The sequence below is a fragment of the Cryptomeria japonica genome, chromosome 6 (genome assembly GCF_030272615.1).
Source record: "Cryptomeria japonica chromosome 6, Sugi_1.0, whole genome shotgun sequence".
Taxonomy (NCBI): Eukaryota; Viridiplantae; Streptophyta; class Pinopsida; order Cupressales; family Cupressaceae; genus Cryptomeria; species Cryptomeria japonica.
The window spans coordinates 682,584,224-682,656,312 of NC_081410.1; the positions used below are offsets into that span (position 1 = coordinate 682,584,224).

General features: G+C 36.9%; 1 pseudogene; it reads right to left on the reverse strand.

Annotated features, from left to right (window-relative positions):
- Positions 1-41,228: 41,228 nt before the first annotated feature.
- Positions 41,229-42,530, reverse strand: LOC131031431 (clathrin heavy chain 2-like; annotated as a pseudogene).
- Between the last annotated feature and the right edge of the window lie 29,559 nt (positions 42,531-72,089).

A 72,089-nucleotide genomic window follows, 5' to 3' on the forward strand; every position in this document is an offset into this window, starting at 1 on the left:
TTTAGTTAATGTAGGAGTAATCTAGGCAAGTGATATATATGACTTTAACATTTGGTAATTCGCCTTGACTACTAGAGTTGAATCTTTGAAGAAAATAGAGGCCAAGTGCGCGGAGGTAGAGAAGACCATCCAGGGGATTCAGGATAAGGTCTTCCTTGTGGCTAAGAAGGGTTTGCGTGCAGAGAATCTGAAGGCCAAAATTCAGGGGAATTTCTTCAATTCCATAGGTTCGATTCTCCGAGATGATTTGACTAGAGTTTCAAGCTTCTTGCTCATCGATGAAAATTTCTTAGCACAAGCCGCTGACAGGGAAAACACTTTTGCCACGTGTACCGATGAGTTGGATATGGTCGATTACTAGATTAGTAGCTTGCCACGCCACCATGGAAGAGGTCCATCCTCTTGCGTCCAAATTCATTGAATTTGCAGCATCAAAAAAGGAAAGTGGACGCCCCCTTCCTTGAAAATAGTATCTTATGACACATGTCTTGTTCTCCATTGTTCTAACTAGTTAGGTTTTGGAAACCCTAATTAGGGTTTTGATACTTCGTTTTGGGCCCTTAATCACTGTTTGATCTCGGCCGTTCAAAACGTTTTGGTGCCTATATAAGGTTTCCTCCTCTCATTTGGAGAGTGTGAGGTTTTTGTTAAATTGTTGCAAGAGATTACTTTGATAATAAAATTGCTTATGTGCTTCTAGGCTTTGGAATTTTTATTGCCTAAGTGATTGGCATGGTTTATTTCTTCAACAAGTAGAGTAAAATTTGTTTAAAGTTCTTAGATGGGATACAAGATTTGATAAGTGTTGGTAAAGGTAAAGCTGTTTGCTAATACTTTTGATGAGTGGATGATTTTCATTCATCGTGCAAAGTTAGCTTGAGCTTGTTTATATGGATGCTTAACTTCAATCTAGGTATACATTGTTCAAACTAATGATATTTACCTTGGATATGAAAATTACAAACACAAACTTTTGAAGATTGCACCCTACTTTGTCTAGTTGTTTGATTTGGCGAACCAAAGTAAGGTTTACTTTGCCTTAGTCAACACCGTCTCTTGGATTTCCTAGGAATAGAATAGAACCTCTAAACCCTTATCTTTTTATCCTTTTTGAAAGTCTAAATCTGAAAATCCCAAAAAGAAGAAAGAGAGCATTTACTGTTAAATTTGTCTAAGTCCTAAGCTTGTGAACAATTTCTAAGCATAAGTCCCCCTTGTATTTCAGCATACATAACCAAGGAAGCTACCCAACATGAAGTCGCCCGTTCGCACATATAAACCTTGGAGTCGTTATGTGGTGTTTCTTTGCAATCTTGACATACGTAGTGATTGTGATCAAGAGAGGGTAGAGTGTACATTTTATTCTAATGTTCGGTGAATGATAAAACGTACACCAATAGGTTGATAACAACTTCTTATACACTTCTGTCATGTATCATAATCCTAATAATACCCTTAATCGTGCATTTTGAAAAAGCTTTCACGTTGAATGACCACTATTAATTGACAAATACAGAAGAGCTCTGACTATCTATAAATAGATTATTTTATTTGAAGCAAAGATACATGTGATATGTAAATTTTTTTTGGATATAATGATATTTTTATTGGGCAAGATCTGCTTGTCTCTTTTTGCATCATAGTGTGGTGTTGATGTTGCTGCTAATTTATTTTCAGGAAGGAATAAGTGCTGGTCTCAAGAATGCAACTGAATTGGTGAGACTGGAATTTGGGCTGCAAAACATAAGATTTTAGTAGTTGCATTTAAACCAAACTTATTTTTTGGATAGAGTAATGATCCTTATAATAGTATGAGAGGACATGTAGAATGTCATGTGGTGTAGGAGAGGGCATGTAGAATGCAGTTCATTCCTTGGAAAAAAGGTTAAATGAAGAAACCCTCTAGAGGTTGATAGGTATAAAATGCCAAACATGTTTCATTTGTTATGCCATATGGTGCAGCATGTTAGATATGCATGGTTGGTGAGCAAAGGCATCTTGGAATCAGTTAGGGAATCAACAAGTGAGTAGAAGTTGAAGTATTAGAGGAACTTGAAGTTTCAATTATAGATGTGAGGCACAATAATGGCCTTCTTGTTCCTACAATAGAAGGAAACGAAAACACAACTATATCAACTTATAAGTTTAATACCTTAAAGAACATATTGAGGAGGGTAGTGTTGAAGCCTTACACCTAGATTTTCTGAAGTCATTATAGAAGATATGGTTATAGGAATTGTTGTCATTTTATGACACCCTTGGTCCATCAGTGAGAACCGATCAGAGATACGTTCTATGGACCACCGCTGCCTCAGTTGATCAAGGAGAAAACAATGGAATCATGAAGTATGAAGTGTTGTCTTGCCGGATCCCCTAGGTTCCCAAGTCTTCCCAACTTCGGTGACCCAGGTCTTCGAAGTTTCCCCAACTTCGGTGACCCAGGTCTTTGAAGTTCCTAAGTCTTCTCTTCCTCAACCTCGGAACTCCGGAACCCCGAGGTTCCCAAGTTCATAAGTCTTCCCAACTTCGGTGACCCAGGTCTCCGAAGTTCCTAAGTCTTCTCTTCCTCAACCCTGGAATTCTGGAACCCCGAGGTTCCCAGGTTCCCAAGTCTTCCCAACTTCGGTGACCTAGGTCTCCGAAGTTTTCCAAACTCCTCCTAGCTTGCAACACTTTTAGACAACGTGATCAACACTCAAGGCCCTAAATGTTCCACCAACTTTTGTGACTTGTGCACCTTCTTTTGTGGAGCTACATGGGTGCATTTAATGTTTTTGGCAGGATTTCTATCAAGAGAGGTACGGGGCCATGCTTGTTGTAGTGACTTATGTCATGTCTGCATACTTTGACTTTGGAAGGTCAGTCAATCTACCCTTCTCAGGGTTGCCTTTTGTGGGTATGGCTAGGTTGCTTGCATGCACATAAGTCAAGTGCATGCACTTCCCTGCACTCCCAGATTGACATACAAGGGTCATGATCACTCTTGTAACCATTTTTCTATATAAAGGGTGTTAAGCCTCATTGTAAAGGGTTCTCTCCCTGCTAGCTTGAGCTATTCTATGCCCTCTCACTTCTCCTGTATTATTTTGTATATTGCAACTGTAAGTTGGCCATTGGCCTTATAATTAATTGAAATCACCATTCTTGCCTTCTTTCAACTTATGTATGTTTTCTTACCTTCATCATAGGTGTATGTTTTGTGGCTCTTCTCTCATTTATGCTGTGTTAACTTATTTTTGAATGTGACTTGTGGGAAACCTTCCCCCCTCTTGACATTTGACGAATTCTAACCTCCATACATGCATTGGGGTCACTCATACAACTGAAGTTTGTGCATCTCCTAGGTATTTCAATTGATTCTTTGTCATTTCAGGTAGGGAGAGGAACAATCTCTTCTTGGTGCATCACCTCCTTTTGTTTTAAGCATTTCTCTCTTCCCTTTACCTCTGCAATTTGTTAGGATAGGCCTGGGAGTTAGTTTGAAGTGTTGAGTTGGTTCAACACCTGCACCTGGATTGAGAAGGAAGCCGGCCTTCTTCGGATATTCAACCCCCTTGTGCAAGGTCCCACACTTCGGGGTTGTTTCCATGTTTCACAAGGTTGCTGAGTTGGTAGCTCAGCAAGGGTGTGAGCTTTTGTGATATCAATTTTTGGAACGCCCGGTGGGACAAGGTTTTCAATTTACATACGAAGGATCCAGTGCTGTTCTTAGTGCCTCAGCCTTTAGAGGCAGTCAACTTTCAAGCACTTGGCAACTCTGCTTACAAGCCCAGTCTTTGGTTCATGACTTGTTGCTACCCCGGAACTCCCAGGTTTGGAAGTTTGTAAGTCCTCCTAACCCTGGATTTTCGGAACCCCGAGGTTCCGAAGTTCCGCAATTCTGGAACCCCAGGTTCCGAAGTTCCTAAGTCATCAACTCTGCAACTCCGGACCTCCGAGGTTCCCAAACGTGTTGTTGATTTCATGCCCACATTTCAGACACCTAGCGACTCTAAGAGGATATCTACTGGTCATGCAGTCCTAAACTCAAGCCAACTGAAGATTCGATGTGTTCTTCAGTTCATCAAGCCTTTGGAGGCAACATCTTTCAAGCACCTCGCGACTCTGCAATCATTTGGTGAACCTGTGGTATGTTATCAGTCTCTAGTTGAGAGGGTTTGTCTGCTCTTTTAAGCATTTTGTTAAACAAGCTCCATTTCTTTCAAATGCTTTAAAATGAGTTCATATCATGGGTGTAATTTCTATTCACTCCCATTCTATGAGAATGCCAATCATTTTCCCCCTCCTTACCAACAGGGCTGAACTAGGACTGCTCCTAGTTTCATGCCAAATAACTTCACTTCAGCAGCAGGTGGGTACTTTCCTAATACCTGCCACCCACCCACCCCTGCTCAACCTTCTTGGCAACCCAACCAGCCCCAAGATGATGAAAAAAGGCAAATTGAAGAACTCAAAAGTGTGTTGCTTGATCTCACCAAGCAGCTGGAGGAGTTGAAGAGGCAACATGAGTGGGATTTGCAGTAGGATCAGCTTGCTTATCAGGCTCAGCTTCAACAACAACAAATGGGAGCCCAAAGACAACATGAAGAGTTCCTTGCAAGGCAACTTGCCTTTGCTAGGAAGAAAGAAATTGAACAACTAGCAGCCATAGAGATGCGACTCATATAGGAGGAGGTTTATGCTCCTAGGGTTCCTAAGTTTGAAATACCAAGCTTCAGGCAGGGGAGGCCTCCCAAACCTTCAACTAACCCCCCTCGTTTTAAAATTCCAAGTTTCAAGGGATCTCCAGTTGTCGTTATATAGGAGCCTTCTCCTCAGTGTCTTTTGCAAAACACCCCACCACGTAGGCCCTTTCTTGATGCTATCTCCCTTTTTAAGGGTGGACCTATTGTATGGAGGACGAATGGTTCCCATCCTCATCATGATCAGCCATTGGTGAGTCTTCATATGCTCTAAATGAGGGAGAATCGACGATGGTGGAGGAGGATATTGAGAATAATCAGTTGCAGCAGTAGGTCATTGAACAAGAGGAGTGTGAAGGTAAAGAGGAGGCTACTGTCCTCTCATTTGACAATCTTCCTTCTTTTATTGATCATGAGGAGAAGGATATGTCTACACCTCCTCCGGTGGTAGCTCTGGAGCAATAGGCTAGTGTTGAGGAAGGCACAGGGGGTAATGGTTTTGCTGCAGATTGCATGGCGGATGGATCATGCCATGAACCTGAGGTTGTTGCATTATGTTGCCAGGAGGAGGAAACAAAAACAAAGAGAATCTGAAGATTTTAGATCTTCTTATGAGGTGTCTCATAAACCTGAGATTTGTGCTGATGAGTTGGTTATCAACACATGTGATTATGATGTATGTTGGTTCTCCCCTGTCCCTGAAAGTGATGATGTTGAATATGAAGTCTTCATTCAAGGTGAATATGTTTCTTTTGGCATTAGGGATGATGTGCCTAAGCTTGAATGTTTCACTTGGGACCAACATACCAAGTTTGATGACGTTGAGCAACAACATGTTGGTCATGTCGACAGTCTTTTGGTTGCTCAACTTGACAGTATACCCGAGCTTCAAAGTTTCCAATTTGATGTGTCTGAAGAGCCCCCTTGTGCAGGCCAAGACAAAGATATGGTATACTTTTCATCACCATGTGAGTTCAAGGCCTTTTCCTTTGGTTTCAACTCACGACAAGAAGAGGTCGGCTATTGTGAAAAAAATGATGCCCCCTTGTATAATAGAGAGGCCCTCTCTTTTGCAAGGAGTAGTTCTTTTGATGCTAGCCGACTCCTAAAAAACTTCCCCCTTGCTACTATGTGTATGCTTCATGCATCCTCGGATGTCTCAGGTGGCTATTTTCTACGGCTTCCGTATGGTGGCAAGGTGAATGGCAAAGTGTTCTTTCACCACATGAGTAGTATGTGTGATCTAATGCGTGCATACAAGAGATTTCAACCATTACAGCTAGATGGTGAATGTAACAATGGTACGAGGGGGATCCGCACCTTCAAAAGGTTCCTCTTTGACAGAGGCAAAAGCATCAGTTGCCTCTTATTGTAACAATGTAAATATTAGTTAGGTTTCTTGTTTTCCAAGAAGTGCACGAGCACAAGCTGTTCCCCTTCAGATTGGTTGATCTTGATCCTTTGTAGGTTACAGAGGAGAGAGTTTTCTTTTTTCTTGTAGTTGTGACTCTGCGCCCAATGGATTACACAGGCTACTGATCTATATGCTTAGCAGGCAAGCATCCTGCAGAAGTCGCCAAAAATGTTGTCATTTTATGACACCCTTGATCCATCAATGAGAACCGATCAAAGATATGTTCTATGGACCACCGCTGCCTCAGTTGATTAAGGAGAAAACAATGGAATCATGAAGTATGAAGTGTTGTCTTGCCCGACCCCCCAGGTTCCCAAGTCCTCCCAACTTTGGTGACCCAGGTCTCCGAAGTTCCTAAGTCTTCTCTTCCTCAACCCCGGAACTCCGGAACCCCGAGGTTCCCAGGTTCCTAAGTCTTCCCAACTTCGGTGACCCAGGTCTCCGTAGTTCTTGAGTCTTCTCTTCCTCAACCTCGAAACTCCGAAACCCCGAGGTTCCCAAGTTCCCAAGTCTCCTCAACTTTGGTGACCCAAGTTTTCTAAGTTTTCCAAACTCCTTCTGGCTTGCAACACTTTCAAACAATGTGATCAACACTCAAGGCTCTAAATGCTCCACCGACTTTTGTGACTTGTGCACCTTCTTTTGTGGAGCTACAGGGGTGCATTTAATGTTTTTGGTAGGATTTAGATCAAGAGAGGTACGGGGCCATGCTTGTTGTAGTGACTTATGTCATGTCTGCATACTCTGACTTTGGAAGGTCAGTCAATTCACCCTTCTTAGGGTTGCCTTTTTGTGGGTATGGCTAGGTTGTTTGTATGTACGGAAATCAAGTGCATGCACTTCTCTGCACTCCCGGACTGATATATAGGGGTCATGATCACTCTTGTAACCATTTTTCTATATAAAGGCTGTTAAGCTTCATTGTAAAGGGTTCTCTCTTTGCTGGCTTGAGCTATTCTATGCTCTCTCACTTCTCTTGTATTATTCTGTATTTCGCAATTGTAAGTTGGCCATTGGCTTTATAATTAATTGAAATCACTATTCTTGCCTTCTTTCAACTTATGCATGCTGTGTATATTTTCTTACCTTCATCATATGTGTACGTTTTGTGGCTCTTCTCTCATTTATGCCATGTTAACTTATTTCTGAGTGTGACTTGTGGGAAACCTTCCCCCTTCTTGACATTCGGCGAATTCTAACCTCTATACATGCATTGGGGTCACTCATACAATTGAAGTTTGTGCATCTCTTGGGTATTTCAATTGATTCTTTGTGTCATTTCAGGTAGGGAGAGGAAAAATCTCTTCTTGGTGCATCACCTCCTTTTGTTTTAAGCATTTTTCTCTTCCCTTTACCTCTGCAATTTGTTAGGATAGGCCTAGGAGTTAGTTTGAAGTGTTGAGTTGGTTCAACACCTGCACCTGGATTGAGAAGGAAGCCGGCCTTCTCCGGAGATTCAACCCCCTTGCGCAAGGTCCCACACTTCGGGGTTGTTTCCATGTTTCACAAGGTTGCTGAGTTGATAGCTCAGCAAGGGTGCGAGCTTTTGTGATAACAAGAATCATTGTGGGGTTGAAAACAAACCAAGAGTTGATTTGACAACCTACTTCATAACCTTGAATCTAGAGGCACAAATAGAGTATATAGCAAAGTTAGTAAAGCATTTTGAATTTGAGACTATTGAGGACACCAAAGAGTTGAAGAGCACATAGTTATACTGAAGGAGGGTTGGGGGAGGGCAAGGGTGAATCAGTATAATAACAAATTTTACCTATTTAAACTTTATCAATCACAATAGTATTATTTACTATATTCCAACAATCATGCACATAAGAACACAATAAAATAGTGTTTGTGTGGAAAACCTAATGGGAAAAACCACGACAAATTAATTCTTTTTATATTATTCTTCTTTTACAAAGTTTTTAGGCAACGACTTACTAGTGGTACCAACCCCTTAGTTTGTGAACACAATCCCATTGGAAGCACCAACTCCCATTTCTGAATTTGTTAGCACCAACCTACTAGAAGCACCAACCCATTGGAGACACCAATCCCCACAATTTGTAGACACAAACCCCCATTGTTAAGTACCAACTTAGCGAGAGACACCAATCTCTCCTTTAGAAAGCACCAACTTCCAAAATATGTTTCCACCTTCAATATGTTGCTTCTTCAACAAATGATGGATATCATGATATCATTTTCTTTTTCACCAAACATGCATTCTAATTTTCTTCTCAAAACTTCATAAGTCCTTATTCACCAATCTGCTCTTAGGTCTTCTTTAAAACTGCACATAAACCTCCTTTAATCTCTCCTTTAAATTTACACTTATTTGAATCTCTATGTACTTTTCTTCACAAATCTGCCTTAAATCCTTTTACAAATTTGCTTCAGAATTCTTCTCAAATCTGCCTTAAAATCTTTCATTTATTCTTTCCACTGTGGTTCTTTTCTGCAAAAACTCTTCTTACAATTCTCTCTTAATATGCTGGTGTATTTGATATACTTGATTTTTCCTCTCACACTTCTCTTGAATTCTACTTCTTTTATTTCTCACATATTTCTTATTCCTTCTTTATCTGAAATCTGCTTGAAGTATGTTCTTTTTGAACTCATGTAATTTCCACAGTCCATAATGTTAGCTTTTCTCATTCCTGGTTTTGAGCTGTGTGATACTTTTCATCATCAACGTTTTGTAAATTACTGCGTGATCCATCATCAAGATGAAGCGAATAATTAGAGAGCAGGATGAATGCTGTTTTTCTTTTTATTATCTTTTCCCACACTTTCTTCTCTCATACAATGATTACTTTATATCTTCTCAAGGAGGTCTATCCATTTGTGGACATCTCCTTTTTTAAACAAATTTCTTCATCAAAAAGAACAAATCACACCTTTTCCTTGTGATAATCGCAGCCTATGTTGTTTGTAAATTGTTACTTTGTTTATTATTAATAAAACAATGGTAATTTCTGTTTATGACCACTTCTTATAAATCACAACTATTGGGAATTATTCTTACCTTACACTAATTACTTATGAAACCTTTAGTCAACAACGTTGTCTTTAATATCTTCAATATAATTGATTCTGAACTTTAAAATAATCGCTGATGTATGCATATTAGCATCTTATCATGATCGCCACTTAATATAGAGATTGCTACTGATTTAGTTACCGTTCTTTATATTTTATGCTATGCATTCAGTAATCATAATCATTATTCTCTGCTCTTTACAAAATGTAAATTGTCGCTCTTAGTTAGTCTCTAATCGCTGCCCTTCTTGATATCAATTGATCTCATTGATTGCTCATGTGTACTTTATATATTTCTTTGTCTTTAACGAGGCAATTATGGTATATCTAGTCGATCTTCATCACAAAGTTATGCTATATCTATTCGACCTTCATTTACATTAAGGAAGCATAGCATTAGAATAGTCTGTCTTATGGCCTGTATAATCACCTTAATATGAGTCGATGTATATTATTTAATCTTAACAAGCACATCCTTTTTGTTTTGACCAAACAAAGCGCTGCCTTGATAGGATTTGTTAATGCCTTTTAATGATGGACTCCACCTTTAATATGCGACTGTCGTTAAATATTTTTTCATTCTATAAAACACCAGTGCTGACTTTTCATTATTGCATATTCAAATGAATCGTTGTTAAGCACACAAGCATTACTCCTTCAATCGTTGCTGTATTAAGCGCTGCCATTGTTCTTTATTTAGGATAGACTTCACATAATGAGAAATGTTTGTTTAATAACGCTCACACAGAAATCGCGCCCTTTCATCAACGTCCACAAATCTTGTTGCTCCTAATCCGTGTATGGTCTCCCCAAAAAAGTAGCCGCTGCTCTTGATGAGCGTCACCTTAATCATTGTCATTAATAATAACTGCCATTGAGTGAATCTTCTTTGATCGCTGACTTTGTATTTCAAATATGAAGCAATCTATTAAATCTTATTCACGAGAATCCGCTAATATATTGAATCTCTGGAGATTTTAATACTATCATTGCTCTTCTTATTTTTCACTGCATCTTTGACCTTCTTTGTCGTTCAATCACTGATATATATAATTGAGTTTCCCTATTGCTGAGGATCAAACGTCCATCAATGAAAACTAGTGTTATCATAAATGTTATTCCTTTGTATTCATCAGTCTCACACCTTCGACATCAATGATTACCTTCTAACTCCTTTCACATCAATGCCAACATTTTCAACAAGAGTTGAGTACATGAGCATGAAGTTAAAGGGACATGCTACATTTAAGTGGGATTTTGTGTAGAGATTGCATCATGAGAGCCAAATAAAACATAACATTGAGAATCAATGGGTTGCTAATTTGAATTCAAGGAGATTTGATACATTTCATTGTGAAGGTCTTCGAACTTGCACGTAGGGTAAAGTCTCCTGCATAAGATAATGTTAGGGCTAAAGATAAAGATAAGTGCAGGGAATCAAATCTATGCACAAAAGGAAAAGGAAATGACATGAACTAGTTTCACACAAAGATCCAAATGAGAGTAGACTTCAGTTTGTAGGGGATAAGAGGTTGCTAAGGTGGTGGCTTTGGACTTTATTTAGATGTGGAAAAGCATGCTAGTGGACATTGAATATTTGGAAGCCAAACAAGAACATGTATTTTTTTGAGAAAATGAGGTAACAAAAGCATTTTGGTGTAAGGTTTAGAAACTACAATTAAAACTTGTTGCACATTGAACACCATACAAAGTCTGGTTGCAAATGGACTACTCACTATAACAAAACAATAGAAAGTTGCATTTCACACATGCAAATGAGGTATGATGTGATGTGTTCCTAGTGGATGTATGGCATGTCTTTGAAGGTTGTGACCTTATGGCAAAAGCATCATCTGTAATAAACAAAAGAACACCTTTACCATTGCAAAGGATGGTGAGAAGTTTGAAGTGTTGCCAATTCAAGAAGGCATGATGGCAAGGTGATGTTATTAAGCAACTAGGAGGTTTTTAAAGAAGTGAGGAGCACACATGCGACATTGCTCAAGCTTGTGCAAGAAAAAGTGTTGCACAACTCAAACGAGCCAAAAGTTGAAGTGTTACTTAGAGCATGGATTTTCACCAATTCGAAACATTTTACATTATACTGACTTGATTTAAGGATTTAGTATTCCAAATAAAGCATTGTATAAATTGAGTTTAGATAATAGTGCAAAACCCAACAAGTAATTAGAAGAGTCAATTGAACGAGGTTATATTAAGGAAATCATGAACCATTATGTAGTCCCTATAATATTGTTGCCAATGCAAAAATTCATGATAAGCAAGGTCATGTTAGCATCAAGGAGTTTTTAGAGAAGTGATGAGCACATATGCCACGAGCTTAAGCTTGTGCAAGAGAATATAATGCACAACTCAAAAGAGCCAAAAGTTGAAGTGTTACTTAGAACAAGGATTGTCAGTATTGCAAAGTGTTTCACATTGTATTGATTGGATACGGATCTAGTTTTCCAAATAAAGCATTGCATAGAATGAGTCTAGACATCAATGCAACACTCATTTAGCTAATCATAAGTCACTTAAAGGAGGTTATATCAAGAAAAGTATGAGCTGTTACAAAGTGCCTATGATATGTGCACCAAAGAGGGGTGTGAATGGATAATGTGTATAGACACTAGACCAATCAACACAATCACCATCAAGTGCCATTTTTTGTTTGAATATATGAATGAATTGTTATATTGGCCAAGTAAAATAAAATAAATTTTAAAGATTCACTTGAAGAGATGTTATTATCAATCTAGGATTGGAGGAGATGAGTGGAATATGGCTTCAAGATTAACGAGGGCTTGTATGAATGAATATTGATGCCATTCAAGGTAATGTATGCTCCAAGCATGTTCACGAGGTTGATAAATGAGGTCTTGAAATCATTATAAGACAAATTTGTGGCTATGAACTTGGATCCATTTTGGCTTTCAATTGGACAAAATAGGAGCATTTTTATGTTTGTAGTAGGATTTTGTTTACTTGAAGAAGTTACATCTTAACTTGAAAAGTGTAGTTTCATGCAAAGGAGTTCATGACATCTCAAGATGGGTTTAAGGATAGTCCTAATTAAATTGAGCAATAGTTAAATGATTCATAGAATGGTCTTTTAGAAGTCAAAAGTTTCCATGGGTTTGTGAGCTTCTTTATGAAGCTCATCAAGATTATTTGTGCATTGACCACCAACTCTATACGAAATGATCAATAGGACTTGGCAATTATAACAACCAAGAGTTTTGAACTCTTGAAGGAGGTGATTGAAGCCTATGTTAGTGTTAATTGATTCCAATAAGGTTTTTCTAGTTAATTGTGCTAGTAGTGGAACCATAAACAATGTACCTTTTGTTAAAATATTTGATGTTATTGAAAAATAGAGTGAGAGCTTTCTATAAATAATTTACAAGAGACGATGTTTCTAAAAGAAACAATCGTAAACTGAAGCTAAAAATAGAAACTAACTAAAGACGACTAAGAAGACTTCAAGATGACCATTAAAGAAACATTACAATATTCTAATACGTTTTAGTTAGGAAGGATGACCGATTACATTCTTTAGTGAGAAACTAAATGAGACCAAGAAGTGATTGGTGTATGTCAAGGAGTTCTATTAATCATTCAAGCTTTGTGGAAGGGGAAGGATTATCTATTGCCCAAAGAGTTTGCATGCTGAATGGATCATCAATGTTGTGGTACCTTAACGATCAAACTAAACTAGAGACATATGAGGAGGGTGGAATCTTACATGGTTATTCCTTTGTGTTTAAGAATTAGTTTGGCATGTCAAATCAATTTGCAAATGTTGGGGATGAAAGACATCTTGTTCATGACGATTGTTGTATTGGAGTTAATGAACACTGAGAGGGGTGGCGTGTGGGAGGGGGGGTGAATAAGTGTTCTACAATACTAACATTCATTAACCAATTCTTAATTCACTTGAAGCAACTGAATGAAAGATATATGCAAAACATAAAGCAAACAGTCATCGACACTATAACACCAGGATTTTTACGTGGAAACTTGGTTAAGGGAAAAACCACGACGGGATTCTAACCCACAATATTAATATACTCTGCTAAAAGTATAGTAATATTACATAGGGGGAATGCACATGCATTCAGACACATTGCCTAGAGCTCAACGCTCAATTTACAAATAAGGGCCTCAACTCGGGAAGGCTCACTGCCTTACAAAATGTTTGTAAGAGATTACAATGAGGTTTGAACTATGAATTAGCATCAACAAATGCCTGTATATAGTTCCGGTTAAGCACAAAATACTGTATCTCACACAACTTTGCAATACTGCTTTGTTCAAATATACCGCTTCAATTCAGAGCACAATTTTAACACTTGCACACGTGAAACTACGTACAATCGGTCAAACCCATCTCTCATATCAACAACATTTTTCACTTATCTACTCTCCCCCTTTGACATCAATGGCAAAGGTAGATTTCTAGAAACCAAGAAATCCAAGCCAAAAATGCTATGTACACATAGTCCTTTTGTACTCACAAAAGTTTGAAGATGTCAGCATAAGAATTCTTCAAGGAATTTGGATGACTATCCCAACTCTTCTTGAGACTCTCTATCATAGTTATGAGCTCATTGAGTAAATATGCAAGTGCCTCTATTGACCTAAGGTTGGATGGCTCCGAAGATTTCATGGCAGCTTGAGCACCTTCCAAACCACTAAACATAATATCTATTTTAGGAGTAATAAGGCTCCTAAGTTCACTGACTTGACCAATTATTTTCTCCTTTTCTTGATTCAGACTCCTAATTTTCTCAAGCAAAGATATTATTTGTTTTTCATGACTGCTCAGGGAGACTGATAATGGATCAAATGACTGAGATAATTTGGCAAGTTGATCCTCATGCTCTTGGACCTTTTTCTCAATATCCTGAGTAAACCTTAGATAGCATTAGACATGACTTGTAAATATTTCCTCCCTCAAATAGTGCATCTTGAATGCCTTTTATACCCATATCCAAGGTGATTCTGTCATCTGCAACCATCTTCTTTAGTCTGAAACCTTCTTGCATAAAACTCATTGCAGACCTTCTCTTCAACAGGTTTCACAAATGATTGAAAGTAACTATCCACATAATTGATTAGGCTATTCAGTTGACCAGATGGGGTGTCTGATAAGTCCTTCTGAAATGAGGGCATGAGTTTTTCAAAGACATCGGATGCCAAATTAATCAACTCACTATTCTCTGCGTATGACTTTACCAGATCTTCACTTGCTTTTGCTTGAGCGAATGCAACTAGTTTAAGCACCCGAACGATGGACAAAGAAGCAAGGTTGATGGGGCCTTGAGTAAATTCCGAATCCTCTACATAGATCCGCTTCCCCTTAATTGGATCCTCAATGTCTCTTGGCTCATATGTAACCTTGACTTCTATCTTCTCTTGGTCAACATCCTTCTCAATATCACCGACATCAGATTTGTACTTACCTGCAACAACTCCAACTGCTTCCGGAATTGGTTTGGCTGACTGTCCTTCCAGAATAGAAGGTTCCTCAGTTTTAGATTCATCTCTTAGGGATGACATACCTAGAATCAATGATCTATCGGAAAACAAATTTTCTGACTTAATCTCAATCCACTAGAAGCATATGCAAGAAAGTAAAATGCAGAAATACAAGTTAATCAACCACAAAATCATATCACCAGGATTTTTACGTGGTAACCCAAATGGGAAAAGCCACGGTGGGATTTGAACCCACAATATTATTCTACTATGGCCAGTAGCAAAACAATATTACAAAAGGGGAATGCACTAGCATTTAGGGACACTGCCTAGAGCTTATAGCTTAAGATACAATAATTCTGAAGGCTCATTGCCTTACAAATCATTTACAATGATGAATTGCAATTATTGAACTCCAAAATAACATCGAACAATGCCTGGATGAGTTCCAGTTAAGTGCATAAAGTTTGATTGTACCACCTTTGCTACGCTGCTCTGCTTTATGTTTCAGTCAGCTATCGGATCAAGAATGCGCACGTGAAACTGTGCCAAAAGGATTTCTCGATCACAACTCGCTCATACAACATCATACCATACACCAAAAAGATCTTCTACATCAGTCTTATAAATCCGCAATCACAAAATAAACAATTATCAAGTCGGCCTGTAGTGTAATGTGTAATCACAAGTCGGCTTGAATTGAATCATCAAAAGATATTCGGATCCATCAAATGATGTCAAAATGAATTCCACAAGTCGGCCCTATCACCCCATACACGAATCTCACTACTGCAATCATCGGAAAGCTTCCAGCCCAAAACTGCTCTGCTTATCCTGAAATATCGGTAGTCTGTCATCGGATCACAATAACTTTTGAATATCAAAATCTGTGATTACCGGATAGGATTTCCAAGAAGAGTTGCCATCAATGACAATGATGCAGAGGCTCAGGTTCAACTCTCAACAACATGAAAAAATTTCAATGCCAATTAGGCATATTTCACAACAATGGGATTAATTTCCTTCACCAAACTCAACACAAGACTTCTAACATAGACCTCTTGTTATTCCAACTTCTCTAAAGCATGAAGACTCATCAAAGATCAGTGCTTAACAACAATGCTCACCATACCTTCACAAACTTCAAACTCTACAAGTCAACACTTTGAGACACTTTTGAAATTTTGGAATGATAAATGTGACATAACAAGACCACACATGGTCACCGAGAACATAAACAAATCATATAATAGTTTTTTGCAACCTTCCTGTAGCAGCAGTGCCAAGAACTCACATAGGGAATGGCATGACAATTTTTAGAAATTGGCTCATTTGACCACTCAAATCATAAGATGAATTTTTCTGATAAGAATGAAGTTTGTTCACAACATCATAATCTATCCACACACCAAGTGTCAGGGCCTTACTTGACCATACATAACTGTACCAACACATTTTCTAATTGCAGATTTGGAAAACCATTTTCTGAACAGGCCATCCTTACAAAAATGGTCATAACTTACTCATTTTTTCATGAAATTCAATAAAAGTTGAACCAAATTAAAGTTAGTTCATGTGGTCAACAAATACAAGTGGTTTCATACCAATACTAGGTTGTCTATGTCCATACAACTTTCTGCAATGTGACTATTCCTACCTTTACCAATTTGATTTTCTCTATGAACTGTAACAAACAATTTTTAATAACTTTCACAAAATTGATCATGAAGCCAATCGATCCGATCAGATTGTAGATTGCCTAGTTACAAAACCTTTCTCCAATTTATAGCTAGATCCAACGGTTAAAACAAAAGTTACAAGGGTTTTACCAAAATGGGTCACCCTTGGCAGGGTTTTGACAGTTTTCACCAAATTTGATATAACTTTGCCAAGACACAATGAAATTAAATCAAACCAAGACCAAAATGCAGAAAATTCATTTCCCTAACACGTCGAATAGGTTTCCAAAGTAGATGAATGATATTTAACAATGAAAAATTAAATGGATCAGACTGAACATTAGGGAAGGATATTGTAAATGCAAAAAAATCTTCAAATTTTATTAATCTCTTCCCTCCATACACACCAACCAACCTCCATTCGACTTCCCTCACACGTATATATGATAAATCCACTAAAAACAACCCTAAAACCGACTCCAACCACTTTTAAACTGATTCTAACCACCAAGTTTGCATTTTTGGCAACTTTTTGCAATTTTGCAATAATGCAACTTGACAACTTTTGGTGCAGCTTTTGGACTTTTGATACAACCTTCACAAAAATTTGCAACAACCTTTAAAATATATCAAAAATGACTTTAAAACATCATCTACACCATTTTACCATATTTTAGACATTTTCCAAACCCTTTGACCATGGTCAACCAACTCAGGACCTAATAGGTCTACTTTGAACAAAAATGGCTTAAATGCCTTACAATATGATTTATAATGACTAAAAATGGTCTCTTGGACCTTATACATCATTAACACAACCTTTAAAACAAAAACCAACATAAAAACTTTCATGAGGCCTTTTAGGGCCTAGGTGCGCCTGCACCAGACAACCCTAGACCATTATTCACGCATCAGTATCCACCGGATGAGTGTCAATTGCCAACAATCTCCCCCTTTGGCATTGATGACAACACTCATGAAAAATGACTTAGTGTTGAGATCTGTACACGAGATCAAAATTTCTAAGGCTCCCCCTTAGATCAAAAACTCAAAACCCTGTAGCTACTATCCTTCTGTACATTTTTCGCTCTACTACCCCCCTTTGACATCAATGTCAAAGATGGGGTGCTCCTAAAAAACTTATGTACAAGAGTGGATATACCGGATATACTATACATACTTGAAGATATCTGCAAAAATGGTCTTTAAAAATCCTAGGTAAGTATCCCACCCATTCTTCAAGTTGTCAAAAGCTGTGATGAATGCATTGAAAACATAGGAATGAATCTCCACATCCTTCAATTCAATCGGAATAGGTTGTGCCATAGCCTTCATGCAATCTACTTTATTACTTAGCATGGTGTCCGTCCGAGGGGCAATCAAGTTTTGGAGTTCACCAACTCTCCTAAATTTTTTGTCTTTATCTGCATTAAGGCTCAAGAATTGATCATTTAGAGCCATTACTTGTCCTTCTATGTTGTTGGTTAGGGCTACATTTGAGTCAAATGACTGTGAAATTCCAGCTAGCTTACCCTAACAAATGCCAATTTATTTGTCTATATCAATTGTAAATTTGGGCAACATAAGACAAGACTTATATATCTTTCCACCTTCAGTGAGTGCCTCCGTAATTGTTTGTAGACCCTTGTTTAATCTCACTCTATCATCCTCTATCATCTTCCAAAAAGTTTGCATACAAACCTCCTTAAATCTATCTAGTACCTGCTTGGTAGTAGACTTCTCCAGTGATTCAAAATTGTTATTTACATTATTAATCATCTGCAATAATTTACCGGAGGGGTTAGCATTGGGATCCAGTTGTACTTTTAGTATGACCTTCTGCAGGATACCTATAAACATCTCAATTAACTTCTTGTCCTCATTCTCTAAATCTACTAAGTCCTGACTAGCTTGAGCCTGGACTGCTGCAACTACCATTAGCCTTTCTGTGTGGGACATTTGTTCGATATCAATAGGTTTATCAAAATTAATGGATATCTGCGGAAGAATTCTTTTCCCTTTGTCCTTAGGAGTGTCAATTGCTGTGACTATCAGGACATTGACAATTATCTATTGTACCTTCTCCTAAGCCTTATCCTTCTCTGCCTCTTCTTTCCCTGCAACTGGTTGCTGCTTAGTAAGAACTTCTTCTTTCTCCTTTACTTGTGCACCGGTGTCGCGACTTGGTGCAGTAACATCCTTAGGGTTCTTTTGAGCTTCTTCACCTTTCATCTCCATTGTGTCTGGAGGATTTTGACTGTTTGTAGCATCAAGGGTTGAATGGGTTTGATCTACCAGATGAGAGGTGTCATTCTTCTGAGATTCATCTTCATTGATTGGTACTTGATTGTTCTTTAGAAACTTTCTCCATATCTTTTATGTTTCTTTTCTCACTTCTTCAACCCTGCCAACCATAAGCCAGTTCACTCTATTTTTGCTTCTCAATTCCTTCCGGTTGGCCAACTACATAAGTCTATCAACCTCTTCTTGAGATATGCAAGCACTAATTTTTATCAATTCTCGCTCTTTCATTTCTTTATCTAATCTGCTTGCTGTTAGCCTCCTAGCATCAATAATATTATACAAAGCTTTGGCAATATTGCGTTCCCGGTTGCTGCTTAGTAAGAACTTCTTCTTTCTCCTTTACTTGTGCACTGGTGTCGCGACTTGGTGCAGTAACATCCTTAGGGGTCTTTTGAGCCTCTTCACCTTTCATCTCCACTGTGTCCGGAGGATTTTGACTGTTTGTAGCATCAAGGGTTGAATGGGTCTGGTCTACTAGATGAGAGGTGTCATTCTTTTGAGATTCATCTTCATTGATTGGTACCTGATTGTTCTTTAGAAACTTTCTCCATATCTCTTATGTTTCTTTTCTCACTTCTTCAACCCTGCCAACCATAAGCCTGTTCACTCTATTTTTGCTTCTCAATTCCTTTCGGTTGGCCAACTACATAAGTCTATCAACCTCTTCTTGAGATATGCAAGCACTAATGTTTATCAATTCTTGCTCTTTCATTTCTTTATCTAATCTGCTTGCTGTTAGCCTCCTAGCATCAATAATATTATACAAAGCTTTGGCAATATTGCGTTCTAGATCAATTAATGACTTGCTGAAGTTATGCAGATGCAACACAACAACTTCCTCAACTTTCCTTTGCTCATTTTCATCAAAATCATCATAGTATACACTGATATTCTTAAGATTACCATCCTTAACAATTTCATCAGTTAGTTCTTTTACAGTCAATGGAGGAATAATGGTATATTTACCCTCTACCTTGCCTGATTCAAGGTCCTTATCAAACTCTGTTCTTAACCTTCTTCCTCTTTTAGGCCTATCAGTTAAAGAGGGTTCTGATTTTGACTTCTTACTTTGCTCACCATCGGATTGAGGTTTTTTTGATTACTTTGACAAATTCACCTTTCTTCTTTGCTTTCTCTACTTCCTCATCTGATTCAATCTTAGAAGCAACCAGAGATACAACAACATATGTCCTCTTTGGTTTCTCTTTCTACTTCAAAACTCCCTTGCCGGAAGAGATTTGACCTGTAGAAGGCTTCACCGGAGTAGGGGCAAACTTGGTTTCCTTGGGCTTTGCCTTGTAAGGGACTGGTTCAACTTTACGCTTCTTTGATTCTTCCATTAGTGCCGCCTTTTACCTTGCTTGCTTGATTGCCTCTCTAGTGAATCCCATATTCACAGCCACTTCTTCAGCCATTTTGGATAATTTTCTTTTTCTTGCCGGCTGGGTGAACTTCTTATGAAGCTCCAAATCTTTTTCCTTGAAGGTGCCAAATCTTGGTTCATTTGGATCCACCGGTTTGGTCAAAAGATGTTGATCATAGACCTCAAGTGTCTGCGCATCAACCTCATATCCCATTGGCAAAATCCATACAGACCTGGGCTCTATTGCCTCCATGTGGCATTGGTCCTTGTCGACCATGAAACAAATAGAGTTTTCATACTTCTCCACCACTTGCTTAGGAATCCTTTCCCTATCCTTCATTTTGCCTTGGAAGATTCTGAAAAATCTCCACAGGGCAGTAGTCCGATTCTCCCTATTTCCTAATTTCTGCATGCCTTGCTTGATTTGGGTGGCCACCGATAAGTCAAATGCCCATTGAACTCTCCCTATTCTAGGAATCTCATTCATGAAATAAAGTGCAAGACAGATGATTAGAGAACCAAATTTAAAAACATTCATGAAATAAAGTGCAAGACAGATGTCTTATCTCATTTAATCTTCTTTAAATTGCTGAAAAGCTCTTCAAGAAGGATTGAACATAGATCATACTGTACATCTTCCTTCAACATCTGATAAGCTGCATAAATTGTTATATCAGAGACAGAATTCAATCTACTAGACTAGTAAACTTTATATCCGATGATCATGAATACAAATCTCACATCATGTTCCAAAATATCATCAATTGTCATAGATCTATTATCAAATTGCGCACCAGTTACCTTTGAAATGGTCGTGTTGGATACCTTCCTCAGATTAGGTTTGTCATCGGTTTGGTTTAAGCAAGTGACTGCATGGATGGCCTGCTTGGTTATCTTGTATGGTTTGTCTAGCCAGATAAACTCATTGTGCACATGACTTAGAATGTATCTCACCCATTCGCCTTTGTCGAACAACATGACGTGAACAAATTGTGTGAAACCCTTCCTCTACAACTGAGTATATTTCGGTTTGAGATATCCATCTTTGTCCCGGAGGTGTCTGTTATAAAGTGCTAGGATCACCTCATCTCTGGTCTCCTCAATGTTGCAATGAATATAAGCTCTCACATCATCAACATTTAGAACTTCATATGGTACGGATGAGAAAGCATCATTGGGATCGTCCTCAATCGACTTAAATGGATGTTTCTTGAATTGCGGCCTCGCTTTTTTAGAAATCTCAACTACCAAAGCCATATTAACAAAAGAAGATGCCATTTCGAGAAATTTAGGGTTCAAAATATGCATCTGTAAATACCTCTTGTTCCTAACAGATGCACAATAGTCTTTGTCGGATTGCCTCAAGCTTTTGATTGCCTAGAAAATTGGTTCGCCTCGCTTTGCTGCTTCAACTCTTCGCTCAAAATGTGAGAAATGATTCACATTATCCATTTTTAACCTCACAAACCCTAATTTTAAGTTGACATAAATGCACTGGTAAGGTTCAACCGGATGCCTTGTTTAGCATAATCCATTCAACTGGATTCCAAGATTCATATGAAGGGTTCTGGATAATCATCTGCAATCAACCATGATCGATCACAGATCTCTCTAGGGGGTTCTGCAAGATTTTGCATGAAAATGCCGCCCCCTAAGGCCAAATGCCTTAGTGACCAGATGAATATCTTGCAACAGATTCAGGTGTAGATCCACTGTCTACCTTCGATTCATCTTTTCTAACCCACATCTTCTCATGCTTGTCTCTGATCTCTTCTACTTTCGCTTTGCCTTTCTCACTTGATTTGCCTTTGTTTACCTGATCATTATTCTTGCTTATGCAGTACTTTGCAATGTGACCAGTCTTGTTGCATGCACGACAAACAACATTTCTCTACATAGGTTTGAAATTCATCTAATTTGGTCTCATCCTGCATTGGTTAGAGATATCTCTAAACATCCCACAAGAATAACATCTCTTATTCTGAAGGTTGTTCATTACTGCTTTGCACATGTTCAACTTGTGACCAAAATTATTGCATATAAAACACTGACCAGTAAAGGTAGGACCATTGTTCATATTATTCATTCCATTATTCATCCTACTCTTGCTTTGATTCACCATATGATCAAATTTATTGCAAGTAAAACATCTACCTTTGAATTTATGAGCATTAGGCTGTCTTATTGGAGGATTCTTGCTGTTCTTATGATTAGTTTTTGCAATGCCTTGTCCAAATCTGGAGGATTCACTTTTCTCAAATCCATGTTCTCGCGTGTCTTTTCCATGTCTCTGATTTTCCAACATCTCATCAAGCCTTGCTGAGCTAGCATTGAATTTGTCTTTGTATTCATTTGTAGTAGCAATTTCATCTCTTAGGGTAACAATATGTCTCTCAAGTTCTTGACCATTATTCCTTGATTGTGTCAACTCAAGCTTCAACTGATCATTCTCATAGGTAAGCCTGAAGCATTCATCTGCTCTCTCCTTCAATGATTGAGTCAAATTATCTTCATTCTTCTTCTAGTCTTCAATCTCCTTAGTCAGCTTCATCACAATGGATTGCATTTCATTATGTAATACAACATTCTCTCTAGCAAGCTTGTCACATTCATCAACCTTGTCCTGATTTTCCACACTTTGATCTTCTTTCTCTTTCAGCTTGTCCATCAACTCTTTCCTCTTGTCTCTAGAAGTGTTGACTTGATTTTTCAAATCATTAATGAAGTCTTCAACTGCATTCAGGTTGCTCTTTAAGGAACTTATCTCATTTCTAACTGCATCAAGATCCTCAAGTGCCACATAAAGCTGTTTATGAAAACTAGAATCCATTGATTCAATCTCCTAAACCTTCCTCAAGCGGTTAGGCTTCCTTGGAGGAACTAGGCTCTAATACCAATTGTTGGAGTTGAAGATCACTGAGAGGGGGGGGGGGGTATGAATCAATGATCTACCAGAAATTTTTTTTCTGACTTAATCTCAATCCACCAGAAGCATATGCAAGAAAGTAAAATGCAGAAACACAAGATAATCAACCATAAAATCATAACACCAAGATTTTTACGTGGAAACCCAAATGAGAAAAACCACAGTGGGATTTGAACCAACAATATTATTCTACTATGGTTGGTTGCAAAACAATATTACAAAGGGGAATGCACTAGCATTCAGGCACACTGCCTAGAGCTTACAACTCAAGATACAATAATCCAGAAGGTTCACTGCCTTACAAATCATTTACAATGATGAATTACAATTATTGAACTTCAAAATAGCACTGAACAATGCTTGGATGAGTCCCAGTTAAGTGCATAAAGTCTGACTGTACCAACTCTGTTAATTTGCTCTATTTTCTATCTCAGTCAGCTACTAGATCAAGAATGCGCACATGAAACTATGCCAAAAGGATTTATCGATCACAACTCGCTCATACAACATCATACCATACACCAAAAATATCTTCTACACCGATCTTATATATCGGCAATCGCAAAATAAACAATTATCAAGTCGGCCTGTAGTGTAACGTGTAATCACAAGTCAGCTTGAACCGGATCATCAAAACATATGTGAATCCATCAAATGATGTCAAAATGAATCTCACAAGTCGGCCCTATCACCCCATACACGAATCTCACCATCGCAATCACCGGAAAGCTTCCAGACCAAAACTGCTCTGCTTATCCTGAAATACCGGTAGTCTGTCACCGAATCACAATAACTTCCGGGTATGAAAATCCGTGATTATGAGATAGGATTTCCAAGAAGAGTTGCCATCAATGACAACCCTAGACCATTATTCACGCATCATTATCCACCTAATGAGTGTCAATTGCCAACATGATCAACACATATTCCCTTATCCTTTATTCTTCTATCGTGACAATTTATTTCATGTCTAGAATGTCATACAAGCTCCGAGGAATCTCTGACATTATTTCATTTAAAGCTCTATTATATTTATTCAGATATTCAATTGTATCTTCTTCTAAGGTTCTCTTACCAACATCATCTAACAACTCATAATATTTAGAAATAGGTTTAAGGTTACCTTCCTTATTGATGGTTTCCTTAACCTTCCTTATAGTCATGATAGAGTCATTTGATTGGATCTTCTTACTGGGTTGCTTCTCACTAAATAATTTGTCTTTGACAACTCTGGCAGTTTTAGTACTTTGCTTTATTTCCTTGACAACATCATCTGACTCTATTTCTTCTTCATCATCAGGGATGAGTACTCTGGCTTGACCTGACTTCCTTTTACCTTCACTGGATGGTTTGACTTGAGGCTTAGGTGAAATGACATGTTTCTAACCACCAGATGAGGGTGCATAACCCTTTGGCTGCTTAGGCTTAGGAGCAGGAGCGTTTGGTTTAGCCTTCTTTGGCTTAACCATATCTTCTTTCAAAATATTTTTCTTCCTAGCTTTCCAGACTGCCTCTTTGGTGATTCCCATATTTTTTGCCAGTTGCTCTACTTTCCAACTTTCCTCTGCATCTCAAGCTTCTTGAACTTAGAGTGTAAGTCCAAGCTCTTCTCTTTGTAAGTTCGAAACCTTTCTTCAGATGTATCCACTGATTTGCTTAATAGGTGCTAAGCATATGCATCAATAATTTGTACTTCAACCTTATACCCCATGGGCATGATCCATGAAGTTCTAGGCTCTATAACTTCCATAAGACATTGGTCAGTATCAACCATAAAGCATAATGTGTCTTCATATTTCTTCACAATCTCCTTAGGGATTCTCTCACGACTTTGCATCATGTTTTGAAATGTTTTAAAGTATCCCCGAAGAATGCCATTCTTGACAGTAGTATCTCCAATACCATAAAGTGTTTCTTTGATTTGCACTACTATCGGCCTGTCATAGGCCCACTGCACCTTCCCAACTCCGGAAATCTCATTCATAAAGTAGAAATATAAACATATAATCAAGGTTCCAAATTTGAATACATGCTTCTTATCTTGTTTAATTTTCTTCAAATTACTCAATAGCTCTCTACAAAGCACTTCACACAAATCATACTTTTTATCTTCTTTCAATATCTGATAAGCCGCACAGATATCTATATCAGACACTGAATAGTCTCGGCTGGACTGATATAATTTGTAACCCATCATCATAGATGCAAATCTGACATCATATTGAACAATATCATTGATTGTCATCAACTTGCTATCAAATTGGGAACTAGTTGCCTTGGTTACCGTCTGATTCTTAACATTCCTTAAAGTAGGCACCTCACCAACTGATCTTAAACAAGTTACTGCCTTAATTGCGTTCTAGGTTATCTTATAAGGTTTGTCAAGCCACATGAATTCATCATATATCCTTCTTAGAACGTATTGAACCCACTCAGGCTCATCGAACACCGGAAAATTAACAAACTATGCGAAACCCTTCTCAATTGATTTGAATTCAGGTTTTGGGTTGCCTATTCCATCAATTATGTTCTTTGTGTATAAATTCAGCATTTGGGCACTTCTGAGCTCTTCAATGTTTCGATGGATGTAAACCCTAAAATCTTCCACATGCAATACTCCATACAGAACAAATGAAAATGTACCATTCAGATCATCTTTCATAGACTTATAAGGATGCTTCTTGAAGTTAGGTCTAGCTCTTTCAGTAATATCTACCACCAATGGGGTCACAATACCAGAGGATGCCATATTTGAAAATTCAAGCTTCAAACTGAAAAAGGAGTCAACCGATAAATACCTCTCAACCGAATGCAAGATCAGACAATGAATCCTCTATTTTCTTTGAATCTCTAGAAATTCTGCTCTTTTTCGCTCTGCTTTTTTCTCGCTTCGAATGCAAAGTGAGAAATGAAAGGTTGATTTTCTTTTTATTCACTGCATAACTGACTTTTAGGTATAATAAATTCTCTTAATCCTAACCCTTTCGGATACCCTACATATTGATAGATCTTCAAGAAGTCTTCTGTGGATCATCAAATGTTTCCGAAAAATCTTCCACTGAATCTGTAATCAACAAATAGTCGTCTGCAGCCTACTAAAACCAGGTACAGATCTTCAATAGGGGGTTTGTAAGATTTTCATGAAAATCTCCCCATAAGGCTAGATGCATTAGCTTAGTTACTGGATGAGGTTCCAACACTGGAATCAGGTGCGGGCCCACTTTCTACCTCTGAATTAGATTTCTTAACCCATGTCTTCTTCATCTGATCTCTGATCTCTTCAACTTTAGCTTTACCCTTCTCATCTGGCTTCTCATTTTTGTTCTTATCTCCCTGACCTCTCTTATTCACATTTATGCTTTTGCAATACTTTGCAATGTGACCAAATTTTTTGCAAGCATAGCAAACAACATTTCCTTGCATAGGCCTAAAATTCATTTGATTTCTACTTATTCTGCATTGATTAGCAACATGTCCAAATATTCCACATGCATAGCATCTGACATTTCTTCTATTTTGAAAATTATTCATCACAGTTCTGCATACATTTGCCTTATGATCATTATTATTGCATTTGAAACATTGATTTGTAAAAGAAGCATTATTGATCATCCCATTTCTGCATTGACTAGCCATATGACCAAAATTATTGCAAACAAAGAAGTTACCATTGAATTTATGAGCATTAGGTTTGCTTACTAGAGGCTTTCTTGAGTTGTTCTTCTCTTGAAATGATTTGGAGCTTTCACCTTTCTCAAAACCGAGTGCTTGAGTGTCATGAGGATTCTTCTGGTTTGCAAGCATTTCATCTAGTCTGGCTGAACTGATCCAGAACCTCTCCTTATACTCATTTGCAACATCAAGATCAAATTTAAGCAGTGCGATCTATTTTCTAAGATCTTCCTCCTTTTCTGTGGCTTCTTGTAAATCATCCTTCAGATGTCCATTCCCATTCTCAAGTCTGTAACATTCTCCAGTTTTGTCTTTCAAGGACTGAACAAGCTTCTGTTCATTCTTCTTCCTTTCTTCAATCTCCTTGGTTAATTTCATTACTATAGCTTCCCTTTCATTTTTCTGAACTGCATTAACTCTAAAAAGTATCTCACATTCTTCAATCTTCTCCCTTAGAGATTGATCATCAATGGTTTCATTTTCTTTCTCCTTTAGCTTATCAACAAGTTCCTTTCTTTTATCCCGTGACTTGTTCAACTGATCTTTCAGTGAATGAATTTATCAACATCTTTAAGATTTGATTTCAATTCCCGGATCTTGGCTTTGGATTGATTAAGATCATCAAGTGCAACAAGAAGTTGTTGTCTCAGATTACCGAAATCCATTGATTCACTTTTTCGGATCTACCTAAAGCTGTTAGGCTTCTACTGACGAACTAGGCTCTGATACCAATTGTTGGAATTAATGAACACTAAGAGGGGGGTGGGGTGGGTGAATCAGTGTTCTGCAATACTAACATTCATTAACTAATTCTTAATCCACTTGAAACAACTGAATGAAAGATAGATGCAAAACATAAACCAAACAATCGCCAACATCATAACACCGGGATTTTTATGTGGAAACTCGGTTAATGGGAAAAACCATGGTGTGATTCTAACCCACAATATTAATATACTCTACTAAAAGTATAGAAATATTACATAAGGGGAATGCACATGCATTTAGGCACATTGCCTAGAGCTCACTGCTCAATTTACAAATAAGGGTTGCAACTTCGGAAGGCTCACTACCTTACAAAATATTTGTAAGAGATTGCAATGAAGTTTGAAAAATGAATTAGCATCAACAAATGCCTGTGTATAGTCCCGGTTAAGCACAAAATACTGTATCTCACACAAATCTACAATACTGCTCTGTTCAGATATACCGCTTCAATCTGGAGCACAATTCTAACACTTGCGCACATGAAACTGTGCAAATCGATCAAACCCATCTGTCATATCATCATCATCCCTTTAAATGATCAAATAAACCTTTCTTATATATCCGCATCACAATTTAATAACCCTTTTGTGTCAGCTTCAAGAATAAGATACAAAAGATGAAACATGTAAATAAGTCGACTCAAATCCATCTCTAATGCATATGCAGACCAAAACAAAATGTCCAGACGTTTCCCACATGATAGCTCATCAACCTCAAACACATAAACACTCACCAAAATCAATTCACAAAATCTGCAAAATGAATTATCACACATTACAACTGATATGCACTGTTTTTATCAATAACCAATCTACTGGATCTTCCAACTTACATCAAACTCATCACTAGAGGCCACAATCCTGAAATAAGGTAAATCACATATTCTCAAAGCTTCCTCAAAATCCGCAAAGCAAAATACTTAACCAAAATAATCTGCCAACTAAAACATTGAACATTCTGTCGGATGTCTTGATTTCTTACCCGATCTCACTAGACTCAATCAATCTTCAATCAATCTTCAGGAATAATCACATCATGAATTGCAGATGCCAAATCTGATATGAGTTGCCATCAATGACAATATCCCATCATACATGCACTATCTCTTGCCAACATGTTGAAAATAGTGAATTGGGGAGAATGAAATATTTGTACGTGCTAGATCTTGATTTTGTAGATGCATAAAATGCATGCATGTACAAACCTTAGTTGGAGATAATACCTATTTAAAAATTCTTTAGCTAAGAAGAATACAATTGTGTACCATATTGTAGTGTAGTAAATTGTAACCCTTTACAATTTCACACTCTGTTTGGGCTCCTACTTTAGTGTGTCTTCTCTTGGGTCATTTTATTCCTATTTGGGCCTTATCCTATCCTATAGTTGTCATATGCTAATATTGAGATCAAATCCCATGCTTTTGATCTTGATACTTTGCCACCTCCTTTAGTCCTTGTTTCAGAGAACTAGAATGCTCAACACCCCGGTACCTCCAAAAGGGGCCCAAATGCAAATGTTTGTGAGTGTCAACCTTTGTCACTTGTGATTTGATCCCAATATTTTCATTTGACTATTGTATGTCAACCTAAATTAGTCAATAACTTGTGAATCCTATATAAAACAATCATTTATCATTCACAAGCTAGATAAGAAGTTCTAAGAGTATATTTGAGTACAAGGAAGAACAACCTACATTCATGTATGATTTCATAATTGATTATATTATGATTTATCATGCTATTGCATCAACACTTGGAGGACTTGTCTAAAAAGCATTGCATCACCACCATTATCAATCCTAAGGTATAATTTTCTTAATTCAACATTTCAATTATGATTTAACATTTTTACTTTGTAAGGATAAGCTCTTTTTTTCATCAATCATTGCTGTTGTGGAGGCGGGGACACCAACACAGGGTTTGACTAAGGCAAGCCTTTATACAACAACCATTTTTCCTTATTTTCGTGTGTGTAGGTTCAAATTCAACGAAAGAGCAGGTTGCAAGCGTGCAAAGTAGACTGTGATAAATGATCCCAGATTTCAAATAAGCAAAAACACTTGGAATAGGGCACCCTGCAACCGTGTCCAACACTTTTTGATTGATTTTTAGGGATATAGAGCTATAAGACCTCCTAATTCAAAATTTGGAACTTTAGTTGTCCAAGACATTGTTAGATTGGCGTGCCCTCTAACCTTGTCCAACTTTTTTTGTTCTAGATTGTAGCTATAGAATTCTTTATGTATCTCGTTTGAGCTATTATGTTGATTTCCAATTTTGTATTTCACTATTTATGCTGGAAGTTATCATTTCTTTATCATTTGACCTAGTTCGTTTACACACTTCACAATATCAACTTCATTGCAACAAAGAAATCATAAACCCACAAGTGTTCCTCTCCTATTAGGATTGTAGCTAAATCTAGTTCATGATCCCAATGATATGCCTATTGGCAACAATGCAACAAACTGAGGGGGGGGGGGGCGAATCAGTTTGCTCACAAATTTTAATCAACTCAAACACAATTTCAGATCTAATAATTAGCAATGAAAGCACAAATCAACACCACATCAATAACACACATAACACCAAGATTTTTGACATGAAAAATCTGATTAAGGGAAAAACCACGGTGGGAGCCTACCCACAATGAGATAATACCCTGTTAGAAGTACACAGAATATTACAATGGGGAATGCACATGCATTCAGACACACTGCCTAGAGATCACTACTCAAATCACAAAACAAGAAGGGCTTCAACCTTGGGGAAGACTCAAGTCTTACAAAAACATCTGGATTACATCCGGAAGATCATGAACTGATAAGATATCATCTCCTCATACCTAGTTACCATTCCAGTTAAGCATAGTCCACTCTCCTCTACCACACTTACACTTTTGAAAGATCAAAACACTTGCTCGCACACTTATCTGATCACTCTCATTTGGATACACTCGCATATACCATCTAGATACACCATTCACATGATCATTACATATATTTATACAAATCATTAACTTATAGTTCAAGCTCGGCTCAACACTCATCACAAATTACAAAAACACACTACAATACAACATGCAGAGCAAAACAATGTTGGCTAAGACATAGTCTGGACCTAAATCAACACCGTAAACATGAAACATCTCCAAGAATTACGTCTCGATCATCCACAACATGCTACAATCAAGAATCTCACATAACACGAACATGAACACCACCGGATCAAGAAAATGATCAATAACGTGCACAATGATCAATGCAGACCATCAACACGAGTAGGACACGATCTAGAAAGATCCATAAGCATTATGAATTACACCAGCAACAATCACACCATCACCACTTACTAGAATCTTCATCAACATTATATCAAACCTCAAGAACACCAATTGAATTGACTTTCAAACTGAAGGATTCACTTACGGACCTCCAAATCACAAACCATCTGAATCAAGGACACATATGAATGTCCCAAACACTCTGCCAAATCTGCAAACCAAGATATTGCAATTCTAGAGCAATGCAGAGAAAAATATAGAACACTGATCAACACAAACAATTGAAAAACCAACCATGATACCAGATCACATAACTCGATCAAATCATCAGACAGACTACTGAAACTATAGCTAAATCAACTAGAGATACTTATCTCAAGACCCATTAATACACAACAACTCATTTTCAATACGCTGACCAAACAATCTCATTTAATCCGACTGCAACACTAAAACACATACGAATATGTTGACATCAATGACAACACATCATTCCAACAAACTTCTCAACAATATCCAACAATCTCCCCCTTTGGCATTGATGACAACATATGAATGTGAAAAACAATCAATGCAAAGAAAGAAATCAACTACCAACAATCTCACCCTAAGATCATGCACACAACTCAACATAGCACTCTCCCCCATAGGGTTTTTCACATGACTCTCTCCCTCTTTGACATCAATGCAAAAGACACATATGCAAAACATGATTCACTCCCCCTTATAACTATCACTCTCTCTCCCAAAACTAACAAATCTGAACAACCACGCTGACTACTCCCCCTGAGTAGCAACCTCACTCATCAATCTAAATCACAAGATATCTCTATAAAATCCATCGGACTGATGCAACTCAATGCATCTTTAGTTCTCATCAGGAGGGACAATCACCCCTAGCTTCTCTCTGAGATACTCAAAAGTATCCTTATGCAAAGGCTTCGTGAATATATTTGCAGTCTGTTCCTTTGTAGATACATACTCCAATCTGACTTCCTTCTCATTCACCTTTTCTTTCAAGAAATGAAACCTTATTGATATATGCTTTGTCTTTGAATGCAACACTAGATTCTTAGAAATATTAATAGCACTTGAATTATCACAATATATAGCAGTAGGCTTATCAAAAATAACTCTGATATCCTTCAACATTTGCTTCATCCACATTACTTGAGTACAATTGCTAGCAACAACAATGTATTAAGCTTCTGCAGTAGACAAAGAGATAGCATTCTGCTTCTTACTCATTCATGAAACCAACTTCATACCCAAGAAAAATGCACCACCATTAGTACTCTTTTTGTCATCAACATCACCTGCCTAATTAGCATCAGTGAAAGCACTCAAGTAAAGTCATCATCTTTAGGATACCACAAACCAAAATCAACTGTCCCTTTCAAATATCTAAAAATTCTTTTCACAACTACAACATGAGATTCCTTAGGATCAGCTTGAAATTTAACAACAAAACAAACAACACTTATAATATCTGGTCTAGTCTGAGTCAAATACAACAATCCACCAATCATAGAACTGTATCTAGTCTGATTTGCTTTCGGACAATCATCATCCTTTATCAACTTGCATCTGGTCACTATAAGGGTACCGATTGGCTTTGAATCATCTAAACCAAAATTCTTCAACAGTTCCTTCACATACTTAGATTATGATATAAAAATACCTTTATCCAACTGAGTAATTTGCAATCCCAAAAATAATTTCATCTCACCAATCATAAACATCTCAAACTCATTTTGCATATCATCAGCAAACTTCTTGCACAAACCATCATTTCCACCAAAATAATGCCATCAACAAAAACTTCCACAATCAAGATGTTATCATTATCAATCTTGAAGTATAGATTACTATCAACAATACCTTTATTAAATTCAAGCTTCATCAAATACTTATCCAATTTGACATACCAAGCTCTTGGGGCTTGCTTCAATCCATATGGTGCTTTCTTCGATCTGCAAACCATATTTTTCTGATCTGTCAACTGAAATCCATCTGGTTGCTCAATATAAACTTCTTCTTCCAACTTACCATTAAGAAAGGCTGTCTTGACATCCATCTGATACACTTTGAAATCTTTGTAAGCAACATAAGCAAGAAATAATCTAACAACTTCAATTCTAGCCACCAAAGCAAAAGTCTCCTCAAAATCAATTCCTTCCATCTGAGAATAACCCTTACAAACAAGTCTTGCTTTATTCCTGACAACTTCACCTTATTCATCCAATTTATTCTAAAACACCCATTTAGTTCCAATTATATTTTTATCCTTAGGTTTGCGAACACGAATCCATGTATTATTCTTTTCAATCCGATTCAATTCTTCTTCCATTGCTTTTACCCAATTTTCATATTTGCAAGCTTCACTAACATCCTTAGGTTCAATTTTAGAAATAAAGCAATACTCTTCTGCAATTCTTCTTCTAGTCATCAAACCTCTATTCTTATCACCTCTTATCTAATTCTCTGAATGATTTAATCTTACATACCAGGGAGCCTTAGGATTTTCCTGATTTCCAGACTCTTGAGCTCTTTCTTCCGCACTAGCACTTGTACCTTCTTCATTTTCAGGCTTTTCCAGAACAATCTAAATTTGATTATGGGTCTGCACTTGCTTTCCTTTATCTGAATTGACATCCCGATCATCTGAATCATATCCAGAGCATTTGGGCTGATACTCATTACCTTCATCAACTTTGACATCAACACTTTCAACAATCTTGCTCCATCTCTTATTATAACATCAGTAGGCCTTTCTTTTAGTAGAATAACCAAGAAAGATTTTTTCATCACATCTAACATCAACATTCCCTAGATATTCATATCTTCTGTTATAGCATTTACTTCAAAAAATTCTAAAATTTCTAACTGTAGGAACATGAACAAACCATAACTTATAAGGAGTCTTATCGGTATCACCTTTGATATGCACTCAGTTGAAAGTGTATACAATAGTACTCACAGCTTCTCTCTGATAGATATGCGAAACATTTCCTTCAATCATCATCATCTCGACAACCTCTGGAATTGTTCTATTCTTCCTCTCCACAACACCATTCTACTGAGGGATCCGTAGAGTAGATAATTGTCTCTTCTCCCCATGCTCTTCACAAAAATAATTGAACTCATCGGAAGTGAATTCACTACCTCTGTCAGATCTTAGACACTTCAGCTTCAATCCAGTCTCAATCTCAACCATACCTTTGAAAATCTTGAACTTCTCCAATGCTTCAGACTTCTCCTTTATGAAAGTAACCCATATCATCTTTGAATAGTCACCAATCAACAACATGAAGTACCTGTCACCCTATAAGATTCTCACTCTACAAGGACCACACAAATCAATATGCACAAGATCCAATATTCCATTAGAACTTTACTGTTTTCTTTTAAAAGTAACTCTTGTCTGCTTCCCTAATTGACATTCCATGAATATCGGATTAGAAGGCTTCACCAACTTAGGAATATCTCTCACTGCTTGAGTAGAACTTATTTTAACCATGCAATCAAAATTTACATGACACATCTTTCTATGCCATAACCAACTTTCATCAATTTGAGCAATCAATCAACTTTTAACACCAGCATTCAAGTGAAAGATATTACTTTGTCTTTGTACCTGATGCAATCTCAATTCCCGAGTTACTCAAGATCTTACACTTGCCATTCTTGAATTACAAATCATATCCCTTATCAACCATTTGTCCAACACTCAAAAGATTATGCTTTAGACCTTCAACATACAAGACATCATCAATGTTATGCTTCTTATCAAGAGAAATAGAACCTCTACCATAGATTATACTAGCTTTGTCATCTGCAAATCTTATTACACCACCATCATACTTTTCCATACTCACAAACTTACTCTTATCACCTGTCATGTGATGAGAGCAACCATTGTCAATAAACCATTCATCTCTCTATTCAACTTTAGCAGCCAAAGCTTTCTCTTCAATAATACAACTAGTAGAATCAATAGTCACCGAATCATCTTCCTTGATAGCAATAAACACCCATTCATCTCCTGAATTTCCCTTATCAGATTCATCATCAGTCTCATCTTCATCAGTAGCATAATAACACTTCTTTTGATATTTAGGCTTGTATGGGTTTCATGGCTTCCTAGGAACTCTTTCCAGACACCTTGAAACAAAATGTCCTATCTTATTGTATGAAAAATATTTAAGAGGCAACTTCCCTTCATACTTATCGACTCCTTTTGGCAATCTTCTAGCAATTAGGGCCTCAAACTCTTCAAGCTCTCTTTCTTCTTCTTCAAGATTTCTCATCTCCTTTTCATATCTGGACACCCTTGTAGAGATTTCTCTCGGATCATATTTCCGCTTCTTAGAAATAGTAGCTTTGAATGCATAAACTGACTTAAGAAGAGTTTCACCAAATTCGCTCAACTCAAAGGCAACAAACTTTCCAATCAACATGTCTCTAGTCACATTTGTCACCGTCCAAATCTCCTCAATAACAACAGCCTTGTGCTTGTAAGTAGGAGGAAAGGATCTTAACACTTTAGCTACAATCTCTAATTCTTCCAACACTCCACCGACACATTTGATATTCAACACAAGCTCATTCACTCTCCGCATAAAGGAGGTAATGTTCTCATCTTCGCCCATCTTCAACATCTCATACTTTCCTTTTAAGCTTTGCAACTTAGCAACTTTCACATGACTGTCACCTTCATAGAAAGTCTCTAGCTTCTTCCAGATCTCATGAGCAATCTGTAAATCCATCACATTAGTCATCTCAGAATTAGTCAAGGCACTTAACAATGCTTCCTTCACCCTAATATTGAATTTAGCTTCCTTTATCTCATCCAAAGTTTTAGGACCATTCAGATAAACATTATATACATTCTTAGTAATCTTCCAATAATCTTCACCGATGCATCTTAGATGACACTCCATCCAATTCTTCCAAAGAGTGTAGTTCGTTCCATCAAATCTCAGACTATCCTTTTTATAAGCAAATGTTGCCATCTCGAATCACCTCAAGAGATCAAAATTCTTTCAGAGGATCTAACTCTAATACCAATTGTTGGCAACAATGCAACAAATTGAAAGGGGGGGTGTGAATTAGTTTGCTCACAAACTTTAATCAACTCAAACACAATTTCAAATATGCTAACTAGCAATGAAAGCACAAATCAACACCACATCAATAACACACATAACACCAAGATTTTTAATGTGGAAAACCTGGTTAAGGGAAAAACCACGGTGGGAACCTACCCACAATGAGATAATAACCTGTTAGGAGTAAACAAAATATTATAATGGGGAATGCACATGCATTCAAACACACCACCTAAAGCTCACTGCTCAAATCACAAAACAAGAAGGGCTACAACCCTAGGGAAGGCTCACTGTCTTACAAAAACATTTGGATTACATTCGGAAGATCATGAATTGATAAGATAGCATCTCCTCATGCCTGGTTACAGTTCTAGTTAAGCACAGTCCGCTTTGATCTGCCACACTTCTTCACACTTCTGAAAGATCAAAACACTTGCTCACACACTTATCCGATGACTCTCATTCAGATACACTCACAGATACCACACAGATACATCATTCACATGATCATTACATATATTTATACTAATCATCAACCTATATTTCAAAGTCAGCTCAACACTCATCACAAATTAAAAGAACACGCTATAATACAACATGCAGACCAAATCAATGTTAGCTAAGACATAGTCTGAACCTAAATCAATAACACAAAAATAAAACACCTCCAAGAATTATGCCTCGATTATCCACAACATGCTAAATAAAGAATGTCACATAACACGAACATGAACACCACCAGATCAAGAAAATGATCAATAACACGCACAATGAACAATACAGACCGTCAACATGGATAGGACACGATCTAGAAACATCCACAAGCATCATGAATTACACCAACAACAACCACAACATCACCACTTACTAGAATCTTCATCAACATTATACCGAACCTTAAGAACACCAATTGGACTGACTATCAAACTGAAAGATTCACTTGCGGACCTCCAAATCACAAACCATTTGAATTGAGGACACATATGAATGTCCCAAATATTCTGCCAAATCCGCAAACCAAGATATTGCAATTCTAAAGCAATGCGGAGCAGAATCCAGAACATTGATCAACACAAACAATTGAAACACCAACCATAATACCGGATCACATAACTCGATCAAATCATCATGCAGACCACTGAAACTATAACTGAATCAACTAGAGATACTTATCTCAAAACCCATTAATCCATAACTAACCTGCAATACACTGACCAAACCAACTCATTGATAATACAATGATGAACAGTGAGTGCCAAACCGGTACTGAGAGGGGGGGGGGGGTGAATCAGTACAGATATAAAAACTTTTCTTGAACCGGTTTGACTGTAAACAGTGAACTTGACTAGCAATCACTAACACCGGTCATAAACCAAATTACTACCGGTTAAACACAATGAGATTGTAAAAGATACAAACCGGAAACACTTATCTTACCACACAACCTACACCCTCATTTTGACATTATCCTTGTGCATAAACAGGTAATCTATCATCAAAAATATAATAACATGCTAGATTAACATGATTCACCACTTGACAGAAAACAACAAAGCATCACATGAAAAGGACATCACACATGACACACATTTTTCACGTGGAAACCCAACTGGGAAAAACCACGGTGGGGATGAATACCCACAAGCTATTTTTGAACTCTTTAGAAGTCCGCTCTGTTAGGAGCCTTGCCCGGTTAAAGACTGTTACAACAGGTTCTGTTAAGAACCGATCCTGTTAGGGATCACTTGGTTAAGGGATGGCTAGAATACTCGGTTAAGGGTTAAACCCTATTAGAGGTTACCTAGTTAGAGGATTTCATGAACCCAATGGCTTTGAGTCACCCTATTAAAGGATTTACAACAAGCTGGTTAAAGCTACACTGTTAAGGGATTTTGCAACTATTGAAGTGGTTAGAGATCAAAAGGTATTACAATGATATGGTAATAGCACTTCAATGCCAGTGCAGATCCACTTTAGTTCCTTTCTTTTGCATACACACTCTGCAGGTATCAACCCTCTTATATTGTCTGGCAAGAATCACATATCTTTGCACTTAGGTACACACACAACATTTGCCAACAACTTCAACATGAAACACAACATCGACCTTATAGGAAACAGATAGGTCGGTAACATAAACCCTAAACCCTAAACATTTAGGTTGAGCAATTTAGTCGGTTCAATCCTGACCATTGAACACTTTGCATTTGAATACAACGGTCTTGAACAGATCTCAAGACATTCTCCATCGTTCATTCTTCACCGCTTCTTGGAGGTGATAACCCATCATGCGTTTTCCACCTTTTGCATAGACTTCGCACATTCCCGAGGTAGATAGGATCAACCTCCTTCATGCAAGATCCTTCACGTGCACGAGGCTGACGTGGCAACATGATCTGATCTCCATTACAATGCTAACTCATCACGCAATGCCATCGGTTGAATCGAAACACTTCAATCGGAAGCCCTGAAGCTGAGACTACCAATCGGTAGTCATACCATATTAAACCTTGATAGAAAACATTCCATATACCGGTTCACTTGGACAAACGTACCCCTTCACCTTTTGCACATATACCGGTTCTCATCATTATACCGGTTCACTTTGCTAGTTGCTTAACTTCAATAAACCTGTTCACTCTTCATCATATTACCGATTCACTCTTCAACATATTATTGGTTCTCTCTTTCAGCATATTGACATCAATGACAACACAATATCATTATGTCAACATATTTTGCACACATGCCAACACTCATTTAATCTGACTGCAACATTGGAACACACAGGAATATGTTGACATCAATGATAACACATCATTCCAACAAACTTCTCAATAATATCCAACAATGCTATGGGATTTGAAATCTTAGTTTACTATCCTAGGCTAGGATCTAATTTCTCAAATATCATTTTGGTGAACCCGACTCTTCTTACATTTTGCATAATTTTATTTTGGATGTTTAGATCTAAGGTATTTCCATAATTTTTAGATTTAGGTGGCAATCATTTCTAAAATTTATCTCTTATGTACTTGCATTGGTAAAATACTCATAATATTGCTAAATCAAATTGCCTAATTATTTGGCTCATTAATCACAACATTTTATATCACTTCATTGATTAATATGGCATATGCTTTTTTATTACAAAAGCAACAAAACAAGGGTGTTGACCCTATACAAGCTCAAGCCGAAAAAGTCACTCACATCACAAACAAACCATTGTCAAAAAAAGCCCAAACAAACCACTTACAACACACTAGCAGTACACCAAATAGACCATTGTTTTTAATATGATATATGTTATTATTTACAAAGCAAGTTTGTTTCATTGAATATCCAATTGTGGTTAGTTGTATGATGAAGACATTCCATAAATGTGATAATGGTTTAGCCTTCCTTATATAACTCTATCTCGCTCCTAATATCCCTCATACCCATAAGGACATTTTGACACAAGAGGATGATAACACTTTCATATTTATCAATGCTCTCCCTTCTAGAGATGAAACATTAATGAATAATTCTTGTCCCTCTTCTAAAATTTGTCCTACTGATGATGATATTTTAGCACAAGAGGGTAATATTACAAACACTTTCCTTAATGTCACTTTACATTCAATGTACTTAAATGACATCTCTTCTAGATATGAAGCATTGATGAATTTGCTAGTCCCTCTTCCAAAGTTTATCCTACTCATGAGGATATTTTAGATCAAGAAGATGATATTATTAGTAGTTTCGTTGATGCTCTCCCTTCTAGAGACGAATCCTTGGTGAACAAAGAACCTAATCAAGGTACAATGAACACAATTTACATTCATCAACCTCAAGTTTAACCTATAATAGTTGTTAAAGGTATCCTAGACTCCTAGACACAAGTCAAACTTGTTCTTACCATTAGAGGATCTCGAAGTCCCCACCACAAACTAAACCAATGATTGTTTCATTTGTATTAAAAATCTCATTAGACCTCCTAATTAGTACTTAAACATTACAAAACAACTCACACATTACAAAAAAACTCACTCAAATTAGTAGGATTAATTAATAAGTGTCACAACAACCTCATTATCATGTAGTTGCTTAGACATATAATAAACAAGATTCAATTTTTTTCCCTACTACTCAACCTTTTCTTTCACAACATGTGGTAAAGAGTATGATCTTGTGTATGCTACTGCAGCTAAGATCTTCCTTTGAGATTTGATTCAAACTTCACCTACATACCATAGGATGCTCCAAGAAGCCTTATATAAGGTAGTTGTCTCACCTTTTACTAGACCAAATTATGTAGCACCCTTGTTTGATTGTATGCAAACAAGAAAGTCATACATTGTGTTCTTGCAACATTAATTGTCATCTTTGGAAGTTCAAAATTAGAATGATCCCCCGATGATTGTGGTTCTCAATGATAAAAATGCAGTTAGGTCACTAGTACATTTGGCCTCAAATTCCGACGATAATTTGTTGGACTGCCGATGAGCAACATCATCGAAAACTTGTAGTCTGACATTCCAATGGTGCTGAAGACCATCAGAATTTCGACGGAGTCGAAGAATCTTCCGATGACGACCATGATTGTTCTTAGCCATCGGTAAAACTCGGTAAGTCGTTAGAATTCCAACGCCTTGCAAGTAATGTTCTGACGACTAAGACATCAAAATAAATTAGAATTCCGATAGCCCCCTCATTTCTTAGCCATCAGTAAAACTCAATAACTCGTCAGAATTCCAATGACAACCAGGGCATCTAGACCAACAAGGATGCTGTATGTGTGACGGTTCGGGCGTCTGAATTCAGATGACCCCGTCACTGTGTGGCCGTCAGAATTTTGATGACACGAGAGCATCCACACCAACGAGAATGTTGTATGTGCAATGGTTCAGGTGTTTGAATTCAAACAGCTCTGTCACTATTTACCTGTCGAAAGTCCGACGACAACGAGGGAATCCGCACCGACGAGGATGTTGTATGTGCAACGGTCCGAGCGTTGACAAAACTCGATAAGTTGTCGGAATAAATTGGGTGGGAATCAAAATTTTGATGCCCCCTCATTGCTTAGCTGTTGACAAAACTCGATAGTCATCGAAATAAATTGGGTGGGTGTCAGAATTCCAACGCCCTCTCACTGCTTATTCGATGAGGATGTTGTCGGACATACAACATCCTCGTCAGATGCTTGGTGGATGGAAAGGTTTGCACTTATTGACCAATACGATAATACTAAAGATTCATTATTCTGTATCAGCTAACCAAACGACAATAAAAACAATTTGACAATCTAATCATGCGACAGTTCAGGCATCAGATGTTGGTGGATGGAAAGATTTGAATTGATTGACCAATATGATAATACTAAAGATTCATTATTTTGTATCAACCAACCAAATGACAATAAAAACAATTTGACAATATAATCTTTCCACTCGAAGACCAGCCTCAAAAAACCATGTATGATTGAAGAATTGTGTCCGACGTTAAGTTCTTCAATCCCATCAATAGCCACCCATAGGCGGCATACCATAAGTTGGCATGGGAGACATTCCCATTCCACTCATACCTGGCTGAAAGCAACCTCCCATGCCCACTCCCATGCCAGGCATTGGAGGTGCTCGCAAAGCAAAGGGGAAGAAGCTGAGCATACATATTTTGTAAACAAGATAGGCACATATTTATTTCTGCAGAAGATTTAAAATGTTTATTAAAGAGAAACTTAAAATATTCACAGAATCAACAGAGTATATCAAGAACGTGAGGTAGGTATAGAAACACAAAGTTAATCATATTATTCATTCAAGCAAGTTCCAAAGCCACATCTGGTTTGATCAAGTCATAGCATATGAACAAGCATAAAGTAAAGCATTCTTTCTTGCCCTGCAGTTCGAAATGCAAAAGTAAGCCCCATTTCAATGCCCCAATCCAAAATGAAAATTCAAAATATACTTTAGCCTGTGAGAGAGAACAACCAACTATATGCCTTACCAATTGTATACCTATTCCACAAAATACACCAACAATTCCTCTGCAATATCACGATCACTCGATTGAGAACTAGTTTCCATTGCATCCTTGTAAAGATTATCCTTTTTAGATAGTGCAATATGTTAGCACATAATTTTTCTATAATTTCCTAAAAAATGCTATTTTTCTATAATTTCCTTAATTATGCTCTTAAAATGCTAAATTTTGTAAATAAAATAGGCACATATTTATTTAAATTTTTAAAAACCGTCAATAGAGTAGAACAAGTGCTCCTTGAGGCTCAATTAAGCAAAATGCATACCTGTTGAGCAACAAGATCTTTCTCTTCTTTCTCCTTGGATTTCTCTTCTTGGACAACCTCTAACTTGTCCTTAACAAGCTCATCAACTTTTGTCGTGTATTCTCAAATGAACTTTGAAAAAGAAATTCTTTGAATATTAGCTATTTAATTGTGCAGAAGATTTAAAAGTTTTATTAAAGAGAAACTTAAAATATTCATAGAATCATCAGAGTATATCAAGAACCTGAAGTAGGTATGGAAACACAAAGTCAATCATATTATTCATCCAGGCAAGTTCCAAAGCCACATCTGGTCTGATCAAGTCATAGCATATGAACAAGCATGAAGCAAAGCATTCTTTCTTGCCCTGCAGTTTCAAATTGCAAAAGTAAGTCCCATTTCAATGCCCCAATCCAAAATGAAAATTCAAAATATACTTTACCCTGTGAGAGAGAACAACCAACTATATGCTTTACCAATTGTATACCGATTTCACAAAATACACCAACAATTCCTCTGCAAGTTCACGATCACCTGATTGAGGTGAGGAGGCATTAGGACACCATATATCGATGAGAGAGCGTAGCAAGCCGGAGTTGTACTCATTGGTAGAAGTCATACCAATCAAGGAGAAAATTTGAGGAGAATTGATGCATCAGCAAAAACTATACCGATATGACCCATCGACATAGTAAACACTAGCGGTAGTAGTGGAGAATTATCTTGCTGATAGCCGATGAGGGTATTGGTAAGACTTATATCGATAAGAGTGGCGAAAAGAAGAGTCCATCGATATAGCCAAAGCGATCGGTATGTGTTACTTTGAGCCACCCTAACGCCCAAAGAAATCATCGGTGAAACATATACCAATGGATCATACTCTATCGGGAAGACTTTGCTTATCAGTATGTTTCTTTTCAGATTACCCCAATACCCGATGAAGGAATGGACTAATTGAGCGGAGCGAAGACACTATCGGGAAGACTCATGGCGATGAAGCCGGTTGCATCGGTATAGCCAAAGCAATCGGTATGTGTTACTTTGAGCCACCCGACGCCCAAAGAAATCATCGGTGAAACATATACCGATGGAACATACTCTATCAGAAAGACTTTGCTTATCGATATGTTTCATTTCGGATTACTCCAATACCTGATGAAGGAGCAGACTGATTGAGCGGAGCGAAGACACTATCAGGAAGACTCATGGCGATAAAGCCAGTTGCATCGGTATAGCTAAAGCGATCGGTATATGTTACTTTGAGCCACCCTGATGCCCGAAGAAATCATCGGTGAAACATATACCGATGGAACATACTCTATCGGGAAGAATTTTCTTATTGGTATGTTTCATTTCAAATTACCCCGATACCCGATGAAGGAGCAGACTGATTGAGTGGAGCAAAGACACTATCGGGAAGACTCATGGTGATGAAGCCGTTTGCATCGGTATAGCCAAAGAAATCGGTATGTGTTACTTTGAGCCACCTCGATGCCCGAAGAAATCATCGGTGAAACATATACCGATGGAACATACTCTATCGGGAATACTTTGCTTATCTGTATGTTTCATTTTGGATTACCTTGATACCCGATGAAGGAGCAGATTGATTGAGCAGAGCGAAGACACTATCGGGAAGACTCATGGCAATGAAGCCGATTGCATCGGGAAGATCTATGCCAATGGTGAAGCCCATCAAGGAAACAATGCCTGTCGCGATAACGCTAAATGAGCTCACCCTATGCCTGATGAGACTATCGGTTTGAGATATACCAATGAGGAGGAAAAGGAGTCATTGGCTTAAGGTATCCCGATAAGAGAAAGTAAGATGTCAAAGTAGATAAAGGGTTGTTCAAAGAGCTCCAAAAGGGAAATATTCATCGAGGAGACATATGTCGACGAGCCGTTGTCATATCAGAATTCAAAACTTATAATTTTAAAAGTCTTCTATTTAATACTTGCAGTAGATGCATCTATGGTTCACACGAGGTAAATTTTATGAGAATTTCATTATTGCAAAAGAATATGGGGGAACTAGAATTGCCTTGTCTAAATACTGCGTTGGTGAAAGAAGAATACATAGATAGAACACATTGCGCCTTTAAAAAAGAGAGCAGAGGATTGTAATTGCTGAAATGGAAGCTTTGAGTTCAACAAGAAAGAAGAGGGCGACCAAGAGCCCTGACTCTAAGGTGAAGAAAGGAAAAATGGAAGAGGTTCCTCGAGTCAGGAAGTTAAACCAAGACATGATACACCAAATGTAGGCACCCAACCCAAAATCCAGAAGGTCGAAGAAGCACCTACCGGGGAGAGACCAATTAGAAGACATGTACATAGAGGTCGGAGATGTCTAGACCAAGGTAAGGGGACATGAACTATTTATGTTCCACTATTTGTGAAGGAGCAAGGAGATGCCACTCTACAGTCCTTGGATGACAAATATAGGTAAGCTAACAGTCCCTAATGTTTTTGTAAACATAAGATTTCTAGAGGTTTTGGTGAGGAATTATAATTCGGTGAAGAGGTGCATTCAACTCCTAAATGGGGAAGCATTTATTAGATTTTCTGTGGGTACCATAAACGAGGTTTTCAATTTAGACCCCACTTAAGATAAGCCCTTGTCCTTTGGGGAGTTGGAGGAAGAATACCTTAGAATGGACACTACATATACCGGCTGGAAATTTGCCATTCATAAGAGGCGGGCAAGAAAATTAACAAAGGAAGATGGGCCACCATTCAACATTGATTTGTTCAGACACTACTTGCAGTACACATATATATCGTGTGGGAAAGTAGGAGGGGTGGAGGTGCCTAATCTGGCAAGCACTGGGCCACCGGTGTTAGCCTTTGATATACAAATGTATGAACCTAGGCCTTTTGACTATGCAACATATCTGGTGGAGAGGTTGCATGAAGGTTTTTTAAACCTTAGGGATTATACTCATTCCAATTTCAAATTTTATTCACTATTGATGCATGTAGTGTTATTTTATGGATATGTAAAGGGTTTTTGGCTCGAGGGCCTAAAATTAAATACCAAGAACACATAAGGTGAGGAGCAGCCCGTCCAATTATGGACATCTCTTTGGGATTCTTGATATATGAGATCCAACTATATTAAGTTTGAAGAACTTATCGTGATGCCATTGTACCAAATGTATGGGATTTCATGTGAAGGGTCTATCTCTTACGAGATCAAGAGGATCCTAAGACCCAGGGATTATGATGAAAGACACATTGTTGATCATAACTGGGGGGACTGGTTTGTGAATAAGGATTTTACATGTTTTAGAGTATATGGATTTGAGGGGAGCCCCTACATGCTGCCAAAACTAGTACCAACCAAAATAGCTTATCTAGAGATTGTGAGGCAATTGAGTGTGTCCAATGCTAAACATTTTGTAGATATGCGTAAGCAAGCCTTCCTACCTAGGACATTGAGTTTTGGTGATTTCACCATAGTGTCAACCAAAGCTTATGAAATAATTGATAAGAAGCTGATAGAAGAATACAATTTGTATGAGCATTATGCCAGGAAAACTATGATCCCAAAGGATACATTCAATCTTGCAAGAAGAGCCAGAACTTGGGAGGTTATCTTCATGTCAATATTGAGGTTGAAGATATCTTCAAGAACATGGAGGATGCAGAGGCCAAAGAGGTAATTGATCAACTGAATAATGAAATAGCAGAAAAGAGACAGAGACTCGAGGAAATTGAAACCGAGGAGGAGGAGGCAGAAAGTGAATTTGATGAGAATGCAGTTGTCTCTAGATGGCAAGTGCCAAAGAAGGAAGAAGAGCCAAACATGTAGGGCCAAATGGAGACAACATTAGAAGTTCATGCTGACTCTCGGTTAGAGGATTTTTCTGCTTTTGTTGCTGATGATGTTTTTATTCATTCCAAAGAATTTAAAACATTCTTGTACAATTTTAAAGGGAAGAAATTGAGGGACTCTATTCCCAACATAACGCCTAATAATGAGGCTGAGTTGCTAAAGAAATTAAAAGAGGAAATTGATGCAGAGATAACCACAATGACCCCTTAAAGGGGGAGGCAACTGCTTACAGAGGTTGGGGTGATTTTGTTTTCCGGATGAGACCTTAGTGCTTCTTTTATCTTTGACAGTTTATTACATTCAGAAAACAAGGAATTCAAATTGGATATACAAGGTGTAAACGATGTATTTATTGGTTCAAGATTTGACCAGGATGAGGAATCTTTGAGGTTATGGGATTTGTACCCTCCCCACAAGAGACCAAAGATCATTGATGTTGACAAGGCCTTTGGTCATATGATGAAACTAAAAGTTGGTGAAATTGATCCAAATGTTTCTGCTGAAATCCGAGTGGATATTTCAAAATTCAATAAAGCACAGATGGTCAGAGTAGTAAGGGAGAGGAACCAGTACAAGGCGTTGTATGAATAAGCGCTAAGGAGAAGTGGGCAATAGGTGCCAATGGTTCTTACTCTGGATAGCTCTCAATAGGAGAAAAAATGCGAGGAGTTGCAACAAGAAAATAAAAGGATATTAAAACAGATGCAAAGTGTGAGGGCAGATACTGCTGGTGTATTACTAACTAAAAGATTTAAGGCTTCACAAGGCTTTTTGAAAGAATTCTGGACAATGTTTCAAAAGAATATGGACAATGCAGTTTCACACAACAAAATTTCAAACAGATTGGGAACAAGGTTGCATGATAAAACAATTTTCAGCAAGCAATAAATATAACTAGACAATATTCAAGAATCATTTGCCTCTTCGAAAATTCGCTATAGAAGTCTTTAACCAGAATTCAAGAAGTTCATGTTTCTCAACCTAATTGAAATTGAAGATCATTAGAAAACTATTCAAATGCTAAATTACATCCCACTTTAACTTAAATGAAATAACCAATAGAGAAGTTCCTCTCACCCTCTGAGAAAGCCCCATCTGATCAAAGTTATCGTGCATATCTATAGATTCTCGAAGCCTATCATAATATTCCTCTTCTACATAAAATTCATTCAAAGCCTCATTAACAACAACTACATTGTTTCTCTATACTGCAACCATATATGGCTTCACAAGACAGAGATGCCCAACGTGGATAAAAAATACAATAGAACAAAAGATGGTCATGAAATGTTTCCAAACCAAATAGCTGCTAAAGAGAACATCTAGAAAAACTTAATACCCAAGTGAAAGACATCTCGGTAATCCTAAAAATAGTAACAAAAGAAAAGAGTTTAGAGCCATACCTTACGCATGATGTCAACCACTAGTGGGTGGTCTACCCTAAGGGCAAGGACATTCAAGAGGTCATTAATAAGATCTGGGTGTTATTGCAAATAAAAGTGTATAACTTTGTAGTAAAATTCAACCTTGGCCACTTTAACTACAACATCTTTGAATTGCATATGATCCCATGGCTTTGGAGAATGGTTCATGATAGTAGTGGCAAAATGATCATATTCATCATTTTGAATATATAAATATGTAAGTTCCAGCGCTGCTCATCACAAACACAGATATGAGTTCATCAAAGTGACCCCTGTTTTGATAGTAATCACTGACCTCTTCCAAGTCATCCACCTGGAACAAAAAATAAATATCAGAATCACAAAAAATATAAATTTCTCACCTTCACAGTTACACATAACATTGCAGATGAACCTTCCTAGATTATCATGAAAAAATAAATTAAAAAACAAACCACTTGTGGTGTTGTTGTTCGTGTTGGCTCTGTTGGACCCTGCAATTAAGATTCAATATACATTATTCAATAAGATTAACTGTGCAACATAATGAAATATTGAAAAGTGTGTTATCTTATTGAGCTTTGCTTGGTTTCGAGAATAGTTTAATATTCTCTACTTAAAAGGGCCAACCACATGAAGGTGGAAGCTCATTTGGACCCTCCCCCCCATAACATCACTCTAAATTCCCCGTTAACATCTAACATTCATTCATTGTTTCATCCATTAATAAGATATAACATTCATTCATTATCACATAACGCTCAATAACACATAACATTCATTAACCCTCATTAACACACAACATTCATCAATATTAATGAACACATATCATTCATGAACATTCATTAGCACATAATTACATTCATTAACACATAAAAATCAGTCATTATCAAATAATGTAGATTACTATCATTTTTTTTTGAAGCTATGAAAAGTCTAAGTGGACCATCATTTTCTTCATCACTTGCCCCCTCTTCAGTTGTTCCGTGATCTTGATGTATGCCTAGTCCTCTTTTGAAGATGAGGACACCGATGCAAAGGGGGGTCCTCTGCATTAACAAAGAAATGAGTTAAATTCAAATCATTTTTTATTTTTGTTACAAGTATTTCATTAATTTAAAGAACATAACCATGGCGCTCTTTATTTGATGGGGCCACATCATCTTCAAAATCATTTTGTGTAGCCTCAACCTCAACATGTTGAACACCCTCTAGATCCTCTGGCATTAAAATACGACAGGTTACGTTAATCAATACACCAATTGCAATTAAATATGTTTAAATGAATAACAATGGTCCTCTTTACCTGACTAGGGAACATCACGTTCCTGATGTTGTCTACCCAGATCATGCTCCACTTGGTCACCACCAACTACATGCTCTAAAATATTAGCAAAAAAAGTTACATTAATTTCTACACCAATTACAATTTAAGATGTTTATTTGTATTAATAATTACATAAAAAAATTTGAATAGCAAATGAATACCTCCACTACTAGGATGCACATCCAGACCTTCATGTGGAGGTTGTATTCCACAATTATCAGGCTACATTCCAATGTCATGCGCATTGTTATAATTGCTTGCTTAATTAAAAAAAATAAATTCACATTAATGTTGGAACTTAACATCAAATAGATTATTGTTAAGGTATTCAATTTGAAATTATTTTCATATAGCTTATTTACCTGTGTGATGGATGCACTAGAATCTCGTATTTTCCCACTCAATTCTCATAGCTGTTCAACCACGACTGTATAATCTTGCTTGTAGGCAATTCTCTTGTCATCTTCTGTGGGTGCTCTATTGAATTCAGAGCCCTACGTTTTTTCTTAGTATTGTGAATTTGTTGGCATTTTAAGTTTGTTGGCATTTTGCATAGAGATTGCATTAATGATATGTTGTCATTGATGTCAATTGAACCGGTAATGGTATTCATGTTATTGCTGATATTGTTGTTTTTGATATTGGCTAGTAATCGGTAAGAAGAGCTTTGTGGAAGATGTTGTAAACCAGTATGTAAAGTTTGTGAGTTGAACTGGTGAACTAGTTTAAAGAGTTAAACCTTTCTATGTAATGTAACAGTAAACCCTAACCGATAAAGTTTGTTGGTTTATTATCTTATAAGCAGTAATGATGGAGACATGTGTGATCATTATATGAGGATATGTTCAAATTGTTTTGGTAGGTTTTTTTTTGTCCAGGGAAGGAGCAAAGTGGATTGCATCTAATGCACAACGCGTGATGAGTTACAAAGTCCGATGAAGCGGTGATCATGGAACGGTTGGAATTTTCTTGAAGAATGTGAAGAGATTGTCATGATTTCTAATGGCCAAGATTGTACCGACTTGTTTGTAATCTCGATGATGAGAATTAGGTTTTTGTTGTGTTACTAACCTAATTATTTGTATTTAAGGTCGATGAAGTTGTTTGTAAAGGTTGTTGGCAAGATTGATAGAAATCTGTTGAGTGTGTAGTTGCCTAACCAGTGAATGAATCTACACTTTGAGTAAAGGTAGATTGAAGCTTAGAAGGATTTGGTCAAGCAAATGTAGTGTTACTCAGACAGATCAAGAAAACATGTTGTTTTCTAACAATTACAACATGGGTGAAATCCCTTAACCGGGTAAGCTCTAAGAAGCTTGGTTACTCATTAAATCCTCTAACAAGATGGTCCATTATCTTGGATTCTTAAATCCTCCAGCGAGGTTACTCCTAACATGGTATTGTGATTTTCATCAAGGCATATTTGTAAATCCCTTAACCGGGTGATTCCTAACTGAAATTAGTTCTTAACAGGACTTATTGTAAAGCTTTAATAGGCTTGGCTCCTAACAGGGCAAACTTCATAAGGGTTCAGATAGCTATCCTTGTGAGTCTCATCTCACCATGGTTTTTACCTATTTGGGTTTTCCACGTATAAACATTTGTGTCAAGTGGTGAATGCTTTTGTGGTTGTGATCTTATTTTTTTATTTGGTTAACTTCTGATAAGGCATGTTAAGCAGAAGCATTGAAAGATGAATATGTTGAGTTATGGTTAAGCATTGTTGATGTTTACAAGATTGAAGTTGTTTACTGTTAAAGTTGTCATAAGAGTTAAACTGGTTGATGTCAAGTATTCTTATGAATATTGATTTTGACTGAGATATGTTTACTTTGTTTGACTGAGTTTGAGTTTGGGAACTTTGTATCAGTTTTTCAATATACTGATTCACCCCCCTCTTAGTATTCTACCAGATACTTATTCTTTCATCATACCATCAGAATTTGCTTGTATTGTTTGATAAAAAAAAATTGTTTGCAATTTATAAATATTTTGATGCGATATTTCATTTACTGATTCTTGCAATTCGTGAGGAAAGTTTCATATAACCACCAGAGCCGAGTTTGTGTTGCCTGTGCTTTTCTTGTCTTGCCTTGGTTGCCTTTGACATGTCACTCAGTCTATGAAAAGTTTGAAATATGTTAGATTATATAAATGTAAGGAGTAATTAGTACATAATTACATTCTTAATAGTATCACATACCTTCTTTTGATGTATAGTGGTGGATTTCCTTTTTTCCTTTCAACTCTCTCCTTCGCATCCAAAATCAAATCCTTCCACTCCCTCTCTAGAATCATGGGGAGACACTCGTACTTTACGTTCTTCTCTAAATGTGTCCTGTACTGGTGCCTCACATACTTTAGATATGTGCCAGCTTTTTCAAGGGGCTTATTTTTGTAGAATGTGTCATTTCCAAACAACTCAACCATACAGTTTGTGAGTTTTTCTTTTAACCTATTTTATTGGTCATTCCACCTTTTAAGCAAAAAAAAACCTATTAGATTCAGAAATGAACTGAAGCTACCTTTAATATAGTTCAAAAAATGGATCAAAAGAAAACTATTCTAAAAATGATGTGAAATAAAAATAGTGGATTAGGGTTAGTTCACATATGATGTTCCACCTTTTACGTATGGTGGGCCCAAACATCTGCAATGCAATGTCATTAATATTTTTATAAAAAATATCATTTCTTGGAAAAACATCATGGGATAATTAGTCCAAAACGAGTGATCAGTAAGTAAATTACAATTACACTATATATAATAATAATTTTAAAGTACTTGGAACCTTCTATATCTTCAAGAGAATCAATTCTTCGTTGCTCACCACCAATGTGGTCTGCAAAATTCCCGTACTAGCAATACAGGAAGATCCAGGAAATGATGGTATGGTATCACTAGTATTCATTTCTGGTGCATCCTCATGTGCATCTCCTGTTGCAGAAAATGAATCCACTATGAAATGCCCCCAAGAAAGAACATTTCAAGGGAAATAAACACATAACAAAAGATAGAGAAAAAGAAGGATCTACCAATAGTGGGCAGGTCAACATGACGAGAAGTAGAGGATGTCTGCATGTTGCTTGTTTCCAACATTGCAGTCGACAATAACCTCAAATGAGGTGGCCTTTCCACAGGAACATTGGTAGCACCTGATGAATATTACATTAAATATATGAAAACTGCAAGAATTGTAAACAAGGATGAACCTTTATTAAGAGTTGTAAAGAAATATGAACCTTTATTAAGTGTTCGATACTAATCTTAATGATATAACAGTATGGAGGAGAATAAGGAAGGTAGGTTTTGATGCAGGACAAAGGTATGTAAATTTGCGACAAGAGAGCAGTGTAAGTGATAAACTAGTGTTGGTGTAAATAAATACTCATTATGGATATTATTACACTTTACTTAACTTAACTTAAGATAATGCATCTCTTCGTAGTTTGGATTTGAGACACTTAGGGAAGTGTGCACATAGGGATATAGCTTGTAAAAGAAATTCCACCTTTTGTGGTCTTATTTTTCTATCACACTCCACATTCGGTGGGTCATCCACCTCTTATGGAATATTATATTACTTCTCCTACCTACCCCTAGTATTTCTTACCTACCCTTGTTTCTCATTGAGTCACATGTCATGATTGTGTGCTAGTACATCCATATGACCTTGTCTATATAAGTAGGCCTATATTCATTGTATTGGTTAATCCAGTTGATCATTTGCATATTGATGAGAATATAGTTTGTTCTTGTCATTCTTTTGTCTCTCTTATACTTTTCATTGTACCCTTGATCTTGGCAAAATCTCACATGATATCAGAGCCTATAGAGATTCATTGATTAGTCTTTTGGAGACATTTTGGAGGCTTCAATTTTTGGATTTGGCGATCTTCATTTTTTGGGGGCGTCATACATCGATTTGAACATCACAGTTGAGTCTAGGAGGTCGTTTCCATAAATTTTCACTATAAAGTCGACTATATTTGGTGAGAATTATTTTTTGCCTATTTTGGCTATAATCATACGGATTTCGAAATTTTTATATATTTTCTGAAAAAAAAAATTCGAAAAAAGGCAATAGTGAAAAAAAAAATTCAAAAAACTGTTTTTGGGGGTCCGAAGACCCCCCATGATCTTCATACGTAGTCTGCATTTTTTTTTTGCAGGGTTTGTATTTTTTTTAGCCCCCCTGATTGGCTGTACTCGCCGTGTCCTTGTTTCGGTCTCCTGATCCCAGGCCCGCTTTGCAAGCCTGTACTTTCCTCGCTATCCGTGCTGCAACTTCTCCCTTATGGTGGCCCGCCATCGTTTTCTCCAGTTGTTGTGGTTCTTCCTTTCTGTCAAGCCCTGCCTTCCCGACCTTGCCTTCCTCGACGACCCTTTGTTACGACGCCGTTGCTCCGACCTGACCCTGGCACTGCCTTCCGACAGACAACAGCCATCGTCTGCCATCCCTTTGGCATTTCACCCACCGACAACTCCCTTTCTAGCTAGCCCGATCGCCACTTGGCGTCGCAACCTCAGCAACCAAGCCCATCGTCCTCTACCACCTCGGCTGCCATGTGGACCAACCACATCACCTGCCTCATCATCCGTATGACTTGTTTGTCAACCTGCATAGTCACTAGTCAGATCGCCACGTCAGCAAGTCTGTAAAACTGTACAGACGCCGAATGGGCAGGGAGGCAAATTTTTTTTGATGGTCAGACGAGCGTCAATTTTAAGCCCATCATTTGCTGACGTCAGTGCCACATTAGTAATAGTTTGAAATTTTTTTAACCCCCTCATTGAGCTTTTCAGTTTTGCAGTTCAACTTTGGAAGGCCATATCTTACTCAATTTTGCTCCTTTTTGGGTGCAATTTTTTTTGATTTGAGCTATTTTTTCATGTTCTTCGCAGTGGTGTGGTTATTTTCTGATTTTGGTGCACAAGCTTTTTGGAATTTTTGGATTCTCCAATTGTACTTGTCCAATCCTCAATTTTGCAACTTCAAAGGCTTCGTTTGAGCTCATACGACCTCCTTTTTAGGTGCTATTTTTTTTTGAAAGTGCATTTTTTTTTGTCTGATTTCATAATCTATGATCAGTTTTTAGAGATTTTGAGTGGATATTGTACTTTCAGATATTGGTCCTTTTTGTCCTATTTGGTACCTATATTTTGCTTGGATCTTAGTTTAGATCTCTTGCATTATTAGTTTGAGTCTCCTTTGGTCTTATTGGGGTAGTTGTAAAGTTGAAATAAAAAGTCCACTTTGCCATTTTTTGCAAGTGGCCTTTTGTACACGCACTAAGTATAAAGTGCCAAATCATCATTTTGGGGGGGTTCTTTGATTTAGTGAATTTTGGGGGGTGTCTTGTGTGATTGTGCCTCTCTTTCCTTGTTCTCTTTCATTTTTGTTGCAATGAGTCGTCATAAATTTCCACCTTTAACTTCACATAATTATGCATCATGGAAAATTAAAGTATGGAGCAAATTAATGGAAAAAGGTCTCACGCATCACATAGATGGAACAATAGCAGCACCACCTGATCCTAATGCTCAGTTAGAATGGCTCACTAAGAATTGCATGGCTCTTTGAACTTTGCGTACGTATGTATCAAATGACCTCATTTTTCACATTGAGAAGTGTACTACAATCAAAGAGGTTTGGGATATGTATCAAAAATTGTATGGTCAAGTTGATGAAATCAGAGGTTACAAGATTGACAATGAGCTCACCAACTTGGATCCCAAGAGTTTTGATACAATCCAAGATTATGTCACCAAAACAAATGAGCTAAGAGCAAAGTTTAAGGATTGTGGAATTGACAAAAAGGATGCTCAATTGATATTCAACTTGTTGGACAAGCTTGCACCAGAATATGCAACATTTGTGTCTAGCTTCTAAACTCATCATTTGACAGTGGGGAGTTCTTACATTATGCCTTCATTTGATGCTTTCAGAGAAATGTTGATATTGGAACAATCTAAGTTGTTGAACATTGGGCTTCTCAAGTCTTCAAAGTCCAAGGCTTTGGTGGCTAATCAAGGGAATCAAGGAGATCAAGGCAAAGATTCCAACAATAAGAAGAAGCAATCTAAGTCAAAGCCACAATAGGAAAAAGGACAATCATCCTCTCCATTACAAGGCGATTTTTCATCCTCTTTCAAAAAGGGGACTCCACCTAAGAAGGATAAACCAACTTGTGCATATTGCAAGAAGTATGGTCATGATGAGCATCGATGCCATACCAAGCAAGTTGATGAGTTGATAAATCTTCTTAAAAAAAACAACATCAACTTTCCGTCCACCTATACAAAGAAGGATTCATCTCCTTCCTCTTCCTCACAGTATAAGGGAAAAGGGAAAGCATTTGTGGCTACAACAGGTTCTTCACAACAGTGGATACTTGACTCAGGTGCCTCTTATCACATGGGTTCTACAAAGGAGCAATTTTCTTCATTGGAGCCATCTAAGGTACCTTACATTTACATAGGTGATGGTACACAAGTTGAGGTTGAAGGGAAAGGTTTAGTTGACATGGATGATGGAACATTTGAGACTGTTCTCTATGTTCCTAACTTGTCTACCAACCTTCTCTCTATCTACCAAATCACTCACTATGGGAATTGGAAAAAGGTTGAGTTTACACCTGATTCAGTTGTGGTAAAGGAACTTGATGATGATGCCTTGGTAGCAGTGGGACAAATCAATGACAACTCAAGGCTTTATTCATTCTCCCACTTTGTGCCAAGTTCTCCTTCTAGGGCCTTGCTTACTCATTCAAATTCAGAAAGTAAGCTATGGCATGAGCGGTTTGGTCAACTCAACTACCACTATCTTCAACAACTCAGCACTAAAGACATAGTCACAGGTCTACCTCAAATCAATTTTTTAGAGGGTGTATGTTCAGGTTGTTCCATGGGCAAGCATCCCGAGGAGAAGTTTGATAAGGGGAAAGCTTGAAGAGCTTTGGAAGTTCTTCAACTTGTTCACAACGATGTAGCAGGTCCATTTCCAGCACCTTCATTTAGCAAGGCCCGCTATGTCCTCACCTTCATTGATGATTACTCCCACTTCACCTGGGTCTACTTTCTCATTCATAAGAGTGAAGTATTTGACAGATTTGAGGACTTCAAGACTCATGTGGAGAAGCAATCCAAGAAAGTGGTCAAGATTCTTCATACAGATAATGAAAGGGAATATGTGAACAAAAGACTTGAGGATTTTTGTACATTTGAGGGGATTGATCTCCAACATTCTATTGCATACACCCCACAACAAAACAGAGTTGCAAAACACAAGAATTGAACTCTCAAAGAGATGGCTAGCTGTATGATACATGCATGTTCTCTTGATCCCACCTTTTGGACAAAGGCTATCAGTTGTGCCACACACATCCAGAATCAGGTTCCTCACAAAGCTTTGCAAAGTATTACTCCTTTTGAGGCTTGGGCTGGTAGGAAACCGATTGTGAGATATTTCAGAGTCTTTGGGTGTCCAGCATGGGCTCACATACCTCTACAGAAACGCAAGGCATTGGAACCTCAGAGTAGGCCTTGTATTTTTGTTGGATATCCTGAGGGTGTTAAGGCATATAGATTGATGGATCCTGAGACACATGAGGTGTTTATTTAGAGGAGTGTTCACTTTGAGGAAAACTCTCCTAGCTTAGCCTCTCTACCTCCTCCACCTTCCTCCATTGTGGATAGTGATGCCAGTGATTCAAATGATGAGACTCCTTCAACTCTGACTCACAGGGTTACACCTCCGCAGGGTCCACATGCAGTTGAGGAACCTCATTCTCCACCTCCACCTAGACCTCATTGGGCTCGACAAACACTTGAGTCAGCGGGTTCTCTTGTTGGGGATCCTTCAAATACATGGAGGACTTGATCACAACATCAAGATCTTCCACATGCATTCATTGCTACCACTACCGATCCACAAACATTTCGGGAAGCATCAGGGGTTCCTAAGTGGGACCAAGCTATGGAGGAAGAGTATAGTTCCTTGATGAGGAACAACACATGTGATTTAGTCCATCTCCCTAAGGGAAGAAAGATGGTTTGATGTAAGTGGATCTATCGAACCAAGTTTGCAACGGATGGTAGTGTGGATAAGTATAAGGCTCGACTTGTTGCGAAATGTTTCTCTCAGGTTCCAAGTGTTGAATATACTGAGACCTTTGCACCCGTAGCCAAGATGAACTCCATTCGCTCGACACTTGCTATTGCTGCAACTCATGGTTGGGATGTACATCAGATGGATGTGAAGAGTTCTTTTCTTCATGGTGATCTTGATGAGGAGATTTATATGGAGTAGCCACAGGGTTTCATCCAAGATACTTCCTTGGTTTGCAAACTAAGGAAATTTCTCTATGGCCTTAGGCAGGCCCTTAGGGCTTGGTACACCAAGATGGATTCCTTTCTTCTCTCAGCAGGGTTCACCAGGTGTCATTCTGATCCGAATGTCTACATTTTGCGATAGGATGACTCTCACTTGATACTTGTGCTCTATGTTGATGATTTGATCATTACAACGATCACAACATCCATCATTAGCAGGGTCAAATCTTCTTTGCATGACAAATTTGGTATGATTGACTTGGGTCTTTTGCACTACTTTCTTGGGATAGAGATTTCACAGTCACCTTCTGGGATTACACTATCGTAACCCAAGTATGCTCTTTATCTACTTTCACGCTTTCATATGGCTGATTGTAAGCCTGCCCCAACTCCCTTTCTTTCAGGAGTCAAGCTTGAGGCTCAATGTTCTTCTCCACCAGTTGATTCCACATAGTATCGTCAGCTTGTGCGTAGTCTCATCTACTTGAATCACACACGCCTTGATATTTCATTTACAGTTGGCATGGTTTCCCACTTCATGCAGGAACCACATGAGCTTCATTGGAAAGCCATCAAACACATCTTTCATTACATCTAGGGTACACATCACTATGGGATTCACTATGTAGCAGGCATAGGAATTCTCTTGGTTGGTTATATAGACTCCGATTGGGCTGGCGATCTTGATGATCGTAATTCTACTTCATGTTACAGTTTTCACCTTGGTTCAAGCCCCATTTGTTGGTAGAGAAAGAAGCAACATGCTATTGCTCTCTCTTCGACTGAGGCTGAGTATCGAAGAGCTGTTTACGTAGTGGCTGAGACCATTTGGCTTCAGTAGATTCTCACAGAGTTTGGGTTCACGACTCCATGACTGACAGTTCTACATTGCGACAATTAGAGTGCTATTGCAATCTTGAAGAACCTGGTCTAGCACCGACGGACCAAACACATCAAGATCCATATGCACTACATCCGAGAGATGATTCAAGAGCATGTCATTGATTTGTAGTATTGTCCTACACTGGAGTAGGTTGCAGACATATTCACCAAACCTTTCACCGAAAGTAAGTTCCAGTAGTTGCGAGCTCTCTTGGGGGTGCATGATGTCTCAATAGGGGGGATCAGCTGACTTCTCCTTCCTTTCTTATGGGGGTGGGAGTTTTTTCCCATAGGGTTTTCTCCCTTTCTCCGTTTGTGAGAGATTGCATTGCATAGTTTTTCTTGCATTTGCATATTGTACATGGGTACCTATCATGGCCTAGTAGTTGAGACCTATCTTGCATTGTTGACTTGAGTCTTCATTCCCCTAAGTTGTACTTAAGGAGGGGTGTTGGTGTAAATAAATATTCATTATGGATATTATTACACTTTACTTAAGTTAACTTAAGATAATGCATCTCTTCGTAGTTTGGATTTGAGACACTTAGGGATATAGCTTGTAGGAGAAATTCTACCTTTTGTGGTCTTATTTTGCTGTTACACTCCAAATTCAGTGGGTCATCCACCTCTTGTGGAATATTATATTATTTCTCCTACCTACCCCTAGTATTCATTACCTACCCTTGTTTCTCATTGAGCCACATGTCATGGTTGTGTGCTCGTACATTCATATGGCCTTGTCTATATAAGTAGGCCTATATTCAGTGTATTGGTTAATCCAGTTGATCATTTGGATATTGATGAGAATACAGTTTGTTCTTGTCATTCTTTTGTCTCTCTCTCTCTTATACTTTTCATTGTGCCCTTGATCTTGGCAAAATCTCACAACTAGTATAGTCCTTACAAAAGATAGTCCATGGAATCTATTTATTTAGATTGCTTCAATGTGCTATCTCGTGTTGTCAAACTTCATGCTGTCTTATTGGTCTTTGTAATGTCCCTACTTTGAAATATAATTTAATAATAGTAAATTAAAATACAAGTGATAAGATCAGATCAAATGATAACTTCTAATTGTGCAACTAAATACTTTATTAACAGTTTAATAAACTATTATTATAATCATATATACACACAAAACTTATTTTATTCATTCTGAAGAAAGAGAAATAGTATAGATAGGGAAAGGCCTGTGTAAATAACACTAGCATTAAAAAAGTAAGTTCACAAGTCCAAAGAAGAAGTAGTTTAATGTATAGAACATGGTCATCACCCGCACTACCTGCAATACCCTGATCATGTCCACTAGGTTGATGATCACACATGAAATTCTATAAAAACAACATGTACATATTTTAGTTAGTGACATAAAAGAGTATAAAATATAAACCATTATTGATTTTTTGTTATAATTAAAGATTTCATTACCGCTTACTCACATGTTTTCTTCTGCTTGCATCAATTAATTCAGCCTATCTTTTATCTCATCCATCTGAGGGGTTGTGCATACCAACACAACAATATCTTTATTAATTTTTGTGATAGACATTTTTATCACTTCTACAGGGTTTGGGGAAATTGCGTAGTCCTCATCGCTTAATACTGTGCTGAGGTGCTGATGTAAGGGAGGTTCCTTTCCCTTTCCTCGAACATTCGTCTATGACAAGAATATTATTAACACTATCAAAATTACTCCAAAACACTTAAGAAAATAACATAATAATGTAACAATTTGCTTCTATCTAATTTGTACAATTACAATGAGGTTTACCTACTCAGTAGAAGTGTCGGGACCTACATCCCTGTCTGTGCTATGTGACGGATCCAAGTCGCCCTATGACAAAGAAAAAATATAAACACGTTAGCAAAATAAAACTAATAGACAACAAGAAAACTTAATAATAAGATGGTATATTGGAGTCATTAATTAGAGGTTGGTTTAAATGGTATATAGTACGTACCACCCCCATGTTAGTAACTTTGTTTGTATCTATACTATTCAAATTGTAATCGATTAGAAACTCTTCCCCTGCACTTATTGATTTTATCGCACATACGAATACACGATTTCCCTCGCACACCTCAAATATGCAATTAGGTTGTTGATTAGTTGACCTAGGTCGCGTACTATTTATAAAACCTACAATATTCCTTGTTGCTTTTGGCCTTCCATCAATGTATACAACCACTCATTTACTTTGATCATTATCTTTTTGTTGTATATAATTTGCTGACAATGCATACCTACGCATTCTTTCTTTATATCGAACAATCTGCATCCAATTTTTATAATTGTAACAAGGTCCCACATACTCCATTAATTCGACAACTTTGTTGTAACAGGCCTTTATGTTGTCCATGGAAAATAGGCCCAAACCATGTAACGATGAAGGTGCTATGCGATATATCCTCTCGTTAACACAAAAAATGGTGTTTATTGGAGGAAGTTCCTTGGGTACCCCATTGTTTCTCTAGATGTTTGTACCTCAAGGACACCTCAATGTCTCCTTTGGTATCTTCATCATAAGAACATGACCCCACTTGAGCAAGGAAAAATTCCATGCGTTTACTGAATTTTTTTCTAATCTTTTGACCTCTAGTTGATCTCCCTATTTTAGACCTACTACATGTCTCACTTTCGTCGACTATTCCTACATTTCTCTCACTTGAGGAAGACACGTCTGACAATACCTATTTGGTGGTACTTGCACTGCATCAAATAAGAGAGTTAGTTGGTAATGAGAGAGATATTTTGCAAATGAGGGTAATGTTGATGAAGAAGTAGGCCCTAAAGTTGACGTTGAGATTAAAAATTGAATAAGTCCAACTAGGGCCTCAAGTGTTGATAACTATATTAGATTTGCTACTAATGCCGAGGTTTGAAGAACCGAGGAAGTTTGTTTTCATAATATTTTTTAAAAATAAACTATTTCTATAGGGTGTATTGACTTATACCTTTCGATCCATGAGACTATGTAGGATCCTCGTCAAAGGGGTTCAGGTTCCTGCATATGTAATTCAATTATCTTATGTTAGCTAAAAATTACATGATACATATACTAAAAATTACATAGTACACACCATGAACAATATGCAATCATCATAATCATTGTATATTTTTTTATTCCTTACCTTTACTTTATGTAGACTGTGCAGGATCCTCAACTAAAGGGTTGACGATGTCTATAGTCAATTACCTATTTACACCAAGGGTGGAAACATCACACAAAATATATACATGAAATCAACACCACCAATTGAGCATCATAAGGATTACATTTGTAATTTGATAAACAATAAATACATATGTATCATGAGCATCATAAGCATCACATATGTATCATCATATATGTAATTTAGCATCATAGGCATCACATATGCATCATCATAAACATGTAATCTATCACATATGTATCATAAATCACGATCCATCACATAGCTAATAGACAATCCACATTCCATAAATAAACACAAAGTTAAAAAAATGTCAAATATATCATCATAAACATGTAATCCATTACATGTGTATTTTAAATCACCATCCATCACATAGCTAATAAACAGTCCAAATTCCATAAATAAACACAAAGTTCAAAAAATGTCATACATTTCATTCATGTCATTGATCTTCTCCTTCATCCAACTCATCATCATGACCATCATGATCATCATCTCCTTCATCATCGTCATCATCATTGTCATTGTCATCATCATCGTCATCGTCATCGTCATCATCATCACCACCACCACTACCACCACCACCACCACCACCACCACCATCATCATCATCATCATCAATGTTATCTTCTACTTCTTCGGTATCTTCTTCTTCCATCTTATTATACTTTATCGGCCTTCCTCTTTGATCATGTCTAACAACAAATGACCAACCCCGTTTATGTGGAACCTCTGAGTAAAATACCTGCTCACATTGGCTTGGAAGAACATAGGGCTCATCCCCAACTGGCTCAAATGACCTTGTATTAACCATTGTAAATCCATTATCATGTTCAATAATAATTCTATCAGGATCATTTTTATTCAGTCGTAGCCTATACCATTTGACGACGAACAAAACTAATTTGAAGGAATTAAAGTCACACTCAAGTATATAATCCAAAATGCCATAGTATCAATTTGAGACTCTCAAGGATGTATGTCATTTCTAGATGAAGTATTGGTCACCTCAAAGACTACAGTTATCCCAGAATCACAAGTTTTCTTCGTGTCATCCAACTTTTTGATGCAAAATTTATGACCATTGTAGCACATTGTAATGCCCACCAAAATACCCTAAAGAAACTAAACAATAATATACAAATGGAGATAATTTTTTTCTTAATTAACATCTAATAACAACTAATGCAACATATAACATCTCCATCTATTTACATTCATTAACCAATTTACAAATATGAACATACATCATTGCTCATTTCATCAAATAACGCAAGCGGAACTAACACAACATCAATAATCTTTCTCTAGGGTACTTTAACATCATTACTTAATTCATTTCCCCAATAACATACTACACACACGATAGGTATATTTCACCTTCATCAACGCATCATATTTTAATTCTTTAACCATGAGATATGCAACCTACAACATTACTTATTCCTTATGATATGCATAATTTCCTTTCTACCAATGCATCTATGTGAATCATTCCTATTTACTAGACCCAATTAACATCTTCTAACATATTCACTTATTAATCTACGAATATTCCTCTTTCAAGATTATTTAACATTCTAACTAGCCTCTAAAAATTCCATGAAGTAATACAAGTAATCCATAATGCAACTCCATTCTATTCCAACTATAATCCACTTATTTCCATGACTCATAATATCACATCTCTACAATAGTAGAAATACAATATGCCTAAATTCCAATTTCCAACTACAATTCATATTACAAATACAAGTACATTAAATACATCATGAGCATGGCTCTTTCTACTATAAGAATCCATCTACTATATACAAGAATGTTACATTACATGCATTCTATCTTATCCATTGCATAAATCTGCTACAAGGTACATCCATAGTACATCATGAAGAAGAATCCACATCCACGCAAGAAGAATCCAATAGAACATCCCAATGGCTTAAAGCACCAACCTCTCGACCATATGGAACCACCTCCCATGCTAGGAGATGACACAAGGTCCCAACACATACTATAAACCTAAGATGACGCCTATAACCAAGGAGACTAACCACACAAAGAATCTCAAACAAGAACTCACACATAAACCAAGAATGAACTCCCAGAGGCGTAAAAATCATCAAGACATAACATGCCATCCTCATAACATAATAACATAATAACACAAGGCACTAGCCTGATGGACATGTGGAGCCATCTCAACTTACAAGAGACTAAGGGAGATTAGCTTACCGTTTTCACGACCTTCTCATGCTTATCCTAAAACATCCTCCCTAGGACTAAGTCATGAGGCACAAATCAATTTATCATCTTATTAATTAATCTAACTACCCAACCCATCAATTATTAGGTTATCACTTAATTACAAATCACGGAAAAACTCCAATGTGTCCTGGTGGTATAGACTTCATGCATCCTTACAAGGAACCTCATGCAAGCCTATCTCTCGTGACCTCGGTCATCACAAGGAAGCCCACTCCTCCTAACATGACCCAACAATACATCACAATAGGCTCTACCAACATAATTACATGAAAATAATACTCAATGCAGCTAACAACTTCCACACACACTCTTACAACATAAACAAGGCTGCAACAACATCAATATAGCAAAATGAGCCTCTTGGCTAGCAATAAACAAAGGCATATCAAGCCATCAAATGCTGCCATCAAATAAAAGATAACATCACAACAAGGCCTACTCACCTGCTGGTCCAAAACAACATAGTAATCATCTCAATCATCCATGGCCTATCCACATGGAAGAGAGTCTAAAATATACACAATGGTGTAGAGAAGCAAATATACTCGAAACCATCAAAATGCATCAAAATTGATCAAACCCAAAACTGAGAAATATTAACAGACCTCAATTAAAGCCTCTGGTACAAAAATCAATTTGAAAAAATACCTCAAAAATGACCAAAACTGAGAAAATATAAAACACAGACAGGTTAGTGCTTTTGCCTCGCAGGACAACGCTTCTGCAAAAAATGACAACACTTTTGTCAAGAAGAACAATGCTTATGTTTCCAGAATCACGCATATGTATCATGAGACAACGCTTATGTTGCACAGAGCAATGCAAATGCAATACAAAATAACGTTTTTGCACATTAAGACAATGCTTTTGCACAAGACTTACAAAAAACTTAGAAAACTTTCGGGTAAAATAATAAAATCTAGACTTTACAAAAGGGCTCAAAAAACATATGAAAAGAGACTACCAGAAACAAGGAATACATAGGTATAAACACACCAAAATATCTCAGACTATAATCCATGATATAATCAAATATTTTCATGACATAAGACAAACAGAACCACTGCAAAACTCACAGAGAATCCAATAAAGACAATCCCAAACAATCACAACTGAAGGACTCACAAAAGGGAAAACCAAACTACTCTCATACAAACAAGGATAAATCAATCAAAGATCTTCCAAACAATTTTCACAGAGCCGAGAAATGCCATACACATGAAAACCAAATATATATATCTCCCAACAACTATATAAAAAGTCTCATAACATAAAGTTTCCCTCCCAAATATTAACCTTCAACAATAATAAAACTATAGAGTAAAGTAATATTTCAACCTAGACCCAAAACAATGCAGACACAATGCATACACAGAGAAGCCATTAAATGCCAAAATGCAAAGTGAAGAACTCCAACCTACAACTTGAAGTAATGGATTGAAGCTAAAGAAGAGCTCCTACAAGCCAAACCAAAATCCAACCAAGCTCCAGCCAAAACCAAGAGAGAAGAAATCCAAAACCAAGAAGAAAACTTGTTGGAGAAATTTCCAAAGAAGAGCCAACCAACTCGAAAAACCTCACGAGAATGAAAATAAAAAAGCAACAATAATCCAAAACCCTAGCCTCAATCTCGACCAATCAAAATATTCCATTTTGGAGAATATTTTACCAACCCACCATATAATATAATTTATTCACCCATTTTGAATTTAACCAATGAGAGTGAAGGGTAGGTAAAGTAAATAAAGTATTCTTATCCAACTAAGTGGGATTGTTTTGTTTCTTTATTTAATTTAATGTATTCATACACCCCACTTAGGAATATAAGTCAAACTATTAAATAAATATAAGTTTCAAATAAATAATCCAAATGGGGATTAAAATCAAATAACCCAAAAGCTAATAAAATAAAGTAAAGAACCAAATAAATGTAAGATATCAAATAAATATCAAACCATAGAAGGTCAAATAAATAATTAAATAATCAAATACTATTAAAGATTAAACCACAAATGTGAAATAAATATTAAACAACAATAAAGCTCATCAATTATTAAATAATTGTAAAATCAATAAACGTTAATTACCAAATAAATATAAATACCAAATAATTAAATATTCAAAACTTATAAATTAAATGCATTAAAATAAACATTACCAAATATAAAACTACACATCAAGAGCCACATAATTACTCTAACATAAACAAGTAAATCAACCAACATAAACCGAACTCACAATACCAAGGAACCAAGCTTACTAATTGACATAGCGAATTATGCCAAGACGCTGAATACTCACAGTGAACAACTTAGACCTAGAGTATGTGAGGGGAACCCATGCCATCTCCGAACCACATAAGCCATTGGAACTAAAGACATGCTCAGACCTGTGAAGTCAGGTGGAGTCGATGTCTGGTACCTACAAAATCCTGCAACCACAAAATGACAATACCACATATGCATATACACATATAGACTAAGCAAGTGATAGAGAATCACAACGACACATCTCGCTCGCAATGAGTGATGTGGAATCGTCTCTATCACGAAGACAATCAAACAATAGTCAAACACATCTCATAAACATCTCATCATATGTAATCATAATGTAGGGTTATCGTAATCATAATCATCATCAAAACCATGATAAATCTAATCTATCAGTAATCCATCACATATTGAGCATATAAAATCCATCGAGTACATATATCATCAAATTTCATGATCAATCATGATAATACCAACATCCATATAGATAATCAAAATAGCATATGTCCAATAGTGTCTAACATCAATCATAAGTCACTGAAGCACATGAGTAATCATCATCCAAATCATCAAAATATAGTCTAGATAAGTCTATCAAGCATAATATAAAAGTCAACTCTAGTCAAAATAAGTCAAATCAAGGGTGGACACTACACACATAGCCTTGTGGTGTTTGACTTACAATATGTCTAACATGTTAAAATTATTGCATCGTGAGTTGATAAACATACAGGTGATTAATAAAATTATACGTACCTGTTTATCTCTCAAACCATATGCTAAATCAATTTCCCTTTGCGTAACATTGGAATATCCATTACGATGAGCTTCTTTAACCAATGAAGCCACACCTTCCCATGTTAATGTGCGACCAGAATGTTGACATCATTCAATCCACACCGTCATCCAATCAAGATTGTTTGCAATATACAAATGTAGCGCATCCCACTCCCAACCAATTGTATAAATAATTAATAGACAACTTAGAACCAATTTATTTAGAAGTTTAAGAATTAATTAACTACAATAACATATTATAATTACTCCACTTTCCTCAATCTACCTTTCCCCATCAAGTACTCCCCTTCGAATTTTTTAATGGGGTTGGGATCCCAAATGAGATCTACGTGGATGTCTACTGTAAAATTAGGAATATATTCAATAATGTACACCATAGTCTGGTATACCATATATCCCTCCACCATAAAACCCTCAAGATGTGCTCTTTGTCTAACCAAAGCCTTCAAAAATTTCAAGTGCCTCTCAACCATCCACATTGACCTAGTGTATACAGGTCCACACAATTCAATCTCCTCAACTTGGTGTATGAGGTAGTGTTCTTGTGCATTGAAAAAAGTTGAAGGTAGACACTTTTGCATTTCACACATTAAATGAGTAATTTTTCTCTTCCAATATTTTAATCTTCTTTATGGATTTCTTTAGATGACAACCACCTAGAAGAGATTCAAGACACAAAAATATATAAACGAGACTTTACAAAGTAATATACAATATATTACATAACAAGTAAAACAAATTGCAAATATATTATCTATACAACAAATTGAACAAAGATCACTACTTACCTCATGTATTTTCCAAGATCATATATGACTTGCTTGACATTATTGTCAAAGTTGTCTAGGAGAGATAGAGGTAGAACGTACTGCAACAATTATCAAATGATCTTTTCATTGTTTCCTAACATAATACAATGAAAAGTACATGCGTAGTATACAAATATTTAGTAAATACACAAGAACATGAATTACCTTAATGAAGGTATGCCAATCATGTGTTTTCATCCCTGACCCAAATTCACTTTTCTTTGATATGAGATTGTTTATGTTCGCAACAAATCCCGTAGGAAATCGAATTTTTTGTATGACTTCTTTTATAGAATTGCTTTGCTGGTCCGTTAATAACCAAGGAAGGGCACTTATATTAATCTTGCCTCCATTTCTATTTGATTGAATGACATTTTTCATTGCATGATTGGATTCCTGAATGTCACTACAAATTTTGATAATTTTTTCTTTTTTACACCTTCCCTCCAATATTTACCATAATGTCTCTATTATATTCTTTCCAATATGCATAGTATCAAACAAATGCACAATTTGTAGATGTTCATAGTAGGGCAACCTACTAAATTATCTCGGATAACTTTTAGTCCCTTTGGAAGGTGGTCATTAATGCCTTGATGACCTTCATGATCATCAATTACATCATCAGTAAACAAAACATGATAGAAAAATACAAATTCCAAACATAAACCATTAAATGGAATGACATTACCTTGACGATTAATTCTATTATATTCCAACTTTCATAGGCAAGGTGTCATTCTTTGTGGCTTTAATGTAGTCTCTTCTTTCCCATTGAAAAGATGTTTTTTAATATTTCGATACTTATGATTTCTGTGGAGGAAGTGCCTATACTCATCAAACACCTGCTTTCCTAAACTTTTTGAATGACGAGATTTCATCTTTGGACCACAAACTGGACATGCACATTTTTCCTTTGTTTGAAGACCTACAAGATAATGTATAATTGGATTAAATATGTTAGTTTTTATAATTATAATTATAGTGCGCAACTTGAACACTGTAACATACCACAAAAATGTGTTAGCCTTGAGGCATCATGTATTATCCATACAAGCATTGCATGAAATTGAAATTGTCTTTGTCCTATTGGTCTAGAGATGTCATACATAGTGACACCATTCCATAACTCCAACAAGTCATTGATAAGAGGCTCAATATACACATTCATATCTTTAACTTGGTATTTACCTAATTGAATGAACAAAAACATTACGTAATTATTATGACCATTTTACTGCAATATTTATAATTAAATGTAGATGATTGTTAAATGATAAAATAATTGGAACAATCATCACCAACATTATGTGCTCCCTCTTTATTGACATCCATGGAGGAATGTTATTGTTGATAACAAAAACTGGCCATACCGAGTAAACAGATCTCATCTCTCCAAATGGATTGACACTGTCCGCTGCTAATGAAAACTTGAGAATATGAGGTTGTTCTTTAAAGTGTGGCCACTTTTCCTCTATGTCCATAAATGTTGAACCATCTGCAGGCATTCGAAAAATGTCATCTTGACTTCTATTGCATGCATGGTAATCCATAAATTGTGCCAAGCTAGTGCACCTAAATAATCGTTGTATACATGGAATAATGGGAATATAACAAAGAACCTTGCGAGACACCTTTTTTGTTACTTGATTTGTTTGATATCTACTTATATGACATCCAGGGCATTCTGTTGCAAATTCATGTTATTTATGATATATAATATAATCATTGGGACAAGCATCTATTGCTTGATACTCCATTCCAATATCTTTCAGAATGGAAGATAATTCTCAATATGAGCGAGGTAGAATATTTGATGGTGGTAACAACAACTCACCTATCAATCTACAAAATATTAATTTGTTAATATAAAGAATATTAATGGTACATGATTCACCCTTTATTAACTATAATGACATATACGACATACCTTAACATACGTGAGATTGTTATGTTGGATAAACCATTCATAACTTTGAAGTTCACCAACAACAATACAATAGAGAGAAGAGTTGTTTGGGAGCCTTCATAAAGGGGCTTGTATGCCTTCTCAAGTACAGGTAAATCATGAACAACATCAAAGTCATCTTGACCATCATGATTGGTTGCGCCAGTACTAAATGTGTCATGGATTAATGTATTTGTACCATCATCTTCAATTATGTTTCCTAGCACATGATCGTCATCTTCCATGGGATCATTATCTTTGGCTTCGATATTCACACCTCCATGTTCCTCCACTTTGAAAAACATATTCTCCGGGTTGTGTTGGTCCATATCATGTGCCCTGGGGAGCTTGACTTATATAAAAATGATCAACATAAATAAACCATGATCATGATCTCATCATGAAGTGATTTCTTATGTATATAAATTGTTAAAACGATGTAATGAACAACTTACCAATGGATGACAATCATGTCCCCCTTCAATGTGACCATGCTACCTACAATGTTTCTTAGTTGTTTTGATTAGAAGTCTTCTAGTCTTTAAGCCCTTACAAATTTTGCAAGGACAATAACATTTCCCATCGCCTTTTATTTTCAAGTTAGACCACAATCTAGCAATTGTCTTGTTATTTTGTTCTTCGCTGATATTTTCTTACATGGTCTTTCTTCACATGCAAAAAAGTCGGGCTATCGAAACTTTGGTGCGTAACCTTCACAAAATACACAAAAGGATATCACAAGTACAGAAGTCTTCTTAGAACTAGTTATATAGAAGTTGAAATGTTACTTAAACTTAGACTCTCTTCAAATATGAAGACTATTTTATTTAGATAGTTTTCTTGGCTAAAAAAGAAGCTTGATTTTGGCAAGTTGATGAAAATTATTTGAGTTTTAAAAAAAGAGAAACCTTTTTGTTGTGTCATCTAATAGAATCAACTTAGGAATGATGAATTTATGAAGAAGTCAACATGAAGCCAACTTAATATGAAATATAATTGAATTGACTATTAGAATCCAAAATATGAAGAAACTTGAGAGGTTACATTAAAAGTTATAATCAATTCTTTTGTTGCAACCCTATCAACAAGGGTTTTATGACAGTTTTGACAGAAACCATTAGAACTTTCTTTATAATCCATGGATGACCTTCAAACCTGTCTTTAATTAAAGATAACTCTTCATTATAGAGCCTCAAATAGGTTATTAGGGGCTGAATTCAATCCAAATCTTATTAGGAAAAACATCTAAAACAACAAATAATCATGAATATAAAAACCAACAGTTAAAGGTATTGAACAAAATATCAATTTTCTCATTGAATCTTCATCAAAAACATTTTCCAATACATAATTTATAGAAATACACTTCCTTCTTATTTATCCAACAAACAATTACATGGAATTTTTACCTTCAAACTGATATACAACCCTGCAACTGTCACAACCCTGCAGAATTAAGTGACAGTCAGAGGATTTATTTGATCTAGCCTTACAAGACTTTCCTCCAACTTTGTAACACACACTTAATTCGAATAAATGATGGATTTTATAACCTCTCATGGTTCTATAACTATTTCAACTGCCCCTAAGACCAAAATGTACAATTTGACAGCATTTTATGCATTGTTGCATTACAACTTTTTAGTGACACCTTGACAACTTTTGCCTTTTGACATGAATGACCACTAAACATTACTTAGATACTTTGAAAACCTTAGAATGGACTCAAAACAACATATTAAACCTTTATTACCCTTCCATAGGTACATTTACATTATTTGAATAATCAAGACCTGAATAAGACAATTTGACAACTTTTGACAAAATGGCACAATTAGCCTTACACATTGATTTCAAGCTTGACAAGCTTGTTTATTTCTCATTACTCATGATGAGTATGTAGCTTCTTAATCTTAGTACTATTTAGTTCTCCATTTTATTTAAGCAACAAGAGAGTATGGATGTATTTAAGTATGGATATCTAGAAGTGGAAGAGAAATGGAAGAAGTCCATTAGAACTCCACAAGTCTGCAAATCAAACCCTCAATGTAGCCTACCCCGAAGAAATAATCCTAGCAAAGCGAAAGGTCATCAGGAAATGATTAAATATCGCTAAAAGGGGATAGGAGTTATCCCAATAACCGATAGACACATCGAGAGGATATACATCAACTGAGTCATTACTAAAGTATCATCAACATGACTTTCGCTATTGGAACATGCGAATTGCTATCTTGTTGATAGCCGATAAGGCTATCAATAAGACTTACACTGATAGGGAGAGAAGCCTTAGTCATCGGTACAACTTAAAGAGATCGGGGTGTAACATTTCAAGCTATCCCGATGCCCGATGGAAACAATAGAGTAGGAGATTCATCGAGGAAAAAGTAACTATCGGTAGAGACTGTTCAAGGTTATGCCGATACCTAGTGGACGGCTCAAGAAGACACACACCGATAAAAAACAAAGTGACTTAAGGAATGAAATATTGGCGATGGCGCCAATGGAGTAATTCGTCAGGAAAACATATACTGATGAGCCGTTACAGATACAATTCAAAACTGAAACCAAAGAAACTTGTATTTAATGCGTGCAATTGAGTAGATTGATGGCTCACACGAGGCAAATTAAGAACCAAATGCAGGTTGTGTCTTAGTAAAAAAACACACAAGGTGAGAATTATTGCTCACAATTCATCATGCAGCTGCAAGTTCATCAGGAAGAAAGAGGAGTGCTAAGGGCTCCAAATCCACGTCTAAAAAATCCAAAACAACGGAAGTCTCTCTTGCACAGAAACTGAATCAAGATATCATTGATTAATTGTAGTCCCCAGGCCCAAAATCAAGGAGGTTCAAACAACATTTTCTCAGAAAAGACCAGCTTGAGGATAGGTTTAAAGGGGTCGAAGATGTGTGGACAAAGGTGAGAGGTTATGAACTCTTCCTGTTTCATTTTCTGAGAAAGGACAAAGAAGTGCCAATTTGTAACTCGTGGATAACCAACTTGGGTAAACTAGTTGTTCCAAATGTTTTTGTAAATA